At 38.1% G+C, this 72,089-nt stretch overlaps 3 protein-coding genes across 4 annotated transcripts; all 3 read left to right on the top strand.

Moving 5' to 3' along the window:
• The first annotated feature begins 41,743 nt into the window (after positions 1 to 41,743).
• LOC133857391 (TOM1-like protein 5) lies at positions 41,744 to 61,155 on the top strand. Of its 2 annotated transcripts, XM_062292648.1 has the most exons (12): positions 41,744 to 42,079; positions 42,395 to 42,483; positions 43,553 to 43,659; positions 44,403 to 44,481; positions 44,714 to 44,812; positions 44,911 to 45,024; positions 46,216 to 46,373; positions 46,628 to 46,663; positions 47,758 to 47,833; positions 48,530 to 48,615; positions 60,187 to 60,348; positions 60,513 to 61,155. In XM_062292648.1, the coding sequence occupies exons 3-12, from the start codon at positions 43,559 to 43,561 to the stop codon at positions 60,937 to 60,939; spliced, it is 1,338 nt and encodes a 445-aa protein (XP_062148632.1). In that variant the 5' UTR covers positions 41,744 to 42,079; positions 42,395 to 42,483; positions 43,553 to 43,558; the 3' UTR covers positions 60,940 to 61,155. The 2 variants fall into 2 exon arrangements, with proteins under 2 accessions (XP_062148632.1, XP_062148633.1); XM_062292649.1 differs by lacking the exon at positions 46,628 to 46,663 and having other exon boundaries at positions 41,746 to 42,079.
• Positions 61,156 to 61,262: 107 nt separating this feature from the next.
• On the top strand, positions 61,263 to 62,914 carry LOC133857390 (UDP-glycosyltransferase 88B1-like). Its single transcript, XM_062292646.1, has one exon. The coding sequence runs from the start codon at positions 61,364 to 61,366 to the stop codon at positions 62,792 to 62,794; it is 1,431 nt and encodes a 476-aa protein (XP_062148630.1). The 5' UTR covers positions 61,263 to 61,363; the 3' UTR covers positions 62,795 to 62,914.
• Positions 62,915 to 64,906: 1,992 nt separating this feature from the next.
• LOC133856704 (uncharacterized) lies at positions 64,907 to 65,475 on the top strand. Its single transcript, XM_062291760.1, has 2 exons — positions 64,907 to 65,206; positions 65,464 to 65,475. The coding sequence occupies exons 1-2, from the start codon at positions 64,907 to 64,909 to the stop codon at positions 65,473 to 65,475; spliced, it is 312 nt and encodes a 103-aa protein (XP_062147744.1).
• Positions 65,476 to 72,089: the final 6,614 nt, after the last annotated feature.

Below are 72,089 nucleotides of genomic sequence, written 5' to 3'. Positions count from 1 at the left end.
CGGGTCTTCCATGTCCACATCTTGAAAACTGAGAACTCCTAGTAACATACTCAGCTCCACTAATCGCCTCATACTCCTTATCACTTTTAGAAGGAGTTACCAAAATATCACTTCTGGCCAACTTAGAGAGTACCTCATCCTCTTCATCGTCATCCAATAATCAGGCCGCTGAAGTAGCCGGACCGCTTGAGCCACCAATATGAGTGGTCTCTGGTTGAGCTGCCTCTTCATGGGCACCCTCATCATCACCACTATCTCCATCATTCTCACCAACAACCTCCTCATCAAAATCAATAAAATCATGCCAATCATCTCCAAATGTGGAAGTTTCAGCTCCATGAGTTGATGCACCAGCTACTGGTTCATCAACAGTATCCCATGCATCGTCATCATCACTCATCCCTACCTTCCAATATGGGTCATTTAAAACCTTCCTCATCCTTTCCTCATCTCCACTATTCTCACCCTCTTCACCCTCACCCACATTTGGGCATACTACTTCATCACCAACATTTGCAAAAGAAACCGTGCACAACATAACAAGTTTTTTGCCTAAAAAGGCATCAACCATTTTGACGACATTCTTGTCAAATGTTAATAGAACCAACCCATCATCTAATTCTTTATAGGGTTCACGATAGTAAACTAGGTCACCTAGTCAGTATCCAAACTTTTTAACTACTGTTTCGATCTCAATAAAAGACAAACGATCCAGGTCATAAGACTCTTCGTACAACCCTATATTCCCTCCAACATACGTGCACCTATATCGCCGATCAAACCGACCCCCATAATGAACCCTAAAGATCACTTCATTGTTTGCCATTGTATATGCCGATTGCTTGACACTACACATATAACATAGAAACTAATATAAGTACTTGTGGGGATAACTTAATCAAAAATAGAGAAATAATAATAGTAATAAAAAAGGAGAAACTATTAAGATCACACTCCATGGTCAATTTTAAGATGATTGCCTTCCTATAGATCAAGTATTGCAAATTACTAAATTCAAAGAGATTATTTGTTGAAAAAAAAAAACTTTGAAATAAAATACACTTATTTTTCTATGTCTAGGTGAGTATCCAAATTGAAGATAGGTTTCATATCATTTTCAAAAAAAAAAAAAAAAGAGTAGTTAGTCTTTTATTTTTGGTGCATGCATGGAATCCATGAAATGCTAAGGTTTTAATTCATCTTAATTTCTTATTAACTAACATATCAAATGAAGTTAGTTCGTTATTGAATAACTTTATTGTTTTAATATCACAATTAATTAAATAGAGGTCCCACTTAAATAACTACATATTCAGCATACTTTGTTGCCTAATTTGATGTCATATTCTAGGCAACAGAATTAGTGGCACATTAATCAGTGACTAACTTTACCAGGGTATCACAAAAAACATTCAGTATACTTTGTTGCCTAATTTGATGTCATATTCTAAGTAATAGAATCAATGGCACATTAACCGAACAAGCAAACACTTATGGTTCTCATAGTAGTTATCAGCTGAATTTGAATTATTTACGGTTCTAAGTTACATCTGAGCTAGAAACCCACCATGTACTAGAAGTGTTCAAGTTCATGGTTACCAAATACCTAATTGATGCAGACAAAGCAAATTTTAGTCATTTTTTTTTCTTTTCTTTTGGCTGTCTTCTTCAATTAATGCATGAAACAATTAATTAAATAGAGGTCCCACATAAATAACTACATATCTAATCATGTTCCTTGACGAAGAGTTGTTAATAAAATATACAAAAATAGTTGCAGACAATAATGTAAAACTTGTTGAATTACATCTACGTTAGGTCAGAGTGTATACAATAACTCGCCACATCCATGTACATTCGGGACCACTTAAGAGAAAAAATTAATTACAAACAAACAAATGGGTACCATTGACAAATAATCACAAACAACCGTGCGGGACCACTAGAGAAAAAAACAAGAAAAAAAAAACCCAAAAGCAATAAACAATCAACAAACCCATCGACTTTATTGCACAAAACAACAACAACCACACAGAATGTCGGAATGTAATTTTGCTTTCACTCCAACAAGAAAAAACACCTTTTTTAATTTAATAAAAAAGTGAAAGTCGGACAATACCTGAAACAAGTGCGACCTTTTAGTGCGAATCTTGGTTTGTTCTGACTTTTTAGTGCGAATACAACCACGAAGTACAAATCTTTGGTTCGAGAAGATTTCTAGGGAGAGTGTAGAAGACGGGTTTTTTTTTTTTTTTTTTTCTAAGCATGTAGAAGACGAGTTGTGCGGCACAATGGGTGATTAGGGTTCTCTTAGGTCTTCACAAGGCATTCCAGACATTTTGGATGATAAAGTAAGGGCATATGCATAATTCAACCGGGGTGTATTTTTCAAATTAGGACTTTTTTACAGAGGGTATTTTCGTCTTTTCAAAACCACAGCTGAGGGTAAAAGGGAGAAAAAATCGGCTTAGACAACACGTGAACTGTACATGACCCGTTGACCGTCTATTTTAACCACTCTGACTAAGGGAATTGGGCAAAGTATGTAACTATGGTAGTTGAATGCTCTATTTTGGTCAAATTGGTAGGTCATGGGGGATATCTGCAAAAGTTGGTAGTTCATGGGAGGAAAAGGTAATTACCCCTTCTTCTTTTTTTTCCAAAGTCAGAGTCTTTCTAAATTAGTTAACCCAAAGAAATTTCAACCCAATCTGATAAGAATCCATAGATTGGATTCCACGAAATCCCCCCCTAAAACCAGAATTTTTTCCCCAATTAACTAATCTAAACCTAGAAAACAACATAACCCATAAATTATTACTTACAAGAGGGTAGATTTTTCTTTGTTTTGGGAACCCAGAAGTCGCCAAAATCCTATCGGCCCGACGTCGCCATCCACCCAGCCTAGTGGCTAGTCCACCGGCTAGCCACCAGGCTGGGTCTTCTCCCTCCCCCACTCACTCGGTCTCTTCCTCATCTCTCTTGACTCTCTCTAGTTTGGGTGGCATGGGAAAGAAGAAAAAAAAACAAAGAAGGAAGAAGAAAAGGAAGAAAGAAAAAGAAGAGAGAAAAAGAAGAGAGAAAAGAATGGGTCTGTTACCCTTATGGCCGTGTCTGCGCGAGTTACCAAAAATATATATATATATATATATATATATACCTAAAGAAGAAAACAAAATAAAATGATTGGAGAAAAGCTTCATGAGAAATACCTGATGATTTTGAAAGTTCGCTGGTGTTTTGAGCTTTTCAAGGTGTGTCGAAGAAGGGTGAGGTTGCTTGGTTTATATAGGTAAAGAAGAAGAGTAACGTGGTTGAAGGGCTTTGGGCATGGCTTCAACATGATGTGCCTGATCTGAGACGTGGCAAAAGTTTTTGCAAAGTGTCGATGGGCTATAGCTTATTTCTGCAACATTTTTCTGCAACATGTATGTGAAGGTAATGCAATCTGTCGAGAGAGAAGAAGAAGAATGGAGGGTGTTGCGTGGGTTTTCATAAACCTTACTAAAACGACCCCGTTTTTAAAAGTCTTGCATTATTTTATTATCACAAATTGATGTGTGTGTATATATATATATATATATCTCATTATTTATAATTTTTTTTATTCTCTTTCAAAAAAAAAAAATACCAAAACTCATAAAAATTTACCCAATTAAAAAAAAAAATCTTTTAAATAATAATTCTAAGGAGACTTAAAAAAAAAAAAAAATCCTAAATTTTTCTTGGGTGTTATATCAAATAATGTGTTTTTCTTACCGATCTGACGATATGTTAAAAATATATGTTTTGGATGATTTGAATAGTTTTGAGTATGTTAAAAAATTATGCCAATGATATCATTGCAAATTGAAATGTGTGTAAAGTGCGATATAAATTGTGATTTAAATGTTTGACTGCCTGCTGTGGTTGAGATTTAAATTACGCAAATATTGATTGATGAATTGATGTATTGAATTGTTTATTGTTTTATATTGAAAGCATGTGTCTAAGGCATGATCATGAAAGTAAGAATATAGTAAGTGAGCATGAGCATGGAGCATGAAACAAGAACAACATGTACAGACAATAATGAAGTGGGGATTCACGTCCGAGGGTACCTGGCAACAGGGAGTAAATGGACTAATTAAGTGGGGGTTCACATCCCACGGTACCTTGCAACATGGAGTAAATGGACTAATCAAGTGGGGGGTCACGTCCCACGGTACTTGTCAGGTAGTACTGGGATTCGCGTCCAATGCTATTTGGCAAGGAGCAACGGAAGATCACAACCCAAGGTAATAAGTCACAATGAACAGAAACTAGCATGAGCATGTATGGCATTGTCTTTATGAGTGTGATATCTTTATGACATGATGTACAGTAGTTTTATGCTAGACGCATTAGTATGCCTCTGAATTTTAATGGACAATAGCATATGTACATTTCTATCGACTGGTTGCATGATTTAAAATCGTTGAGTTTCAATGTACTTAGATATTTATACTTCCAAATTGGGGAATATAAGTGTCTTCAAGTAGGCAAGCGGACGGTCGTTTGATTTCCAGTTTAGGAGTACTTGTATATTAGGGCTACGCTCAAGTGCATGTATGACTAAGCCGGCACATCAAAAGCACTGAGCTATAATGCAATCAGACATGGAGTTACCTATATTTGGGAATATTAATATTTATGTATAGCTGAGGCAAGATGTCTTTGTTTTCTTGTTTAAGGCCTATGTGTATGTGTGAACCCAAAATGGAGCAATCGCATGCATGTAAGTCTGAGACAACGATCAAAAGTAATATATTGTAGATGGGCTTATATGTAGATGTTTCCAAGGTGAATGTCTGAAACTTCTATATTTGGTCACATCTGCATAATATGCTTTAATGTTTTCTTAAAAGTCGGTGTTTACTTTATCAGCTACAGGTGTTTTCAAGAAACAGATGTTTATAAAAATGAGTAGTTGTTATTGTGATCGTAAGACAAAAATGAAAGTTGGTTCTTTGCGAAAACTCAGTGATTAGTATACTACTGAGCAGAGGCGGAGCTAGGAATTTATCCTAGTAGGGGCGAAATTCAAATAATAAAATATAATAATAAATAAATCTTTATTCTCATTATATACTTTATTTATATTATATATAAAATTATGGTGAACACAATTGAAAATAAGAATAATAACACAATATGTGAACCACAAAAAGTATATCTATCAGACTGATAAGTGCTGAATGTTACACATTCAAGCCCCTTAATTTACATATGTTATGCTCTTAGTTTTGTTATAATTTGATGTTTTGTGTTGTTTTTGTGTTTTCTTATATTTTACAGGTTTTAGAAGAAAAACCAATCAAATTCCAAGATTATAATGAAGTCAGCAAACTCACTTTTGGATAGATTCAAACTCCAAATCAATTTTGAATTTAAGGAAAGAGAAGTTGGCAAAAATTCGTTATCTTTGGAAAGAATCCAGAATGAGCACGTCACAGTAATTTAATCATAACTTTCGGCTCAAGTATCATATTGCAACAAAATTGATGGCATTGGAAAGCTAATAATAAATGCAACAAATATGTCAGAAATAGGTTTTTCCTAATTCGGACGTTTTCCATGCCAAAATCGCCCCGCAATAAAAGACCGCAAATCTGTACGAATTTTGGAATCCTTTTCCTACTTGGATAGAAATTTCAGAAAAAGGAGAAGACTTGTAATTATTCTTTTTGGACTAGAAAACCTACTTAGAATTGTAATAGGAATTCTAGAGCTTCTAAAACTTCTCTAATCCCTATAAATAGGCCTCTAGCCTTTGAAGAAAGACACACAAACTTGGAGGAAGAATCAAAGGCTACATCAAGAAGGAGGTTTTTTTTTATAGTTTTTATTTTCTTTCTTTTCCTTTATTAATTTCTTATGAGGATGATTTCCATCCAAATTATGTGTAACTAATACTTTAGTTAGGGCTCGATTGAAGCCCTAATCATGTCTCTTTAAGTTTTTCAATTTGCTTTGCTACAATTTATATATTGATGCTTAACTTGATTAATTCTAGTTTCTTGAATTCCTCATATGTTTATGTTTGGCCATCATATGCATGTGGTATGGATTTGTTATTTATGTCAATTTGGATGACCGAGTCCTGGGCATAATAGAGTAACGGAAGAACCCCGACACAGGTTCTTGGATTAATCAACATAAAGACAACTAGAATAGATACCATATTCTAATCTGAGTGTGTTTACCGATTTCCATAGATTTATGCTTCCTTGAAGAACAACTTAGTAGATACCATGCTAAATCCTTCAAGGAAGAAAAGAGTTAGAGTAGATACCATGCCTAACTCGTTGTTTAGGGAAATCAATAGCTTTAGGAGAAGATACCATTCCCTTGTGGCTGGTAAGCATTAAGCATCATGTTATGATTGTAGTATTGTGCATATTGCGAATCTTATTTGAGTATGATTAGCGGTGGATATCGAAGCCCTATCTTTTCTTCATAGTATTTTTAATTCAATCTTTTATCCTGTCTTATTCAACATATCGCTTTTAGGAATTTCTCTTTAAAGACAATTTATACCAATCCTCGTGGGAATGATCTCGTATTTGCCTGCTATACTATTGTTTTGATCTTGTGCACTTGCGAGTAAAACGTACAAGTATTTGCCTATTTATTTAGGTAGATATTTGCACAACACAGACTTCATAAATATGTCATAATTTATATATTAAAAAGTTGTCATGTAGCCAATAGTACAGAATTAAATAAAAATATAAAGTGTCTAAAATTGCATCCTTCGCGAGAAACGAAATTATCAAGTATCAAATCTGAATTGAAGCTCTCAAAAATTTCCCTCTCAATATAGACAACTAAACTATTTGCGAGAAACTTATCGTCCATTTTGTTACGAAGTCTTGTTTTAATGACTTTCATAGCTAAAAATGCTCGTTCGGTAGTTGCTGTAGACATTGGAAGAGTCAAAACAAGACAAATCAATCTATCAATAAGATGATATCTCTTTGATTTTTTTGTCGCTATCAATCCTCGACATAATTCTGCAATGGAAGACAATTTTTTTAATTTCGGATCATTAAGCATATCAAGTTGAAAATGTTTCAACTGAAATCTCAGATTAATTTTCTCCTACTCTGAAAAATCAAGAGCATAATACTTCTCTGCAAGCCTACATATATCATCAATGTTAAAGGATTTATAGACATCATTTGGATCCAAAGTTGAACTAAGTATCAAGAGTTCCATTGCCCCTTCACTAAACCTATTATCAAGCTCTTGCAACTAAAAGTCTATGGTAGCATTGAATATGTCAAAATGATAATGATGCTCCACTGTGATGTGATCTCGTTGATGACGACCTCAATGTTGAACATAACGAGCACCCAAATCTAGAATGTCAATTTCAAATTTCTTGCAGAAAGAGATTACTTCCTCAAGCAAACTATCCCAATCTTCATCTCTTAACTTTTGGATGAGTTTTTTTGTATTAGCAACCAATTGCACAGCAGTCAAGATATCTTGAGATTTTTGTTGCAAATGTTGACCAAGACCATCAGTAATACCTATGATTTTCTTTATCAAATGTAAAATGAATATGAATTAAAATGAAGTAATCATTTTATAAGCAGCATTAGCACCACCACGTTGAGAGTAAGTAGATCCTTCATTTATAATATTTTCAAGCACTGAACAAGTAGCATTAAACAGCCTTACTAGGCTACAAAGAGATTGAAAATGAGAACTCCAACAAGTATCACTAGCTCGTTTTAAAGTGCCAATTTGGTTAACTCCTTTTCTAGTTTCAAGTTCATCAATTGCTAACAAATGTGCAATTTCTGTTGCTTGAGTAGCTTGTAGTTCATCATGACGTTTACATGAAGCACCAACAACATTGATAGTGAAACTCAAATTTGAGAAGAACTCATGAACAGAAACTACCTCTCTAGATGCAACAACTAATGCTAATTGTAGTCGATGAGCAAAACAGTGAACATAGTATGCACAAGGACTATAACGACCCACCCCCAATGACACAATATTGTCCGCTTTTGGCTCCCCCAAACTAGACTTCCCAAGAGGTCACCCATCCTGGTACTACTCTCACAGAAGTAGGGGTAGGCAGAACATACCCGTACCCGTAGATCCGCCCCGCCCCGCCTCGATTTTCACGGATATTGCGTGAATTAAATCTTATGCGGATTGAAGGATTGCTGATCCGTCACTTACAGGGCGGATTGCGGAAATGGATTTTTTCCAATCCGCAAACCCGCCCCGCCCCAAAGTCAGTTTTAAACCAAATGAAATTTTCAATAAAACTGAAACCGTATGAGCATAGCATCAGATTTTCCCCCAAAACCGTGAAACCCTAACCTAACACGACTCCTCTTTCTCTTCTTTCAGTCTCATATACCAGACGGTGCATCTCCTCCTCTTTATCTTCTTTCACTCATCGTTGTCGTTGTCTTCAAATATTCACTCGTCGTTGCGGATGCGTACTCAGCTTATAGATTTTATCTGCTAGCGTTCATGGACTTCTGTGGTAGAATCTACCCCGTACATGTGTATTGTGTCACAGGCATTTTACTAAAGCTTGGCTGATAAGAGATTTGGGCAGAGAAACAGTATGTGGAAGCTTGGAGAAGGTCCAGGGAGGATTATTGGAAAAGTTTTAATTTTGATTTTGGGTTTGTTGGTAATTTTGGTTCTTTCTTGTTTTTGTTTGCTGGTGAAGTTGATTCAATTGGGATTTTCAAATTCTGAACGGGGTTAGTATAATTGTGATTTATTTTTTTGGTTTTTGGCCCAGAAAAAAAAAAAAAAAAGAAGAAGAAGAAGAAGAAGAAGAAGAAGAGAAAGACCCGAACCCGCATGAATCCGTCCCAATCCGTGCTACCCGAGGCCTAGCGGGTTGATCATTCATTATGCGGGTTGTGGATCTTGATTTTTAAACCCGTTCACTGCGGGGCGGGTTGTAAAAAACATGCAAATCTGACCCAATCCGACCCGCGCCCACCCCTACACAAAAGCACGCTTAACTGCGAAATTCTGATAAGTTCATTGCCATCACGGCTTTAAAACGCGTTGTGTCAAGAATGATGCGTTTATACATATAAGCACATCCTCATTTCCAGGCAATGTGAGACGTCACAATCACCCCCTCTTGGGACCCAGTGTCCTCGCTGGCGACCCTCATGGGCTTGTGCACGCCCCCCATCTCAGGCTGGGTAATGGCTCTGATACTTTTTGTAACAACCCACCCTCAATGACACAATATTGTCCGCTTTTAGCTCCCACAAATCAGACTTCCCAAGAGGCCACCCATTCTGGTACTACTCTCACAGAAGCACGCTTAACTGCGGAGTTCTGATAAGTTCATTGCCATCACGGCCTTAAAACATGTTGTGTCAAGAAGGGTGCGTTTATACATATAAACACATCCTCATTCCCAAGCGATGTGGGACGTCACAAAGACAATCATTAAGAAATAATGCTTGTAATCCTTTCCGTTCACCACACATATTACTAGCACCATCATACCCTTGTCCACGAATATTTTGAATATCAAGACGGTGTTGAGAAAGAACAACAGATATTTCATCCTTTAAAGTCGATGCCGATATATCTTTAACATGGACAATATCAAAGAAATGTTCTTGTATAAAACCATTTTTGTCAACAAATCTTAAAACAATATACATTTGTTCTTTCTTAGACTCATCTCATGCTTCATCAATAATAATACAAAATTTTGAATCACGAATTGCATTTCGTACCCACTTTGCCAAGACATAAAATATCTTTTTGGATATGATGTGAAGTATATTTAGCATTTTGTGGAGCATTTTCTAAGACAACCTTAGCAACTTTCTCATTAGACATTGATACAAGTTCTATCAACTCAAGGAAATTGCCACGATTTTTTGAATCTGGACCCTCATCATGACCTTTAAGAGCACATCCCTGGGATGTCAAATAACGAATACAATCAATTGAAGTCTTCAATCACAATCGATTGTTCAATTTTTGTTCCGAAGTTTGCTTATCAATCACATTTTCAATCTGTTGAGATTGATTCTTCAAAGTATCACAACACTTAACAGCATTATTATGAGGTGAACATGGATCCTTTCCCATATGGACCAAAAAAGCACACTTTATATCATCATTAACCTTTTTTCAATTACGAAATCCTTCAATAATAAATGCATTAGCTCTGGGTCATCTTGTTGGCTTTTTGTCGAAAAGATAGCAGGGCAAACAATAAGCAACATCTTTTGTAGGAGAGTATTCTAACCAATTAAACATCTTGTACCAAGATGATTGAAATCTCCGACGATTTTTTCCAGTTCCCGAAAATGGATATCCAGAACTGTTAGAAGGAATGAATCTATGTGGACCGTCTTTAAGATAAGTATGTCTAATTTCATCCTGTTGATTAACTGGATATTCCAATATTTGAGGACGTAACCCTAGATCATGTTGTATAGTAGAAATGTCAACTAACTCAATTTGAGATTCAATTCTTAGCATCTTAGAAGGGCGTTGCTCAGGAACTGAAGCTTGAGTATTAGATGTGGAACAAGATATTTTAGAATTGGAATCAGCATCTTTTTTTCTTAAAAAATGCATCAATTCTTTTTGCCTTCCCCATGATGTAATCTAAGATTTTTTGGAAACATGAAAATTTATTTATCTATTAGTTTTAAATGTTTTGACACTTCAAAAAACTCATGACTTATGACACATATTCCAATGATATTATAATTAAATTATTACAATATTATGATCACTATTAATCTAACTAATCTTTAAAAAATATTTTAATAAAATGACCAAACAATAACAAATAACATACCTAAAAGTGGCAAAAAGTTACTGAAATTGATTGACACTAGCAAAATCCCAAAGTATGAAGAAAACCTTCTCAAAAGATGTCAATGTTGTTCTTATTTGAATAAGAAAACAATCATAATAAAAAAAATAATAGTCAATAAATCACATAAATGTAAAATAAATAATAAAAAAAATTGTTACATAAAAAATAATAGTCCTAGTACTCTATAAATTTTGTTATGGTAATATTGCAAGACACAAATCTCCATTATGAAGTGACTGGAGTCCACTTTTTTTTTTTATGACAAAAGACACAATTACACGAATCTCTATAGTTTCCTTTACTTTTACTCCATTGACCATTTGACTGATGGACACAAATCTCATTTATGCAGAGAACTGAGAGAAGGCTCTAGATCTATTTCTTTCCTTTCGGTTTTCACAATTGCCAGTTGCACTTCTCTTCCTCCATGGATGGATGGACCATAAACCAGACTCAGAGTCCAGACGGACACTGTTCATCAAAAAAAGAAGAAAATAGCAGACGGACAAGAGAAAGACTCACCACAGTTTGCACAGCCCCACGGTTTCTTGAGCGATTTTTCTTTTTCTTTTTTTTTCAATTTTCAGCCCAAAAGTAGCAGCAAAGGCTTACAGAAAGAAGATTAGGAAAAGGTTTGTAAGTTTGTTTAATTGTTTGCCTTAGATCGGCGGTTGTAGGCTGTAGCTAGGTTAAAAAGTTTGGTTGGATAATTTGTCTTGAATTTGTGAGATATCAGCCCAAATTTGGAGTTAACTTAATTTTTTAAAGGGCTAGGCCGGTTTTGTAGGAATGAGAATGGACATAAATTAAAAATAAACATATAAATTTTTTTTTAAAAAAAAATAAGATGCAGGGGCGGGCGCCCCTGCCCGCCCCCTATACATCCACCCCTGCTACTGAGGTCTCGGGATAATTTATACTGAGACGATGAACTCATAGTTTCACCTGTACGGATGTGGTTAACCCCACAATCGTGCAGACAGTGATGCTTTGGCTACAGGTACACCTAAGATGGACAATGATCCAATAGTTTTGTACTTGGGGTATTACGACTGAAGCTTGACGCGACAGTTGTGATGTGTTGGACCATGGGTGTCCACTCTTTTGAGTATTTTGTCTATGGCTTGTGACATGTGTGTCACCTACTATTTTGTAAAGCCATCCTTGTTATGTAATTATTATGTTGACAAGCCTTAAACATATAGATGTTATATGTCTCTTTGTTATAATTAACTTGTGATAGATGTATAAGATGTGATTTCCGCTGTTCAGGTTTATGTTTTCCGCTTCATAGATAGATATATGTTATACTCTGATTTACCAGATACATATTTTAGGGTATGTACCATATGTTGGCTTTGCAACACATTGTCGTGCAATCGTGATGATCCATTTATGTTTGTATTAAAAAAAAAAAAAAAAATGGGCCATCGCAGAATAGAACTCTTTTAGAATGGTAAGTGCGATAATGAGTTATGCTACTCTACCTATGTCCTTTTGAGGATATGCTTTAGAAAAGCAACACACTTGCTGAATTTGGTTCCATCTAAAACTGTTTCTAAGATACCTTCTGAATTGTGGACAGGGCGAAGGCCCAGTATGAGATACATCTACATTTGGGGTTGCCCAACACATGTACTGAAAGGAAAAGCTAATAAGTTGGAATCAAAGACAGAAGTATGTTTGTTTGTTGGATATCCAAAATGGACAAAGGGTTATTTGTTTTATAGTCCTAAAGAAATGAAGGTATTTGTTACCACAAATGTGAGATTTCTTGAAGAGGAGTATGTAAACAATAATAGACCAAAGAGTGAGGTGGTTCTAGAAGAGATGGTAGATGCAAGAAAAACTACATCTTCTGAAGGTCCTGAAGATGAAGTGGTTGTATAAGATATACCACAGATTATTGTTGATGAGACACCAAGTAACATCATACCACGTCGCAGTGGGAGGATTGTCAAGGCACTTGACAAATTCATAGGAATAGCTAATGTAGCTATTTCAGAAGAATTTGAATTTGATCCTAGTACCTACAACGCATCGATTAATGATGTGGATGCAGACCAATGGGTCAAAGCTATGAAAAGTGAGTTGGAATTGATGTATTCCAACAATGTCTGGTCTCTTGTAAAGGCGCCTAACAACATTAAACCTATTGGTTGTAAATGGGTTTATAAGAGAAAAATAGGGGTGGATGGGAAGGTTGAAACCTTCAATGCAAGATTGGTAGCTAAAGGTTTCACTCAGAAAGAAGGGATCTATTATGAGGAAATATTTTCACTTGTTTCCATGCTTAAATCCATTTGGATACTCTTAGCCATTGCCGCTCATTTTTATTATGCCATTGCCGCTCATTTTTATTATGAGATTTGAAAAATGGCCGTCAAGACTGCTTTTTTAAATGAGCATCTTGACAAGGACATCTATATGATGCAACCAGATAGGTTCATAGCTAATAACCAAGAGGATATGGTATGTAAGTTGCAAATGTGTAATGTTCGAGACATTATTTAATGTTTAAACTATAAAAATTAATTGATTAAATGAATAGGGTTAATAAGATGCCAAGAAAATGCAAGAAAACACTTAGAAAACCTTAGAAGTTGAGTTTCTAGACGCAGCGTCCAGACAAGCTTCGGACGGGCTCCGGACGAGAGCCACAGAGAACAAATGTTTTCTCTCTGGAGTATGCGTCCAGATGGCTACAACATGCATTTGGACGACAGCCACAAAGAAGAAATTCTATAGCATTTCGCACGCGTGTCCGGACTTTCACTTAACCCGTTCGGACGGTACCTGAGATAAATGTGAGAAAGAGCCCTTTTGGCATATTTTCTCTGAATTTCTTCCCCTTTACACAATTTTCTATTAGGGTTTTCATAAAAAACCTTAGATATACTAAAATCCAAGCCCCATACTTCAAATCTAGCCTAAAAAACGGGATCTACACGAGAGGATCTATGTAATAACCTCGACTCCCTTTTGAGGATAAAATGGTCTTTTACTACCTATGAGAATGGATGACTAAAAAAAAAAATATAAAATACCTGATTTATATATATATATATATATATATATATATATATTATTTTACGTTTATTAAATACCCATTACTACATTTTAAATATCTGATTTTAAATTTAACAATTTTATATCAATTTAAATTTCACTTTTAAAGTTAACATTTTATGTGTACTGAAAAACCCTAATTGTCAAACCCTAGCAGCCGTTCCCCCTTTCAAAAAGAACAAAACCCTACTTATATAAATAAACTAGCCGACGCATCATTTTTCCCCCCTCACTGTTTTCTAGCCGCACACCCTCTTCACTTGCACAGTTTTCGGCCCCTCACACAAGGTACCATCTTGTCTCTTATTTCTTCTCTTTAGTTTTCTTTTTCTGTAAAACCGTAGCATTCATCTCCTGACATACCCATTTATTTAGCTTATTTTGTCTTTGTTAGTTTTTGTGTTGGCTGCATTCTGTTGGACAAAATCACTTCTATGTAATATTGCTGCTTTTACAGGGATGTTGTTTTATTCAGAGTCTACACTTTAGTTATGAGCATCAAGAAGACTTTGTGCAGAATTCAAATCAGTCAGTTTAGTTCCCTTGCATCCGTCCGGATGACGTGGTATTCCGTCCGGACGCTCATCAGTCAGCAACATCCGTCCGGACGACAAGAACTTTCCGTCTTGATGCCCATCAGTGTCTAGAAGCTTCGAACAGTTCAAGGTTGCATCTGTCCGGACGTAATGGAAAAAAGAATGGATGCTCTTCAGAGTTCGAGAAGACCCCAGTGTTCCAGTGAATCCGTCCGGACGGCGTGGCTATACCGTCCGGACGCCATTCAGTGTTTGACAAGCATTAGGGTTTCTGCCTTAAGACACAGTTACGGGAAGACGGCTGCAACCATCCGGACGATGTGTGATCTCGTCCGAACGATGTCGTCCATAAGGCAAGCCGTGCACACAAAGTTCAACTGTCCGGACGTCAGTCTTCATGGTCCGGTCAATCAAGCATCATGTATGGAAATTCCGTGCACCAGTTCAACCATCTGGACATCAGCCTTCAGGGTCCGAACGCTCAAAGCCTTATTATGGTAATTACGTGCAGCCGAAGTGCAACCGTCCGGACGCTAGGGCAACACTGTCCGGACGCGGCCTTATTATGGAAGCTTTCAGTGCTATTTTAGAAAGGCAGTTGCAGTTGACCGTCCGGACACTCGGTCAAGCCATCCGGACACCCTCGAGTATTTTGATCATAACTTTTTGGTCAAATATCGAATTGGGATGAAATTGGCGTCATTGGAAAGATAACGAAAAATGTACCATTTGATGGTTCGGACGGCCAATATAATTGTTAGTATTTTGGCGTCATTCTGTGTTTGGACAAAATCACTTAAGTGTAAAGATGTTGTAAACAGGGATTCCACTATTCAGAGTCTGCAAGTCAGAAGAATTCAAGTTCCCTGTCAGCCGTCCGGACGATCGAGCCATCCCGTCCGGACGCCCATCTATCCACTGTTCCATCCGTCCAGACGATGTGTCATCCCGTCCGGACGCTAGACAGACCAGCATCATCCGTCCGGACCCCATACTGTATCGAGAAGGTTCTGTGCCAGCTTGCATCCGTCCGAACGTTTCAACAGCATGTCCGAATGCCTCCCAGTACTTGATCAATTTCTGATTTCTTTCCAAGTTCCAAGAAAGGGAAGATCAATCAACCGTCCGGACGATGTGGTATCCCATCTAGACGGGCGTCTCCGTAAGGCAAGAATGTAATTCAAAAATGACTGTCCGGACGTCTGACAGCTGTGGTCCGAACGCGCGCATTACTGATATGGAAATTGCGTGTTGAAGAATAGCCATCCGGACGCTCATCCCCCATGGTCCAGACGCTGGAGAGCCTTATAAGGAAATTACTTGCAGTGGACGTGCGACCGTCCGGACGATGTCTTTAAACAGGAAAGATTTCTCCGTGGAAATTTCAAAAAATCTGTTCCCACAGTTGTCTGTCCAGACGGCCCATGTCTATCGTCCGGACGGTGCTTAGGTATATTTTGCATGACGCTCATTTGAGCCCCCAGCCTATAAATAGAGGCCCCTTGGCACTGAGAACTGCAAGAATTCGGTGTGAATTCCATTAGAGCTCAGAGAAGTTATCAATCCCTCTGAAGCCGTTTTACAAGTGTGCTGTGCTGTAAACCGAAGTCTATCTTAGAGGTCGGCTCTAAGGTAAGGAGTTCCATTGAAGACCCCTTCAGGTAGGTGAACCTGGTTGGGAAGCGTTCGTGTTGGGTTACACGTCAGAGATCAAGGTACGACCACTGCATCGGTACACATGAGTGTTACTGTCTTGTATCTAGCTATGTTTTCTGAATAGTGGAATTCTTGGGTTTGGCTGCCCTGGAGTGGTTTTTCTCTTAACTGAGTTTCCACTTCGTCAACAATAATCTGTGTGTCAATTTACTTTCCGCTATGCTTTAATTTTTGTTGACACTTATGCACACACTTTATTTTTAGAAGTCATTTCAGTTTTTCAATTGGTATCAAAGCTTGGTACACTCTGAGAAGATTAATTTCTTGAGTGTTATTTATTTGACTTCTATATTTTGATATGTCTCAAAATCTTAATTTTGTTCCTGCCTTTGATGGTATGAACTATGGCTATTGGAAGGCACATATGCGTTTCTTTTTGAAATCTATTGACTGTTGGGGTATTGTTGAAACTGGTTGGACTAAACCAGAGGATGCAACACCTGAACTAGTCCCTCAAAAGAACGCTCGTCTTTCAAATGATAAAGCCCTCCATGCTTTATGCCAAGCACTTTCTCCATCTGAATTCGCTAAAATTTCAAATTGCGAATCAGCCAAAGCAGCATGGCAAATTTTGGAAACAACATATAAGGCACAAAACTTGTAAAATCTGCCAAACTTCAAATGTCGATTTCAAAATTTGAAGAAATTAAGATGTTAGAGGAAGAGACATTTAGAGAGTTTTACTCCAAAATAAGTGACCTGAGGAACTCCATGGTGAGTCTTGGGAAACCTATCTCGAATGTAAAACTCATCCGAAAAATTCTCAGATCTTTGCCCGAGTGTTTCAGGATCAAGGTAACGACTATCGAGGAAAGCAAGGATCTTGAAGAGATGAAGATTGAAGAGCTGGTGGGATCTCTCAAACATATGAGCTGTCTCTGCCCCCGGTCAAGAAATTGAAGACCATTGCCCTAAAGGCTTCCAAGAAGAAGGTAGAAGCCTCCTCTGAAGATGACTCTGAGGATGAAGACAAAGCTGTGGCTATGTTAGCCAAAAATTTCAGAAGACTGATGAAAGGTGATCGGTTCAAAAAGAAGTTTTTTGCTAAAATGAAGAAACCTCTTAGAGAAGCTGAACCAGAGGAAGAGGAGAAGAGAGATCCCAGAGGACCCCGATGTTTTGAATGCTCAGGTTTTGGGCATATCCGGGCAGAGTGTGGAAATCTCAAAAAGGGCAAGGGGAAGGCATACAACGTGACTCTCAGTGATGAGTCAGAAGAAGATGCTCTAGAGTCTGACAAATTCCTGGCCTTTATAGCCCCATATATTGAAGAAGAAGACTCATATTACTCGGAGCATAGTGACAATGAGGTAGAGCTCAAGGAGGCTTACAAAACACTCTACAAAGAGTTTGAGAAGCTGAGGGAAGGCCGAAAGCAGCACCTGAATGATCTGAACAGTTTGCAGACCGAGAAGAGTTCATTGCTGCTCAAAGTACAAGAGCTCGAGGAGAAACTACTAAAGACACAGCTCCAGCTAGAGAGAGTCATTGATGAGAAGTTGACTCGTATGCTGTCCATCCAGAAGAGCCCTAATGACAAGATTGGTCTCGGGTATGTAGCCTCCTCTTCTGATATTCCTTCTTCCTCAAAGACTGTATTTGTGAAACCTACAGTCCCAGAGCTTCCTCCCGCGGTTGAAGATAAACAGAAGGAAAAGGTCAATGATGATGTTCTAGGCGCTCAGCAGCCTCATTCCATCAGAAGACCTCCTATTTGCCATCACTGCGGTCTCAGTGGGCATGTTCGGCCTCAGTGCTCCCTTTTGAAAGCTAAAAAGGCCAAAGCCAAGATAGAAGCGCCAAGATAAGCTCATTATGGCGCTAGACCTGGGGCTCAGCATCAGACTCCTTGGCATCAGGCATCCTATCAAGTACCATGGGGACAAGCATCAAGGCATCAGTATCAAGCCCCTTGGTCTCATGCTTCTCAGCATCAGCGGCCTCAGCAGCTGTTTGTACCAGCCAATTACAGAGGCACTTACAAGAGCAAACCCAAGCATTTGAGAAGGCCTCAAGAGCAATACTCCAGTGAGACTCCTATCTGGATGCAAAACATGATGGATTTGATGATGCAGTCTTGTCAGCAACCACCCACTGGTAGGCAAACTTGGGCTGAGAAGGGCAGTTACCCCAGGAAGGGGAACCGACGCACCTAGCAGGTTCGGGTGTTCATGCCTAGGATTTGGTTCCTAATCCTAAGGCATCAGGTTTGATTGCTTGCACCTTTTATGTTATATTTATGTGCTTGTTATGAAATCTAGGAACTAGCTTGTTGTGCCCCCTGTTTCTCTTGAGAGAACTTTGTAGGTATCTATTGGGGAAGACAGAAAAAGCAGGTCAAGTGACTGTTTTTCTGTACTGGCATCTTTGAGCAGTTACAGGTGTGATCTTACCTTTGCATATGATGTCATTTCCATATTGCATGTTTTGTTTATTTTTTTTAATAATAAAAAAAAAGGTATTTTGGGGAGAATTTGCAGGATTTTTTTCTTCTTGGCTGATTAGATATTGTATGTATCTTTACCTGATATCTCAATTCTGTGAGCATTAATTTACTTTGCTTAGATACATATGAGAGTATATGATTATTTTGGCCAAGTCAGTTTTCCTGGTTGTGCAAAAGTAGGATAGCTCCTTTTCCCATGCGATGAACAAGTGCACTATCCGAGACTCCCTAAAGGTACATCATTCCTTCTCTGACTATTTGCTTCTCGAAATTCTGAATAAGAGAAGAGGTTTGTAATAAGATGATCAAATTGACCACAGGCTAGTTGAACCTAGCATCTATAAATTTTGGCATTTCCTCTAACTTGCAGCACCATAAGAATTGAGCAGTTATTCGTATGAATTTTGTGCTTTAAAAACTGTCTATTCACTGCTTCTATACTGAATTTACAATATACCTTGCCCTCTATGAGCAAGTAAAATTTTTATCTTGTCCTTTATGGTACAAGTAAAACAATTTGGTGTTGTATCTCAGGGGGAGTGTATCAGACGAGGATGGCTAGGCCCTAGTAAAAGTAAGGTTTGACTTTTGGCTAATCTGTCACGGATTCTCTCTTCTTTAGGAAATCCGACTGCTCTTGTCATGATTTTTCAAACCTTGTCGGTTTAGTCTCCACACACACACGCATTGCATGAGTTGAGTTGCCTATTTGATTTTTCTATTTTCAGGAAAACTATTTGTGCTAAATGAAATCTCAATTCTCATTTATATCTCTGTTTAGTTTCTGAGATGCTCTCTGATTGTGTTATCAGTTGATTATACATGCATGTTCTAACACTGACTTGAGGAAATTTGATCTCTGTAAATTTTCCTCAGCTTTTATCGTGTTTCAATGTGGAGCGTCTGGACGGCTCTTCCTTGGAGTTCGGACGGAGATGGAGCCCACATGTCCGAACAGGACCTGACGGAGTCCGGACGCGTGCTGTCATCATCGTCCGAACGGTCTCTTTATATCGTCCTGATGCGCGCGACCAATCTGCTCCTTTCTGAGGCAGCGAGCGTCCGGACGTCATCAATCCACCGTCGGACGGGGGCCCCACAGAGGCTATAAAAACCCCTGCTCACCGCATTTTCTCATACCCCACAAAATCTGAACTTTTGGCTGCTTATGAGTTATTTGTCTTTGAGTTCTTTGGCTTTTTTGCATTTTTCTCATATTCCAGGTATTGTTTTTCAGCCTTTTTCTCTTCAGTTTTTTTTTTACTGTTAGAATTTTATTTATTTTTGGAATATGAGATGCATATATCTGCCATGTTGAAATTTCTTAGACTTAGCTGCGATATTACTTTGAATTTATTTTTTTTCACAAATCCTTTTACTGCTGTTATTCTGCCAAATTTGTGTTATCCTAACAAGAATATTTTTGGAATGGACAATTCTTGTTGGATCTTTTGCAGAATCATGTCTGCCGGCAGTCCACCCCGCAGGGTCCGTCAAAGGCTTGTGGAAGATAGGGCTGCAATTCAGGCCAAAATTATGGACCGCTCCGTCATTGCTGAGCGGAACGTTCTTCGGGCTGATATTATGGTGCCACCGCTGGACAACATACTTGACATCATCCAAACGTACAACTGGGGATATCTCCACAGCTGTGCTTGTCAGGTATACACCAAAATAGTCAAGCTGTTCTACGCCAATCTGGAGGTGGTTCAGAATGATGATCATGGAGTGGTGCTCCAGTCCTCAGTCGCAGGCCATCTCATCACTGTTGATCCTCAGGTCATCAGCCACATCATCCGAGTCCCAGTGCTCGAGATCTCGGCTAGCCCGTACAATGAGGTGGTGCTTCCTCCATCCCTGGATGATCTCAGGGAATTCTTCCATGCCATTCCCCATGGTGAGGAGCGCTCTACTGCGATCCGAATTGGTGCCCTGTCATCCACCCACCGCATGTTGGCCAAGATCATTCAGCAGAACATCTGGCCTGTTGCCCGACGCAGTGATCTGATCCTGAAATGGGCCCAGTTTGTCTATGCGATCCACCTCCGCTTGCCTTTCTGCCTGTGCAAGCCTATTTTGGGGGTTATGGTAGAGGTCCGTGATGAGAGCACTGCTGGTCTTCCATTTGGTTGCCTCCTCACTCAGATTATTCTTCAGTCGGGCATCAATGTCAATGGTGAACCGAAGATGAAAATTCAGCAGCCCATCAGCAAGTAGACATTGATGAAGTCTAATGCGCAGCTGCGGCGAGATGACTTCGATGATGAGGAGCCTCCACCTGCTGCTATGTCAGTCGGCTTTCCAGATATGGCTTCATCCTCACATACTGTGCCGCCTTCTGAGCCAGAGGTCAATTATGCTCAGATTATGGAGGCTCTTGCTGCACTTCAGGGAGGGATGAGCAGCTTGCAGGTGTCTATGTCCTCCATGCAGCAGTCTATGAGTTCCATACAGTTAGCTGTGCACTCCATCGACAGGCGCGTGGAGTAGAACCAGCTGGACCTTTAGGAGTGCCCGAAGTATCATCATCCTAGCAGCAGTGATGATGAGGATGTTGCAGATGGGATTTTGTCACGCCCCTGTTTTGGGGCGTAAGGGGATACGTGAACTTGAGAAAAATAAAATCATCCACAAATATAATTCTTTTAATAATTAAGGAGAATAACACAATAAACACAAGATGTAGAGTAATACCCATAATTTCACATATGTTATAAGTCTTAGTAATATTTCAGCTAATACAAATAGTCAGGGATCACAAAATAAAACACTGTTCATATACAAAAAAATAATCCGGTCTTCGTACTATTTCTTGGAGGGAAACTACTACTATCTCCATGCTGGTCCGGACTAGCAGTGTCATTAACTATACATAAACAAAAAAATAAATCCCTGACTATACGTTATGATCACGGGCTATCAAAACAAACATAAACCCACTGATCGGCATCAATGGGCCAGAACTGTGGATCATCATAGGTAGCGACCCCTATGGGTACGCCCGTTATGAGGATGATGATGTGAAGCGCCATCTGTAAAGAATTGTAAGGGTAAGGGGGTGAGTTCAACAACTCAGTAAGTAGCACAACAAAACATAAGATATAATATAAAATTAATTTACACGTTTAAAAATTTTCACATAAATAAAAATTCAGTAACAATAAAAAATAATGTGCATTCATAATCATCATTCATAATGTGTAAGTTTTGTCTACCACTGGACCAATTCCGCATTTTTACCATGAGCGGTGCACGTTGGGCTCGTCCATAGGACCGATCCCGAAGGACCCATGGCTCATCCTATCGTCACAGGGAAGAGCTGCCGGGTTAGGAAGCTCCCTAGGTGAGAACCCCCCGGCCGATAGCCTCACACTTTTGGTGTGGTTGCCCTGCTACCTATCATTATAATCATTATAAGATCCGGATCACAGCATTATGGTACCGTGTGACAAAACTTTGTGTGGTGCACATAAAACAAGTATTCAATCATAATTTCATCATCATGTTCATATAGTGCGCATGTAGCACATATATCATCATCCTCATTCTCATGATGCATATCTAGCATATAATTACCATCTCCATTCATTCATGTGATTACAAATAACATATTCATTATTTCATACTTGAGATAATAGAACAATTAATGTTAAAGTGAAAGTCTTTCGAAAATTCCCGACATTTTTCTTTTGAAAAGATTTTATTAAAAAAAACTTGCCGGGGTTTTTAGGGTTGTGTTTCCTTACCTGGATTTTCTGAGTGTAACTAGTTCCTCCTTCCTAGATTGGATCACAAGAATATATTTTTAGAGGATAAAATAATCAAATTTGGTGCATAATATATTGAATTAGATTAGCTAAAAGACTACTGTATTTTATAGCAAGCATCAAACCAATATTCTCCACATGTTCAATGGCAAATTTGAAAGATACAAGTAAGGCTAAAGAACCTTAAAGTCCATATTGATTATGACAAATCACTTATAGCACAATGTTGGCTAATGGTCCAATGATGACCAGTCTGAATGCATGTGCACCATGTAACAGTCATATAGTCTATAGAAGTTGGACTAAATACCATGTCAAATAATTAAAACAATTGTCACTGTTTGGGCCTGAAGTCATATTTTTCTTCTCAATCATATTATGTTATTCACTATTCTGATGGGGATTCACTCCAAGTTTTCCAATTATATGATACTGCCATATGAATTAATTCAAATTTTAACAACTAAAATGACTTCTTTGATTTAAACTAAGCCAAAAGATAATCATAAAAAGAAAATATCCAGCACCCATTCTGTTTCTACACTGAACAAACCAAAAAAAAAAATTTTACAGCACTCATTTGTTTTGCTAAAAAATTTTATCCTCCGAAATATTCTCCAAAAAAAACTACTTGATTCCTTACCAACAATATCACATACAAGCCCAATTCGGCAAACCAATCCCCAATAAATAAGTCTACAATCAACCAGAAAATAAGACCATTCAACATATCCAAAAAAAAAATCAATTAATTAGCCAATTACAACTGAAAGAGAACATCCAAAACCCAATCAAATTCAACCCTATAATCCCAAACAGCCAGCACCAACTGAAACAGGGGATCTTCAAACCACAGACCGAACCAAAAAGAATTTTTACCCAATCAGTCCTTTAACCCATTCTGTGGCTACTGAATTCTACACAAAATAAAACTCCAAAAATCCTTCAATCCCATTCGGTTCCTCTGCCTGAAAAACAACCCAGATTTTTGTTTCCTATTACCCGAAACCCATTCTGCTCTACGAACCAAAAGAAACTTCCCACAAACAAAAACTGAAATCTGAACAAAGAAACCAACAAAACCCATCTTGAAAAACCGAAAATCAGACTCCCCTGCAGCTTGCCGACACCGAGCCGTGGCCTACCGGCCCACTGCTCCAGTCCGCCCCAACCGGTGGCTCACCCACCGGTTCTCTCTTTCTTCTCCCTCTTTCGATCTCTCCCTCATCTCTTCCTCTCAGTTGGGCTCAACATGAAAAGAAATCAAGGAACCCAAATAGAAACAAGATCAAAAATTTCTCAAGACCCATTCAACCCATATTCTGAAAATCAAGAAAAACCCAGAAATTTACACACACAGGGAGCCAGAAATTGCCGGAAAAGCCCTCCGGTGGCGTCGTCGGCGCGGGGCCGCGATCTACCGGCCCTGCAGTACCGTCCGCCCAGTCCGGTGGCTAGCCCACCGGCTGGGTCTTCTCTCTTCCCCACCTCCCTTACTCGGCCGGTCTCTCCCCCCCTTTCCCTTCTTCGGCTTCTCTAATTCTCCCCTCAACCCAACTCTGTCTCAGCAACCAGAAAAGAAAAAGAAGAGAGAAGAAAGAAACAGGGGAAGGAAAAGAAATGCTAAGGGGGCGTCCAACCAACGCAAAAGAAAGGAAGAAGAAAAAAAAAAAAAAACTTCCAGCAACATAACACTTCAAGAGTCAAATAATCGCAACCCAATATCAGAAATTGAAGCTTCAACTCAACCCAGATCATTTGATTTAAAAGCAGAGAGTTCACAGAACTACCATAATTAAAAGCTAAAAGAAACAGAAAAGGAGGAATACTTGCTGGGTTGAGTGTTCTGAAAATGGCTAAGGACTGAACTACTGCCAATGCCTTGATGCATGGCGAGGAGAGTGGTTAAATAGAAGAAGAGTGGAGCTATCGTGGCTAACGGGTTGATGCATGGGCTCAACGTGGGTTTCATTGGACTGAAACATGGCAAGAAGTGGCTGAAGGTTTTGCAAGGTGTCCATGGTTTCTGTTTTAAAGATGGGAAAGGTGGAAGACGTCGTGCGAGAGAAAAAAAAATACCTCTTTAATTAAACGACGCCGTTCAAGAGGACTGATGATTTTTTATTTTTTATTTTTAAAAAAAACATATATATATATATATATATATATATATATATATATATATATATATATATATATATATATATATATATATATATATATATTATTCTTTTAAGCCCAAAAATATTGAAAAAAAATTTGGGGTGTTATAGATTTTACCCATGCCTAAGGATGTTTGATTCCCTCTTATGTTTGTAGTTTTTTTTATTTATTGTTGTCTTTTGTTATTTCGAGACAATTTCTGCTTTGTTAAAACTTTTTGGATATATATTACTCTGTTTCCCAGGTCCTTCTGAGACCGTTAGGGGGAGTAATTTTTATGATAGTTAGTTTTTATTACTTTGTTTTACCCTTTGTCCCTTTGAGACAAAAAGGGGGAGTAATTTTTATTTTTGGACCGAGAATGTATTTCCAAACCGGTCAAGTGATTTTTGTCCCAGAATGGCCAAAGGGGGAGTTTGTTAATATTTTGGCCTCATTCTGTGTTTGGACAAAATCACTTAAGTGTAAAGATGCTGTAAACAGGGATTCCACTATTCAAAGTCTGCAAGTCAGAAGAATTCAAGTTCCCTGTCAGTCGTCCGGACGATCGAGCCATCCCGTCCGGATGCCCATCTGTCCACTGTTCCATCCGTTCGGACAACGTGTCATCCCGTCCGGACGCTAGACAGACCAGCATCATCCGTCCGGATGAAGTGTTCATTCCGTCCAGACCCAATACTGTATCGAGAAGGTTCTGTGCCAGCTTGCATCCATCCGGACGTTTCAGCAGCATGTCCGGACGCCTCCCAGTACTCGATCAGTTTCTGATTTCTTTCCAAGTTCCAAGAAAGGGAAGATCAATCAACCGTCCGAACAATGTGGTATCCCGTTCGGACACGCATCTCCGTTAGGCAAGAATCGCAATTCAAAAATGACTGTCCGAACGTCTGACAACTGTGGTCCGGACGCGCGTGCATCAAAGAAGGAAATTGCTGATTCGACTTCAACCGTCTGGACAACTGCCTATCATGGTCCGGACGCGCGCATTACTGATATGGAAATTGCGTGTTGAAGAATAGCCGTCCGGACGCTCATCCCCCATGGTCCGGAAGCTTGAGAGCCTTATAAGGAAATTACTTGCAGCAGACGTGCGACCGTCCAGACGATGTCCTTAAACAGGAAAGATTTCTCCGTGGAAATTTCGGAAAATCTGTTCGCACAGTTGTCCGTCCGGACGGCCCATGTCCACTGTCCGGACGGTGCCTAGGTATATTTTGCCTGACGCTCATTTGAGCCCCCAGCCTATAAATAGAGGCCCCTGGGCACTGAGAACTGCAAGAATTCGATGTGAATTCCATTAGAGCTCAGAGAAGTTATCAATCCCTCTGAAGTCGTTTTACAAGTGTGTTGTGCTGTAAACCGAAGTCTATCTTAGAGGTCGGCTTTAAGGTAAGGAGTTCCATTGAAGACCCCTTCAGGTAGGTGAACCTGTTTGGGAAGCATTCGTGTTGGGTTACACGTCAAAGATCAAGGTACGACCACTGCATCGGTACATGTGAGTGTTACTGTCTTGTATCTAGCTATGTCTTCTGAATAGTGGAATTCCTGGGTTTGGCTGCCCCGGAGTGGTTTTTCTCTTAATTGAGTTTCCACTTCGTCAACAAAAATCTGTGTGTCAATTTACTTTCCGCTGTGCTTTAATTTTTGTTAACACTTATGCACACACTTTATTTTTAGAAGTCATTTCAGTTTTTCAATAATCGTCCAGACTGCCCCTGTCTCGACGGAAACATCAAGCTTCCGAACAGCCCTACCAAAATTTGAGAATTTTTTAGAATTGCTTTTCAGACACAGAAACAGTTGCCCGTCTGGACGCCCAAGGCTGTCGTTCGGACGTGCGTACCAGAGACTCCGATTCTGACTAGAATTAGGGCTTCTAAAGCCTATAGCTTAGAGAGGGTGTTTATGGAGATGTTGAAAATCTGCTAGCTTTCTAGCTTTTGCCAATGTGTGATTTGATCAGCTGTGAGTCTATCTTAGGGGTTGGCCCTAAGGTAAATGATTCCATTGAAGACCCATTCAAGTAGGAAACTTGGTTGGGAGGCGTTCGTGTTGGGTTACACGTCAAAGTTCAAGGTACAACCACTGCATCAGGGGTATAAGAGTGCTACTACTTTGTAATTAGCTTTGTCTTCTGAATAGTGGATATCCTGGGTTTGGCTGTCCCGGAGTGGTTTTTCTCTTAATTGAGTTTCTACTTCGTTAACAAAATATTTGTCTCCTTTAATTTCGCATTTAATATTTTGTTGCACACTGTTCATACACACTGTTAATTAGAGTCTCTTTATTTTTCAATTAGTATCAGAGCAGGTACACTTTGTTAAAGATTTATTTCCTGAGTGTGATCCTCATCTCTTGTGACTTCTATTTTTTTATTACACCTTTTATCATGGATTTCTTTCAGTTATCTGAAGAAAATTATCATATTGAACTCCCTAAAGTTTTTGCTTAATTGGATAAAATTGTTTCTCCAAAAGAGCTCAAAAAGGTGAAGCAAGAAAAAGAGTCCTTGATTGTTCAGTTATCTGAATCACATGTTTTGATTGACTCTTTAAGATCTGAGAATATCATGCTATTTGACATCATTGATACACTTGAAAATAAATTAAAAGAATCTGAAGATCTCTTGAAAAAATTCTCAAGTAATAATTTGAAAAGCATGTTGTGTATTCATTCAGATATTTCGAACAAGCCTGGTTTGACTGCTGATTTAAGCACTTCTACTTCACATGCTTCTGATTCTGAATTAGATTCTGTTGATATTAAGCCTGTGATAGTAGATGCAGCTAGTTCTGAAAATTCTTACTTAAATAAACATGTGATGCCAAAGTCCAAGGAATCAGGAACACGATGTAAGTTTATTCCTACTTGTCATAATTGTGGGAAAACTGGTCATATTAGGCCAAATTGTTATTTGTTGAAATCCCACAGGCCTTGGATTAAGCAGGATGCTCTAAGGAAAAGTGAAATTGAAGATTCTTCCTCATCTAAATATGTTTTTCCTCATAGGAGACATATAAAAGGCAAGGGCAATATTATTTGTAAGAATGTTAATCATAATTCTGCAGAGAATGTCAAGCATTCAAACAAAAGAAGCTTGCCCACCTGTCATCACTGCGGCATCACCGGTCACATCTGACCCAAATGTCCACAGCTTCAGGCTTCAAAGTCGAAGGTTCAGAAGAAGCTGCCAACAAGAGCTACATCAGGCACTCTACCTCCTACGGCTCTTCAGGCTCCACATCATCAGCAGAAATTTGTTCTTGCCAATCAAAGTGGCAAACCAAAGAAGAACAAATCAAAGCGCTACAAGAGAAAGCCGTAGAAGCCCAATAGCAGCCATGGCTATGAAGGATTGCTGAGCCTAATACAAGGTATGCTAAGGAGTATGGCCAACATGGATATGACCCGCAAACCATCTCCACGGGTCAAGCAGGTATGGGTCAGGAAGGATGAGACCATTCACCCCTTGAGGGAGAGTTGACTCACCTAGTAGGTGATGTCTCCCATGCCTAGGATTGTGGTTCCTGAATCCTAGTGCATGTCAGGTATGTTTGCATTGCATTGTTTATCTTGTCATATCTTATTCATGCTTTGCATTCTGTTTGAGGAACTGTTTATTTTATGCCCTATATTTTCTCTTGTTGTCTTGAGAAACATCTGCATATTTTTTTTTTTTGGGATGACAGTTAAAAGCACGTCAGGCTGCTACTTTTCTGTCTTGCTATTTCTAAACCTCTCTCCATGAGGATAGGTTTGGCTTTACCTTACATGCTGGGAATAGATGTCATTTCATTTTCCATAAGCATGTCTTTGTTGTTTTTCTGTCTCATTTTTCATCCAAAAAAAAAATTGGGGAAAAGATGCGAAATTTTTTTATTTTTTTTTTCTTTTGATAGCTTTTCAGATATTGCATGTGTTTTTGCCTAATATCTCAGTTCATTGTACATTGATTAAATATACTTATATATGATTGAGAGTTTATGCATGATATTTGCTAAGTTTTCCTGTTGCATCTTAATGATAGATAGTTACTTTCCTCATGCGATGAAAATGTGCACTATCCAAGGCTCCCTAAGGTACATCATTTTCCTCTCTGACTTCTTGCTTCTGGAAATTCTAATGAGAGATATTTTTTTGATTAGATGGTCAAATTGACCAACATGCTAGTTGAACGTAGAACCTAAAAATTCTGGCACTCTCTAGGTTGCAGCACCAACTAGAATCAAGCAATAACTCTTAGTTTTCTGTGCTATATGCTTACATTCACTGCTTCCGTGCTAAAATAAGCCTTGTCCTTCATGGTGCAAGTAAAATTTTACCTTGTCCTTCATGGTACAAGTAAAACAATTAGGTGCTGCATCTTAGGGGGGGTGTATGAGATGGGGGTGGCTAGGCCCTAGTAAAATAAGGTTTGACTTTTGACTGATCTATCATCGATTTTCTCTCTTGTTTAGGAAATCTGGTTGCTTTAAGTCATACCTTATTGGGAAAAGTCTTCACACACGCATTGCATGAGTTGAGTAATCTATTTAAAATTTCTATCTGCAGTGAAATTTGTGCTTATTGAATACTTAACTCTCATTTATATCTTTGCATATTTTTGCAATGCTATTTGACTGTTTTATCAGTTGATTATACATGTGTGTTCTGAAGTTAACTTTAGGGAAAAATATTTTTCTACAAATTTTTCTCCTGTTTTAGATTTTCAGTGTGAAGTGTCCAGACGGACCTATTCTTACATCCGAACAAGCGCAGTCTTGTCGTACGCTGTCCTAGCAGTAGCCGTGCAGATGGTTAAGTGACATGTCCGGACGGTATCTCTACAGGTTTAAGACTTGCGTCTCTTTCTCTGCCATACACACATCTTTGCATTTTTATTGATTTATCATGGCATGTGTGTTTTTCTCGTCGATTTCTCCCGAGATTTTGGCATTCTTTGCACATCTCTTCTCATCCCATGATCTTCATTGTGTCTTCCGTTATTCTTTTAAGTTTTTATGCTTTTAGAATATTGGAATATTTGTTGGGATATTTTCTTGAGATAGTGTGCATGAAAATCCTATTCTGTTTGTGTGTTAGATTGATATTGATATATCTGAGTCATTTGAATTGCGATCCTTGCTTTTGTAATACTTGGACATCCAATTGACAGCTGTCATAATACCACTTTCTTTTTGGGACTAACAGGATCTAATATTTCTTTGTGGTGTTATTTTTGGAAATATTTCTGTTTAAATCTTTTCAGGAATATGTCGTCCAATAGCTCCCAGCACAATATCTGACAGATGGATCCTTTGGAAAACTGACCGTTGTTGAAGTCAGATGTTCAAATTCCAAAGGTCTCAGGATTAAGATGAGCGTTTTCCCCTAACTCATGCAGAGCCTTCCATAGCATTCCCTCGGATCTTTATCAATTAGAGGTTCAGTGGTGAATCTCCTCATTTATTTTGCAGACCAGTTGCTTAGAGGATGTCAATCTGCGAATAACCTGTTTTAGGCTTTGCAAAATCAAGAGGTTGAAGGTTTTCAGTCCATGGTTCCCGGCTTCCTGAGCTAGAAGCCAAAGTAGTACAAATCCAGTTTTTTATACGAATTTCTCTTCGTTACTTGACTTCAGTGGATCAGCAGGATTTGGTACTTTGGAGGATTTTTTGTTCCTCTCTTTTGGGCCACATGCAGACTCTTCTCTATTTTCCTATTGTTTTGGATTTTAGAACGTTTTTATCTGTGTATATTATTACTTTGTTTACCCTTGTCCTTCCGAGACACTTAAGGGAAGTAATTTGTGTATGGTTTTTCTTCTTACTCTGTTTTACCCTTTGTCCTTTTATGACAAAAAATGGGGAATAATTTTTGATTTGAACCGGGATTGTATTTTTAATCGGTCAAGTGATTTTTGTCCCAGAATGGCCAAAGGAGGAGTTTCTTAGTTTTTGTGTTGGCTGCATTCTGTTGGACAAAATCACTTCTATGTAATGTTGCTGCTTTCACAGGGATGCTGTTTTATTTAGAGTCTACACTTCAGTTATGAGCTTCAAGAAGACTCTGTGCAGAATTCAAATCAGTCAGTTCAGTTCCCTTGCATCCGTCCGGACGACGTGGTATTTCGTTTGGACGCTCATTAATAAGCAACATCCATCCGAACGACGAGAACTTTCCGTCCAAACGCCCATCAGTGTCTAGAAGCTTCAAACAGTTCAAGGTTGTATTTGTCCGGACGTAATGGCAAATCGATCGGACGCTTTTCAGAGTTCGAGAAGATCCCAGTGTTCCAGTGAATCCGTCCGGACGCCATTCAGTGTTTGACAAGCATTAGGGTTTCTGCCTCAAGACACGGTTATGAGAAGACGACTGTAACTGTCCGGACAATGTGTGATCCCGTCCGGACGATGTCCTCCATAAGGTAAGTCGTGCATACAAAGTTCAACTGTCCGGACGATCAAGCATCATATATAGAAATTGCGTGCACCAGTTCAACCGTCCAGACATTAGCCTTCAGGGTCCGGACGCTCAAAGCCTTATTATGGTAATTACGTGCAGCCGAAGTGCAACCGTCCAGACGCTAGGACAACACCGTTCGGACGCGGCCTTGTTATGGAAGCTTTTGGTGCTATTTTGGAAAGGCAATTGCAGTTGACCGTCCGGACGCTTGGTCAAGCCGTCCGGACACCCTCGAGTATTTTGATCATAACGTTTTGGTCAAATATCGGATTGGGACGAAATCGATGTCATTGGAATGTTAACAAAAAATGCTGCAATTTTATAGTTTAGATGGCCAATATAATCATCCGAACAGCCCCTGTCCAGACGGAAGCATCAAGCGTCCGGACAGCCCTGCCAAAATTCGAGAATTTTTCATAATTGCTTTTCGGACATGGAAACAGTTACCCGTTCGGACGCCCAAGGCTACCGTCCAGATGTGTGTGCCAGAGACTCCGATTCTGACTAGAATTAGGGCTTTTAAAGCCTATAAATAAGAGGCTCTAGGCATGCACTTTGTACAGAATTCAATGGTGAATTCCTTATAGCTTAGAGAGGGTGTTTAGGGAGATATTGAAGATCTGCTAGCTCTCAAGCTTTTGCCAGTGTGTGATTTGATTAGCTGTGAAGTCTATCTTAGGGGTTGGCCCTAAGGTAAATGATTCCATTGAAGACCCCTTCAGGTAGGAAACCTAGTTGGGAGGCGTTCGTGTTGGGTTACACATCAGAGTTCAAGGTACGACCACTACATCAGGGGTATGTGAGTGCTACTACTTTGTAACTAGCTTTGTCTTCTAAATAGTGGATATCCTGAGTTTGGCTGCCCTAAAGTGATTTTTCTCTTAATTGAGTTTTCACTTCGTCAACAAAATATTTGTCTCCATTAATTTCGCATTTAATATTTTGTTGCACACTGTTCGCACACACTGTTAATTATAAGTCTCTTTATTTTTCAGTCTTGTTGTCCTTCATTTATTTACTTTAATATTTTTGTTCCTTGTTCTATTGTCATTCATGTCTGTAGAGCAATCATGAACTTTGACTTTTAATTCATTATCATCAAACGTATGTAGCCTTTGTTCCTTCTAATTGTTTATTATTTTCTCCTCCTCTTTTCTTTCTTATGGACGTGGCTCCTGTCATTTCTCTCTCTTATTTCTTTTTCTTTTATTTTGGTGACATTACTGGTGGCCCTGAGGATGACCATGGACAATGATTTTTTCTTTCTTTCACAGTACATATGCTTTTTTTTTTCTGCAGCCATGTATGTCTTTCGATTAGTCATAGACTCACAGAAAATATTATTTAACCCATTGTCTGTCAATTTTCCTCTCTTGTTGCTTTATTGGTGAACCCTTTGAATCTTCCTTTTCTCCCCTTCTGTTCATAATAAGTCTTCTCATGCCATGTTTCTATCATCTTAGTAATTTTAATTAATTCGTATCTGCTCTACAGTGTTGTAAAAAAAAATAAAAATAAATAATAACAATAATAATAAATTAATACAAGGGTTTTGAAAGTTCTTGGAAATTGCTTAAACATCACGGATCATTTTTATAAATTATTTTGATTAGAGGTATAGTTTGTGATGCCGGAATTTATTAAATTCTATGATTATAAAAGAAAATGTTTCTTATGACAATTGCCTTTATTGAGTCGTATTTCTAATACCAATAAAAGAAAATTTGTTATTACTTATTTAATGATTTGAATATTATTCGGTTAATGTCATAAAAATATATCTCGGGAATCCATTCTCAGTAGGCTAGCAAGATGAATCTTAGTGATGTCAGTGTGTCGTCTAGTGACTAGCATGAGCTATTAATTTATTTAAACTTGTATCAGGTAACTAGCTAGCTGTTATCGAAATCCGAAGATAAAGAGAGAAACAAAGAATATCACTACTGTGTAAACAAATAGTTTGAGATCCTCTACCCCTTTTAGAATTGCTTTACGTATCATTATTTTATCTATTTATTCTAGCATATTTATGAATAATTATTCTCGTCAGGTATTTTAAATTATACTTTTGCATAAAAGATTGTTTTAAAATAGTGTTGATGTGAAAGTTATTGGTGGAAACGATATTCTTGAAATCAGCGATTTTGAGAAAAACCTTAGTTTAAAAGACTTTCCAATTATAGAAAATTACTTACATTATTCCCGAGATGGGAAGTCACTACTTTCTGATAGTAATGAGAAGAGAAGTGTAAAAACCCTTCCACACGTTGCTTCAAGAGTTACCAAGCATAGAGAAAAGAGTATGAATAGTTATAAAAAAAGAAATATTTTTTTATAAATGATGAATGTGTGTGAAGGAGACTATTATTTTGGCCCCAAAGATATTCACAGAGGCTTAAGCTCGGTACCGTTACTTGGATGGAAGCGCAACCGCTAAAGGACTTTGAGAAGGCAATAATTCATCCCTAGGTCATGCTAAGTGCACTTTGATTAATTAGCTGACGGGGCAGGCATGTGGCCACAGTTTACCTGCCTGGGTCGCATTGACCGCGCAACCCTAGTACACATGGCGTAATAGTGTACATGGGAAATAAATATGATGAGTTTTATTTATCAACCAATAATTTTATGCTTTAAGCAAAATGTCGAACTTATATTTTGTATCCTGAAAATTTAGATTTCAAGTGTGCTTTAATAATTATTTTGAAGAAAATTAATTTAACTCAACCGTTTTATGGTTGAGGGTTACCTTACTAAGCATTTCTCGCTCACCCTTATTTTGTTTTTGTTTCAGGTTATGAGCAGAGAGATCTAGGCGGCTAGAATGGGATCTAGGCTAGCATTAGGACATTGCATTTCATTTACCTTAATAAGTGCACTAGCACAATAAATTTATTTCTACTTTGGATTTTCATTTATTGTATCGAACATAATTATTCTTTTCAAAATACTTGTTTCCGCATTTATTGAAGCTTTGAGTTTAAAATTATTTTTCTGGTAATTTATTTAATTCAGCATATTAGCTAGGTTATCTGGCAGACCTTATAAATTATTGCAGCTTTGTACAAGAAAATGGACGAACCTAACCTTAGCGGTTTGGGGGCGTTACAATCCAGGTTTTGACCAATTATTTTAAGGTAAATCGCTAAACTATTATTTTTGAGATTTTTGGTTAAATCTTGAGAAATGTGAGTTTAATCTTGGTTAATCTTTAGGTTTTGGGCAATTTGGAGCTTCTTAAAGTTTCCCCATACTCTGGGATGGATTTTGGATGAATTTTTGGTAAGTTTTTCAAACCCTAATTTTTGGTAAACTGTCTAAGTGGTGTTTTTATGTGTTTAACCATAAGTAAACCTTATGGGTTAATGATATGGTGGTTGGGTTAGTATTTATTGTAAATGGGTAAGTGTTTGGAACCTTAGAAATTTTATGGGCATTCCAACGATATAGCTATTGAGCGATTTAAATACTATTTAGAGTATTTATTGTTTAAAATGCTAAATGGGTGCAATGCACTGTGTTTTTAGAGATATTACGAGTTGAGCTTAGAGTTGTTGGGGGATTTGTGTACAAGCGGCATAAGGTGAGTATTCTACTCACTTTCTTTCCTAGTTCTTATTTGTTCTGAGATAACATTAATTTCTTTAAATATGGTAAAAAAAATTTAACATATTAATATCTTTAGTTATTGGTGGCAAAACAAATTTGAATAATATTTTCTTTCCCAAAATTTTAGTACTAATACCATTTTCTGTTTTTATAAAATGATCAAATAAAGCTAAGAATGGATTTCTTAATATTATTTTAGAGGTGATATTTTTTACTAAAATAAATGTGGTTTTAAAGTATATTCCATCATTACAAATATGGGTATTAGATATTTTATATCCTATATTTAATCGTGTTCCATTAGTTTAGTGTAATTTTTCAGTTGTTTTTTCAAAATACTTTGCGAGTATATTCCATCATTACAAATATGGGTATTAGATATTTTATTTCCTATATTTAATCGTGTTCCACTAGCTTGGTGTAATTTTTTAGTTGTTTTTTCAAAATACTTTGTGAGTATGATTTCTTCTTGGATACAATTCATATCTGCTCATGAATCTAATAAAGCTATAGTTGTTAGTTGAAATTCAACATTAATTATTAATGTTACTTCAATGTACCATTTTTGAAAGATGACCTTATCGATAAGATTTATGAATAAAGCATTATTTTTTGTTGTTTCATTGATTTCTTGTATAACTATATTATTATATTGGGTTTTAATTTCATTATCAATTTGTAAGGTATTATCTATTGTTGTTTTTTTGTCTTTAGAGATATAATTTCTTGAATTAAATTTTCATTGGATATTTTAAAATCAAGTTTTAATTCGTTTATCTCTTGTTTTATTTTATTTATTTCAAATTGTAAATCTTGAACTGTAATATGACGTTTTTCCTTTGTAAGTATATTAGATATATCAGTAAAATTATCATTCGTATTATTAGTAATTATTTTTTCCTTTTGACTCATTTGTGATAAGTATTTTATTTTTGTTTCTGAATCTTTAATTTCATTTATAAGTTCTAATATTATTATTTCTTCTCTTGCTAAAGTATTTATTTATTTCCTGTAGGTATACATATTTTTATTTTTGCAAAGACAAAATTCTATACCACTTCCATTACTAGAATCATAATGTTCTTCTTGAAATGTAGTATCATTTTCATTTATTTGTAATAATTTTTCAGATTCTATATCAGATTCGGATAGTGTATTCTGTAGTTGAGATTTTAATTTATCATTAATATCTAATTCTTTAATTTTGTCTCTTACCTTACAATTAGATTGATAATGACTAGTTTTTCCACATTTAAAACATATTGGTTGTTTTTTATTATGCTTAAATTTATTTGGCTAGAAAGTTTTATAATTTCTGGATTTAAAAGATTCCAAAGAACAATTAGTCTGTTATCATTCTGGAATATGGAATACTGCACAACAAAATTATAGTACTATCAAAAAAGAGATTTTAGCTATTGTATTATGCATTCATAAATTTCAATTTGATCTTTTAAATCAAGAATTTCTTGTCCATGTTGATTGTAAAAGTGCAAAGGATGTTTTACAAAAAGATGTTAAAAATATAGCTTCTAAAACAAATATTTGCTAGATGGCAAGCAATTTTAAGTTCTTTTGATTTTAAAATTGAATATATAAAGGGAGAATCAAATAGTGTTCCTGATTTCTTAACCCGTGAATTTTTACAGGGAAAATGAGTAAGCTAGACAGATCAAAAATTCAGAATCCTGGCAATTATGCTATGAATAGGTCATTGTCTCGGAATAATCATTCATTCATCTCTCCTTCCATGAATACTGTCTCATCCCAGAATAAGTTCATTGTCTTAGGAAGTTTTCATCATTTACCCTCTAAATTAGCCAATATGCCCAAACATCATCATCTTCCTCCAATGACCATTTAAATGAACATTCAGCTCCAAAATCAGACAGCATGAGTTCTTCTTCTCTCACTCCAATTATACTTACTTTTTCCCAACCTTCACAAGTATTACGTAAATGCAAATCATAACAACCAATGCTATTTCCTGTAGAACCTGAATACCAGCATATGAAGAATGCCAAAGAATTAGTCACTAAGGTTTTCCCACCTGGATGAGATTTTATGCCAGAAGACCAAAATAAATCACAAAATTTTTATGAATTTATCCTTGTTGATTATGGATCAGTTATTCTTTCTCATACTCCTTGCAAATTTGATACCGAGCATAAAAAAATTGCCTTTTCTAAATGCATAATTAAAAATGTAGCCCAGTGGAGTTATAACTCTTGGCAAGGAAAACAATTTTCTCAATCATTCATTCCTCAGATTTATAATTATTTTGATTATCAAAAAGTTTGGTATAACTCGTTCATCCTCCAGAATAATCGTTACCAACATTCTTAGTATTTTACCTTTGATAAAATTCATGTAATCCGATTATTACCATTATGGTTTGATCATTGGTAGAAGCTTTTCGGAGCTGAAACTAGTATTTTGCCTCCTCCCCTTTGCAAATTTTTTTTGGAATATTCAAAGAATCATCCTTCTCCCTCTCCTTTCAGCAACTTTCCCCCTGAACTTTATTTCTTTTTTCATTTTAGTATTCCTTAGATCATGTCTTGGGATTATAAATTATTTTTCCCAGATAATAATGTGTATACTCCCTAGTCTCCTGACAATAATATTAACTATTTTGTCCGCACTATCACTGTCAAATGGCGGGATAGATATACCTATGATTGATGATATTTGAACTACACTCTTGGATTTTCTTAGTTTTGCTAATGAGCATGTGAAAAAATCGGCCAACTAGGCAACCCACAAGCTAGCTAAAGTGGTTGTGCAACAGTCCTTAGATTGTGTATGGCATACATGCTGTCCTAATCCTATACGAAACATTGTACTTGCAGATTAAGTTATTCCTGCTTGATTTTATAAAAGATTGATATTTCTCAAAAAAAAAAAAAAAAAAAACTCTAGAGAGGAAAACATCCTTGTACCATCTAAAATCTGTTAAAGTATGATATTTTAAATGTTCTAAACTATCATGAATATTTTCTCTATATGTTGTGGGGTCTCCTATTAAATGTTTTGCGATAGCAAATATTAAAGTATTAATTGCTTATATATATATATATATATATATATAAACGAGCTAACGAGTCGGATTAACGAGCTGGGCGAGCGATCCGGTTAAGCTTTAAATGAGCTGAACTCTTAAGCCTCTATTGAGTTTTGTCAAGTGAGTCGGGTATGTATCACTTACTAATCTAGCGGGTTTCTACAGTAACGAGCAAATTTTTACAGTATCGAGCTCGGGTTTGGATCAGCCTAATAGAACCGATATCATCATATCAAGCGGGTTATCGAACAGATTGATTTATTTACAGCCCTAAGCACACAAATTTCACTCTTATCAATTTTGGTGGCAGACCAACTGTCAAAAAAATTTGAAAAGACCAAAAGTATAAAAAAAATAAAAAAAATAAAAAAAATTAATGGAAGCAATTCTTCCATTAATAGTGTGGTGAGATTTTTGAGTAATTTTAAATGTCCCTCCCATGTTTTTCTTATGTCCTTATAAAATTAATGTAACTTTAAAATTACCATTAAATTAAAATTTAATAATGATATATCACTTATTCATTGATGATTTGTGTGATAATAACTTAAGTGAGGGTAACATGCAACATTAATCGAGATTTTTAAAGAGTAACTATAACAGATAAATAATGTCCCTCCCAGAAGAAATGAAGAAGTGCTGGTGCTTTGGGCAAATTTTACAACATGAAAGACTACATAAAGCTTTTCCAACAGTTAGGTCACATGGGACCCAGTTTGACTGCGGAGGATCGAATTATAGTTGTTTTGCCACGTGGTGGCATTCTAATGGACAACAGAAAACACAGACAATGCGGAGATGTAGAAGAGTGCTACCGTGTCATTTTTTTTTTTTTTTTTTGAAAGGACGTGTCATGTTGGTCTAAAACAAAATCCAAGTCCAGGGAAGCACAACAAACCTCTGCCGAGTCCGAACACCCTGTCGGCCTATTTTTTTTTTCTTTTTTCCTCTCTTGTTTTTCCTCAAACTAGATTCATCAGCACGTGCGCGGTATAAGCTATCAGCTATACTCGCTCTCTTTTTATGATATTTGTGATTTGTCTACCTCGGCACTCTATTCTATGGCTTAAATTCAGCCATGATAGCATCCCCAAGCTAGGCAACTTTACTACTTTACAACCACTCCTGCGGTTTACACTTTTCTCCATTCGGTTTTTTTTTTTTTTTTAAATAGATTTATTTTCGGTGTACAAACGAGTTATGCCTCGTATGTGCCTACAGGCTACAGCCTACCAAAACAGAGTGACATGTAGAGTTACCTAGTTCCCAAAAATATATATTTTTTTTCACATTTTTTTTAAACAAAATAACTATTACGTTAACAAAACAAAGCTAATAGGTGAGGGACCCAACAAATACATTAAAACAATCAATACACTCTTAAAAACTAATAGACGAATGCTGTTACTATTTTGACGTAAAATGTTTTTTTGTTGTAAAATATTTTTTGGTATTTGGCTCGTATGAAAAAATTATCAATGACGAAATTCCAACGATTATGGCTTGGAATCCGACAGCATTGGCCAAATTTTGTCACCGACCGACAAAATTCCGTCAAGTTTCACCTGAATCTGGCATAGTGCTGCCAGATTCTGGCGAAACTAGCCAAAATCCGACTATATTGGCTAGACTCCGGCCAGAATCGTCAGAATCCGACTATAGTAGCCTGGCTACGGTGGCCGAAATCTGGTATAAATGGCCAGATTCCGACAATAGTGGCCTAAATTTGACAGCTAGTATTGATGGATTTTGGTGCCCGGATCCCAAAATTCGAAAACTTTTGGTGCAAATTAGGGCCACCAACAAATTCCGATATCTAGAGGTGGCGAATTCTCACGAACGTGCGTGTTGAAAAATATAAATATGACTTCTAATTATCCGTATGTGTGTGTGTGTGAACAGTGTGCAACAAAATATTAAATGCGGAATTTAAATGAAACAAATATTTTGTTGATGAAGTGGAAACTTAGTTAAGAGAAAAACCACTCCAAGACAGTCAAACTCATGATTTTCACTATTCAGAAGACAAAGCTAGTTACAAAGCAGTAGCACTCACATACTCCTAATGCAGTGGTCGTATCTTGAACTCTAACGTATACCTATACACGAATGCCTCCCAACCAGGTCTCCTACTTAAAGGGGTTTTCAATGGAATCCTTTACCTTAGGGCTCCTCCCTAAGATAGACTTTACAGCTGATTAAATCACACACTGACAACAGCTAGAGAGCTAACAGATCTTCAAATCTCCCTAAACACCTTCTCTAAGCTAAAGATAATTCAATACCGAATTCTATAAATAATACATGTCTAGAACCTCCTATTTATAGGCTTTACAAAACCTATTACAATTAGAATTCAGATTCTAAGCATGCGCGTTCGGATGGGAGTAAGGTAATGTCCGGACGGTCTTTTGCAACCGCCTTTCCAAAACAAAGCGATTCTTCCTTTAATAGGGCTGCATCCGGACTGTTGCAGAAATCTTTCTCGCACAGTGTCTTCACGAAAATCCGAATACTTGAGGACTCGGAAAGCTTGACCTAGCGTCCGGATGGTGTTGTCTGATCGTCCGAACGTCTTCAAAGACTCGTTCAGATGGTTGCTAGGAAAAATCTTTCAGAATATTTCCTTTATCAATAAATTGTTTTAGCAGTGCCAATCTTTGTAGATTGCTTCCTTGTTGAGTCCCTTCCATATTGGAATTAATAATTCTGCAATAATTTTTTGAAATATCGGTCTCTCCTGTTATGGAGATCCCTGAAAATGAATATTTTTTGTCAACAAAATAAGAATCAATTAGACACAATTAAATATACAGAATATTTTCCACATCACATATATTCCCTTCATTGACTAATATTCTGCAATATTTTCTCCATTCAGATCTTTCGTTTTCTTGAAGAATATTCTGCAATATTCTTTCCATCTTGCCTTTTTCCTTTCTTGAATAAATCAATTAAGTTTTGACACCAAATTCGACAATAAATAAATACTAACACGTCTAATAATGAAGAGTTTCAATTTAGGCAACAATTTATGGTTTTTAAAATTATAAATCGTTTTCTAAAAATTAAAAAGGTATTTTTTTTTCGGTAAAATTAAAAATGATTTCTGATGACCATTATTTTCTGTTACACAAAACATCAAAAAATGCTAAAAATATTTTTCAAAAAATATTTTACCACCAAATAAACGAAGCGTTAAACTAAAATTAAAACAGGTAATTAATATAAACAGATTAGAAGATTGTCACTTTGAAAATGGGATGTAGTGTTGTCCAAAGACTGGACAACCGAGAAAAGGGTGCACTGCCTGTAATTATGTTGAGACATTCAATGAAGATCTCTTTTCCTGCTACCTTCTACGAGATATTATGTTCTTTAACGTCTTTAGACAAAAGAGATAATCATAATTGTTTCTCATATTTCATTTAATAACAAATCCTACTAAATTGATGCTTAGAAAAAAAATCCCAGTGAAATGAGACACAGACAGCATCTATAAATTAGCCGTCAATTCAGAATACTGGGTACGTTAAAAATTCTAGAAGGAGTGTTTCAAACAATACATTTATTCGACTAAAAAAAAAAAAATTAAGATTCCAACTTTCCTTTTACAATTGGCTCCGGGATATTTTCAAATTAAGTGAATTTAAATTATTTTAATTATCGAACAATATGAAAAATATTAAATATTAAAAATATGACATATTAATAATGAGAATTAAATATATTTATATCACATTTTTATGTTTTATGTTATATAAAATTGTTACGCAAAAATTTGTGTTTTAATATAATAGAAAAGAAGCATCTGAAAATAAAAAAAAAACTTTTTAAAAAATATATATATTTTTTTGCTCGACAATATATCATATATTTAACGGTTAAACTAATTAATGCGCTAAAATAATCCAAAAAAGAAAAAAAAAAATTTGCAAAAAGGGATAAAAATCAACAGCAAACACAGGTGTCAGGCGAGGAGATGCGGCAGGGTCAGCAAACAGGTGAACCAAGGAGTGAGAATATAGACGCCCAAATTTGTGCTTTATTTTATGGAAGCTTTTAGCTTTAGCTTTAGAAACAGGCCCTCAAATGGCGGTGCCGCTGCTGCTTCTCACGGCCTAGAAGAAGTTGTTCTTCTCCTTTCATTTCCTCAGAACCTAAAATATTCTAATTATACGATGCACACAGTACAACCTCATTATTTATAGCACCGCCAAGAGAAAAAAAAAAAACTCCAGAGAGAGAGAAGTTGAAGGAAGATTTTTGGTTAATTCGTGAGTTGTAACCGTTTGATCTTTGTCTCTCTAGCTGGAATGCTGAGGCTCTTTAGGGTTTACCAGCTCTTCTTCACCGTCCTTCTCATTGCCTGTGTCTTCCTCTCCTTCTTCGCAGGTACGCCTCATTTTTGCTTTCATTTTGTCTCTAGATTAGTTTTGAATTTTGAGAGTTTTGGTTCCTAGAATCTACAATTTCAGTTTCTTTACCGTGAATGAACCCTTTTGTAGATTTTTTATTTTTTATTTTTACTTTTTTTCTTGATGCCTCAACTGAGATCTGAAAGAATTTTGCATAGCTTTAGGGGTTTGAAGTAAAGGAAGAAGAATTTTCTTTTGATGTTTTGATATAGCAGTAATGACGAGGTGAAGTACTGTGTTGATTTGTTTTCTAACGAGTAACCTTGTAGAGATTTTGTTTGATTGGTTGCAGAGTAGCATGCTATGCCTTTTTGTTTTCAGAGTCGGTTTCAATCATCGGACACTTGTGGTTGATTGAGATCTTGCCTTTTCTCAGCGAAGGTATGTCCAAGTGATCGGATTTAGTTCGGACCTCTTTATCATTGATGCATTATCTTCTGCTTCTCTGAAGTTTAACATTTGTGTTGGTGTTTCTGAGTTTCATTTCCATAATGAAGTTAACACGCTGATTTTCCATAGGAGGGAGTGATAGGTGTCTTAATGCGAAAATATAGTGGGGTATGTTAGCTGTGGCATCAATGGAAGAGTGGGTTTCTTTATTTTAGCAGCAGAGAAATATTTGAATGCAGTTTGAGTGAGGGTGAAAACTAATTTAGCTAAATTATTGGCATATTCATAATTTTCCAAGCCATAATTGATGGGTGCGATAATACTTATATATAAAAAAAAGAAAAAAATTGGATACTGAGCTATTTCTATGATCATAAAATTATTTGTATTTATGTGCATTTTGATTACTCTGGCACCATGATTGAGGGTTGAATTTACGGTTTCCGTTGTTAGAGTTACCTCCTGGGGATCCCACAAATTACATGTCTTTTGCTATTATTAAGATGTTCAGACTAATAGGTGTGATTAATCGTAAATGATGTTAGAATATTAATTAAATGATTAAAATCAAAATTTTCCTATTAGCTTAAGCTTTTGAAATAAATGGAAATTTGTCATGGTATCAAAGTCAAGGTCCTGAGTTCAGACCTTGTTTTCGTCATTCATTTCCTATTCCAATTAAATATTCAACGTTGGACCTTACTTATTAAATGGAGAATTTGAGCCCACACGTAAGAGGCAGTGTTAGAATATTAATTAAATTATTAAAACAATTATTTCCTATCAGTTTAAGTTTTTGGAATAAGTGGTGATTTAACGAATGAAAATTTGAGATCAAAATTATTTAGTTATGCTTGGTTGAAGCTCAAAGATGACAAGGCAATATTGATTCTCCTATTGCATGTAGAGGCTTCGATGTTCTTAAGAATGTACACTTATGGCATGTTCTCTCAAGTGATGCTGTTCTGCCAACTTTAAAACTTACACCTGCAATAAGTCAATTCTTCTTTTCTTTAAACTTGACCTGTTTGATGTCTGAACATATTTTGCGTCTTTGAAGACAAAGATGGCAGCTGAGCTTGTCAGTTCTGCAACAAGTGAGAAATTGGCCGAAATGGATTGGGCGAAAAACATTCAAATCTGTGAATTAGTTGCTCATGATCACAGGTATGATTCACTGAATCTTATCGGTTTTTTTTTTCCCCAAGTGAATAGAAGATTATAACCATACGTGATTGTAGTTTTGTTTGCTGCCTGAATGTGGTCTTCTGTTGTTCAAGCTAGACTTGTGTTCACCTGGGTCAAATTGAGCTGAGTTTATAACCGTACGAGATTGTAGTTTTGTTTGCTGCCTGAATGTGGTCTTCCATTGTTCAAGCTAGACTTGTGTTCAGATGCTGAATGTGCACAATTTTAACCTTGTGAATACCCTAAAATCTTGAAGGAGCTCAACTATTTTCTCCCTGCTTTGGAGCTCAAACCAATGACAATCATAATATGGAATGCCATTTATTTATCCAATGTTGATATCCTGATAAAAAATTTAATTGGTTTTTTAGTTAAACTGAAACTATGCTAATTGATTAGTGGCAGCTCTCTGGAAACCAACTTCATCATTCTTCTGATATTTAATACATGTCACCTGTCCATAAAATGTTTTTCTTAAAACTGTTCGGACAGATTTTTACGTTACTGCTGCATGATGCCTAACCCTGTTGTAACTAATTGTCTAGCTTGACATTGCCCATCACGGCTTTTAAAAGCTCATTGCCTTAAATCCAAGCTTGGCTTGATTTTGGCTCAACTTTAGCACAAAGGACCTCATCAATGACAGGAGCTTTCTTATCCAATTTCTAGTATGAGTTGCATCCATTGTCTTTTGCTAAAAGTTTTTCTTGGTTGTAATGCAGACAAGCTAGAGATGTTATTAAAGCCATCAAAAAACGACTGGGGAGTAAACACCCAAATACTCAGCTGTATGCCGTTACGGTGAGTTGGATGTTGGCTTTGGAAATGTTTGCTTGGTGTTGCGCAATTTTCATTTGTATTTCATTGAAATTTCCAACCAAGAAAAAAAAATCACTGTTTTTCTGCAATGGTTGTCTGTTCTTAACCTAAGATTCAGTGATCAGATGACCTTGTAACTTGGGTCTATTTCTTTGCTGCTCTGACTGTTTCGTGCCTTGCTATTCAACCATGCATTTATCTTTTGATTTTGCAGCTGCTGGAGATGTTGATGAACAATATTGGAGAACATATTCATAAGCAGGTGCTTGATACAGGGATTCTCCCAATTCTTGTGAAGATAGTGAAGAAAAAGGTGTAACTTTACTCCCATGCAGACAAGACTATTGGCTGATCTTGTATATTTATTATTTAGATAGCTTACCTTAATTCAGCCACTTTTATTTGTTGCAGTCGGACTTGCCTGTAAGGGAGCGGATATTTCTTCTTCTAGATGCCACACAGACATCCCTTGGTGGTGCTGCTGGAAAGTTCCCCCAGTATTATGCTGCATATTATGACTTGGTGGTAGGTATAGAAATGCAGCATTGTATCACCTTAGATCATAGCATTTGGCTGGACAAGAATTTGGCATTTTTAGACAAAAATGAAAGTGGATCTTGTAAACTTTATTGTGTGAAGTTGAAATATAGTGATAATAAAGATATTGCTATTTTGTGGCCCAATGACTAATTTGTGTATGGGATTACTTAATCATATTTAACTGAAGCTGATATAAATATGTATGACCATTCAATAATCTTTGTCACTTTTTTGATAATTTCAAGTTTTTAGTACGTCATATGGACTCAAGTGAGTTTCTTTGACCATATAATGATTTGGAATTAAATTGCATGGTTTATGTGGATATAACTAACTTTCGGACACATCCAAGTTTGTGTTCCACATGAAATGGTAGTAGCCATCAGGCCATGTTACAAGTGGTATGGTGTGGGTTGATGGTGTGGCGATGGAGGTGTATATTTAGTCCTAGTCAACAGCGATACTTGGCATATGAAGTGTATGTACTGACATCGATATTCAGAAATATCTGATCTAACTTTTTCTCTGATCTTTCCCTCATTTTTTGTGGCAAGATAATATCTTTATTATGTAAAAATTCTAGCTATTCAACAACGAAACTACTCATGAGCAGTACTTAGAAGGATTTTTCAAGTTGAAAATATAGAGGGATAGAAAGGATATGCCTCTTAAATTATGATTAAATGATTATTTTCCACTCTTCCTATTTCGTCCATTTAGAAATTTGAAGTTTGTTTGGAGAAAGGGATGACCTAAACAGGTTTATGAATTATGACTAAACATTTGGTCCTTAAGTTCTCACTCTTTATCCACTTCTTGGTAATTTTAGCTGTGTTAACTCTTCATTATTGGAACATCTGCCTCTGATGCGGATAAATATAATATATGGGCTTATGTATTGAAGCCAAAGGCAAGTGATAATCTTAAATAGTGTTTTAATATAGTCTGTTTCTTGGTGATGATGGTCAACAAATCTCAAGTAAATTGCTGTAGTAGCAGTTAGAGCCTTGGTTCTCTTGTATACTCTTAGTGTACGACGGTTTTGCCATTTTTTGATAAAATTATTAATATTCATGAAAAAAAAGTTAATTGCTGATCTTTTCGTTTCAGAATTCTTATTATTATACTTTGGATGTTATGTTATTTTATGGTCATTTATTTTTATATGTCTTTCAGAGTGCAGGAGTACAGTTTCCTCAAAGGCCTCTTGCTGTCCAATCAAGTCATCCTACGTCAGAAGCGAATAAGAATGATTTACCTAATGGGGAACTAGCCTCCTCTAGACATGAAGAGTTTTCTCAGCAAGAAGAGCCTGAAATTGTTCCTGAGTCTAGGTATCTTTTGCTTAATTGACTTATTAAAGTCCATTGGCGTACTTAATGGCCTTTGTACTGTAGACAGATGCTCATCATGTATGGCCCTGAGGATACATATTTACAAGACATTTTGATCACTTGGCTATGCCTACGTTATGGCCAAAACTCACGTACAAGTTTCTGTTGTAATATTAACTTAAGATCCTTTGGTTAGACCTTGTTTTTGGTAAGGAGTCATGACTTAGCCCCTGCTACTTCTACCTGTGGTTCAGGCACTATGAAGAACGAATGTCATGTGAAAGTCATCGGTAATATCCTAATGGTGAAGTCTAGACCTTTTGATTTTTGCCAGCCTTTAGATTGATTTGTTATGTTTAACGATGGCTGATGCTTTATTATGTTGCCAATTCAGGAGTCCTCAATCTACCCATAACATATTTTGCATAGTTTATGACATTCATTCCTCAAAAGACAAGCTTTTTTAATGGGAAAAATATAAAAAAGCCCCTTGAACTAATAACTGATTTTAGAATAGCCCTCAAAATTTTCAAGTGACCCATCAAACTATCAAAGTGTGCCAAAAGGCCAGTTTTGTCGAAATATTCCTATAATATCCTTATTCTCTTAAAGCCTATAAAAAATTAATAACTTTTTATTTTTATTTTTTTATAAAAAGAAATTTAAAAAAACTATTAATATAAAAATAAAAAGTTAAAGGAATTAAAAAATTAAAAAATTAAAAATTTTTAATTAAAAAAAAAACAAGAAGAAAAGGGGTGGCTCGGCAGCCACCCCAATTAAAAAATTTTAATTTTTTAAGTTTTTAATTTCTTTTAATTTGTTAGTTTTATATATGTTATTAACAGTGACACGTGTCATCATTTTATTGATGCTAACGTGGCACACTAACAGAATCCGTCAAGTGTTTTGATGGAATTTGACTGCAAGGAGTAATTTAGTTTTATAAATGTATATTATATTGATTTTTGTTTTAGTAAGAGTGACACATATTATCATTTTATTGGTGTTGACGTTGATACTAACAGAATTCGTCAAGTATTTTGATGTAATTTGACAACAATGACTAAATTGTTATTTTTTGCGGACCTTGTAAACCTTTGGATTGATTTTGCATTTATTCTTTTTTTTTTTTTAAAAAAAATATTTTAGTTTAGTTTTTAAGAGAATAGGGGTATTATATGAATATTTCGATAAAAGTGGCCTTTTTGACACACTTGGTAGTTGGATGGGTCACATTAGTACACTTGGAAATTCAGGGGGCTATTTTAAAATCGGCTGATAGTTCAGGAGCCTTTTTTATATTTTTCCCTTTTTTAATTATTAACATAATGTTCCGCCTTCAAAATAATACCATTTTCTGTTCTGTATCTATTCCATTCAGTATTATTCAGAAGGCCAGTAATGCATTGGAGGTTTTAAAGGAAGTCCTCGATGCTGTTGATACTCAACATCCTGAGGTATGATGTTGGCTATGATCCTGAATTTTGGATTTGACCTGGTGAAAACCAGAGTTGCATTGATATGTTTCATTGCTAGATAAGATTGTTGTGTTGATATCTTTCTTTATGCACCTGTTCACTATTACCCATCATGATGCTTGTCCAATTTGGATTTAAATCTCATATATGGTTTGCGTATTTGGGTGAGATTAATGACATCTAGCAAGAAATCTTATACCTATTTACTTGAAGCCTCTAGCAACTTGAAAGACAGAAAGTGAGTGATTGGTGGTGGACAGTTTTAGTGTTGTTGGTGATTAGCCTTTTATTATAATGTTCTGATGCCTTCTTATTTATGAAGATAATAGCCAAGAGCCACATGACCTTCTGTGCCATAAAAAACTTGGGAATCATGGGCTAATTTCATGGTTTGATTCGTTTGAATATGAATTTTTGTAAGATTCTGAACCATTACTTTCTGTCAAAGTGAATCCAATGTCTGCGGCATTTTTGAATTGCATGTCACTCTGCTTACCTCCAATTCAATTGAATCAAATAATTAGGACATACTTGAATTTCATGTCAGTTTGTTGATAAAATCTGTTTTAAATTAGCATGAAACCTTAGGACATACATGAATTTCATATATATATATATATATATGAAATCTTAAATTAGCATGTCATGTTGAATGTGGTTGTATGTTTTTTTCAGGGAGCAAAGGACGAGTTTACACTTGACCTTGTGGAACAGTGTTCGTTTCAAAAGCAAAAAGTAATGCATCTTGTGATGACTTCTCGGTAATGGCTGCTTTCTGGGTTCATTATGCCACTAAGTAGTCAATTGGCCTTTTGCTTTACCATCTATAACTTTTGAGCACGCTGTCCTTTCTGAATTTGTTTTAATAAGAAAGTAATGTAAAATACATATGATGAAATTAAATCCTTTAAGAATGATTTGGTTGAGCTCTCTGACAAAGCAAGTAATCAAATATATAAAAATTATTTTACTGTCAAAAGTACCGTAATTGGATTTGTAGCTTTCCCTATAGGGTAAAAGTTGACTTAGTCAACCCCCCCCCCCCCCCCCCCCACCCAAAAAAAAATACCATGGACTTCGGAATTTCACATGATTGAGTTGCATTTTAATATTGATATTACCATGATAATGGTTTTCTTAGCGAAGTGTAGGTCATTTGATGCTTGACCCTTTTGATCCGACAATGCTGGTGGTTCACCTTCAAGTGATGCCTTTGTTTGATTAACTTGCATACTGTATTCCTTCACATGGCCATTGTTCTCAAAATACAGTTATGTGTTTCCTCAATGATTGCTATGCCTGTTTAGAATATATGTGCCAGCAAGGATGTGGCTTTACAATGTCAACAAACCAAGTCGAATTGAATTTGCATCCATATGGGGGAACTGCTGAACTCTTGATATTACATGTTTAACTGTGATTTAGAACTCGACTCCTATGGTGAGTAGAGGTTGAAACTGTAGGAAAATTTGGAATCCTGCTGCTAACAGATTGTGTAGAGATGAGAAGATGGAAGAGGACTTAGAAACTAAACCTCTTCTTTAGGTTTTCACCAGTGCAAGTATGGAGAGGTGGTGCTGCATGGAGGCCTTGACTTTTGTGTTCACAATGGTAGAAGGAGCCTCGATGGTGAGATTGGAAGAAAGGAGGAAGTATTTCTCCGGGCTGGTTCTTCTTAGTGCTCAAAGCATAGGGTGGTTGGCTTCGACGATGGAGAGCTTGCAGTGGTTTCCGGGGGAGAAGGACTTTATCAGGTCCTTCAGGGAGAGGTTTAAGGTTCTCATTGTTAGGCAAGGTGACAACGCAACTGGAAGGTTCCTTGAAGTGGCAGTCTATGGTGTGGGCGGTCGGAGAGGGATTATTTTCATTCCGGAAGGTTGTGATGGGAAGGGCTGGAGGAGTTTTGTCCTTGAGTTGGGTAAGATCAGTGATTATCTTAAAGTCCCGATTGGGCTTGGATTGGTTCGTCCAACACCAGTTCGAGAGAATACAAGGAGAGATAGTGATGGTGCTCTTGGAGGGTTTGACTCGGTTGGTTATGCTAGACCTTTCAGCAAAGATGGTGCGCCTTCCTTTGTAGAAGTTTTGCGTTCAGGTTCCAGTGGCTTGGAGGTGGAGAGGAAGCTGTCTCGACCAGTGGTTCCTTTGGTTAAGGATATTGGTGATCGCTTGGAGGAGTTGAAGTTGCCGATTGGTTCAGAAAATGTGAATTCTCTAGTGAATCCTCTGGGAAAGGACCATTGTGACCGTTGTGGTTCAGAAAATGTGAATGCTGTGAAGGTTTCTGCTGCTTGAGACAAGACAGGTTGCTTCTTTGGTGATATTTCTACAGGATATCAGCTGACAGGAGAGATGAACACGTATTCCTCTCTTTTGATTTGGAAAAGCCAACTGGAGAAGTTGAAGGCTGATGTGGACCAAGCTTTTAGCAAGGTTTGTGAAGGGCTTCTTGTGATTGGGCCTGGCTTTAAGCCCAATGTTAATAGGCGGAAGAGAAAGAATAAGCATAAGAAAAAGAGGAGGCTTCGTTGGGTACAGAAAGATCCGAAGCCCAACGCTTGTGCCCAAAAAGATCCGGTAGTGCTTCCTGTGGAGAGTCTGTCACCGGCGAAGGGCTTTGGTGGTTTAGATAAGTATCCGGCAACATCTGAGATCTCTGGTGGGTTGGGTTTTTCGTCGTCCGGTACACTTGCTCCGGGAAACCAGTTTGCCGTTTGCTCTTCCAGTTTCGAGCGGGGATCACGGCCAGATTTTGCCGAAATGCTTCTGGAGGGAGGAATGGGTCCGATTGAGGAAATGGGTTTGTCTTCAAAGTTGCTAGAGGTCGCCGGAGTTCCGCCTTCTGCCCTTGAAGTCCTTGTTCCAGTTAGCGTTTCTCCCTTTCCTGCTCTAAGTTTTGGGCTAGAGTTGCTCGTCCTTGTTCCGGAGGTTTCACCCAAAGACCCGGTTGTTACTGCCAAAGTTTCGAGGGATTCAGTTGATGCGCTGACTGTTTGGGTTGGTCCGGGTCCTTCGGACTCTTTGGTTTCTTCGGGTCTTCCTTTGTCTGTTTCTACGTTCGAGATTGTCCCTTTTAACCACTTCCCCTCTTCTGGTTCGGGGCTCAGGAATGGGATGGAACTTGCTTTAATCCCAGAGGAAGAGCCTGCACCTTTGTTTTGCTGTCTTATTGACAAGGTTAGGGGATTTTCTAGTAAGAAGTCTCCAGGTGATTTTTTGAAGGCGATTCTAGAGTATAGCCACTCGGTGGGGATTACGTGCGATGGCTACAAAGGTCAGCTTTCGGCCGTGTTTGAGGCTATCATCGACAATAATGATAAGAAGGTAGCGGGTCCTAGCTCGAGAACGGGCATCAAAGGTTTGAGGGAATTAAACAGATTAGCTTGTTTTGTTAATTATGATGCGCATAGTGGTAGCACCTCTTGTGGTAGGTGCAAAGGTAGGGCACATGGAGGTATATTATGATGCCCAAAATTCTTTCGTGGAATGTTAGAGGGTTAAACGAAGGTGACAAGCGGTTGAAAGTTAGAAACTTAATTAGGAAATGGAAGGCAGATATTATTTGCTTGCAAGAAACTAAACTGGAATTTATTTCTAACAGTTTAGTGAGAAGTCTGTGGGGTTGTCACTTTGTTGATTGGTGCTACTTAGCCTCTCGTGGCGCCTCTGGTGGTATTTTGTTAATGTGGGATAGAAGGATTGTAGAGAAGATAGATGTGTATGTGGGTGAGTTTGTTGTTGCATGTTCCTTCAGAAGCGTTGCTGATGACTTCTCTTGGGCATTCGCTGGGGTATACGGTCCTAACTTTGACTCTCTCAAAAGTTCTCTCTGGGATGAGTTGGCTGGCCTTTCTTCTTGGTGGGAGTTGCCTTGGTGCATTGGGGGTGACTTCAATGTCACACGATTTCCTGCTGAAAGATTGAGAGACGTTCGTTTTAATGCTGCTATGATGGAGTTTTCGGACTTTATTTTTGAGCAGGGTCTTATGGATCTCTCTCTTGTAGGAGGGTCATTTACGTGGTCTAATAATCAGGAGATTCCCTCTTGGTCACGTCTTGATAGATTTCTTGTTTCTCCAGTTTGGGAAGTCAAGTTTCTAGGTACTCTACAGAAAAGGCTTCCAAGACTGTGTTCTGATCATTTTCCTATTCTTCTTGATTGTGGTGGCGTTCAATGGGGTTCCAGACCGTTCAAGTTCGAGAATATGTGGTTAAAGGCTGAAGGGTTTGTGGATAGGGTGTGTCTTTGGTGGGAGTCTAATTGTTTTCAAGGCTCGCCCAGCTTCATCTTCTCTCAAAAGCTTAAGACTTTAAAGAATGATCTCAAAAGATGGAACGAATAGGAGTTTGGCAATGTGGAGTTTCGCAAAAAAATGCATATGGAAGAATTGTGTGCTCTTGATAGTTCGGAGGAACAACGTGGCTTAACTCTCGAAGAAAAGGTGAGGAAATGTGTGGTCATCAGAGATTTGGAGAGTTCTATTTTATGGGAGGAGATTAGCTGGAGACAGAAGTCTAGGGTTCTTTGGCTTAAAGAGGGTGATAGATGCACTAAATTCTTTCATCGGGTAGCCAACTCGAATAGGAGGTCCAATTCCATAGAGTCGCTCTTAGTCAATGGCTCTACTTCTTCCGATCAGCAGGTCATTAGGGATTATGTTGTTCATTTTTATGAGTCTCTTTTTGCAGAACCTTTCCGTTGGAGGCCTAGGATGGATAACCTTACTTTCGACTCTTTGGATGTGGGTGAAGCCTCTTCCTTAGAACTTCATTTTGAGGAAAGGGAGGTCTTAGAAGTGGTTAAAGGCATGAATCGTGATAAGGCTCCAGGCCCTGATGGGTTCTCTTTTGCATTCTTCCAAGACTGCTGGGATGTGATTAAGACAGATCTCATAGGGGTATTCTAGGACTTTCACACTCATAGCAAGTTTGTCAAAAGCATTAATGCCACTTATATTGCATTAATTTCGAAGAAGCTTGGGGCTGTGGATCTTAAAGATTTTCGGCCTATTAGTCTTGTAAGTGTCGTTTACAAGATCATTGCAAAAGTTCTTGCTAATAGACTCAGAAGGGTTGTTTAGAAGATTATCTCGAATCCTCAAAATGCTTTTGTGAAAGGTAGGCAAATTCTTGATTCTGTTCTTATAGCTAATGAGTGTTTGGATAGTCACATCAAATCAGGTGAACCATGGTTACTTTGCAAGCTGGATATTGAGAAGGCTTATGATCATGTCAACTGGGATTTCTTATTGTATATGTTGAGTAGATGTGGCTTCGGGGATAGATGGTGTTCTTGGATAGCGCATTGTATCTCTTCGGTGCGTTTCTCTGTTTTGGTGAATGGCACCCCTTCTGGTTTTTTCAGCAGCTCTCGTAGTCTTAGACATGGTTGTAAACGATATCCCTGCCAGTTCATCTAATTCACGTGCAGAGTCATCATGTCCAGATTCATTATCACGTCCAGATTCATTATCACGTCCAGCTTCAGTTGAAGACTTATTCAAATAATCTCTAACTAATGGATAACATCTAGAGATAGGATTTTGTATTTTTGAATTTGAATTTAGATAGATTAGAATTCTGTTTTTGTAATTCAAACTTTAGATAGGTTTGTAATTCAAACTTTAGATAGGATTACATGTAACCTAGTCCTCTATTTATACCCTTCTATACATCAATGAAAATCATTGAAGTTCAAAATCTTATATGGTATCAGAGCAAGAATTGCTCACGCTCTTTTTTTCTCGATCTTTTTCACACTGTTATCTTCCGCTCATTTACTATCTCAGTTATCCATGGCATCCAGCTCTGCCGACTCTCCTTCTTCATTCATTCTGCCTAATATTGGCCAACTTATGACCTTCAAATTGGAAGGACCCAACTACATCACTTGGTCCAACCAAATGATTCCTATTTTGAAGACAAACGACTTGATGGGTTTCATGGATGGTTCTGAGCCGTGCCCTCCCAAGTACGTTCTGGATGATCAAGGGACAGCTACTGCTACCCTCAGTCCAAATTTTCGTCTTTGGACTAAGAAAGATCAATTTGTTCTTTCTTGGATTAATGCAACTCTCTCGGAAAAAGTGCTGTCGACTACCTTTGGTGTCACTAGTGCTAAGGAAGTCTGGGATTCCCTCTCCAGCCGGTTTGCCTCTCATTCTAAGACTCGGATTTCTCATCTTCAGCGCCAACTTCAGAGTCTTCAGCAAGGTTCCAAGTCTTGCACTGATTATCTTGCAACAGCCAAGCAATTTTCTGCTCAACTTGAAGCTGTTGGACAACCGGTTACTGATGATGCACTTATCGGTTATGTGGTTGGTGGACTTCATCCCTCCTTCAACCCAGTTGTTACTTCTCTTTCGGTTGCCTCTCGTTACAAGTCACTTAGCTTCATCGAATTTCACGATGAATTGCTCTCTTACGAGCTCCTGTTGGAAAGCCAAAATGCTGCTAACACTGCTGATTCTCACCATTTTGCCATGTTCTCCTCCAAGTCGACTGTTCCTCCTCAACACCGTAGGTCCAAACCTCCTGGAAAACGGTGGAATGGTCCCAAATCTGCCACTTCTTCACCCAAGTTTCGCCCAACAGCTTCATCTCCTCCAGCATCGGACAAACCACCATGCCAAATCTGTGGGAAATTGTATCATCAAGCATTGGATTGTTTTCATAGGATGGATCATGCCTTTCAGGGTCGTCATCCTCCTGCCCAGCTATCTGCCATGGTTGCCACCTCCAATTCAGATACTACAAATGACCCGTGGTATGCTGACAGTGCTGCAAATCAGCACATTACTGCAAATCTGGAGCAGCTCTCTTCACAACAGCCGTATTTGGGTTCTGAAGATGTAGCAGTGGGAAATGGTGCAGGTTTGAGAATTCAAAACACTGGTTCTATGGTTTTTCACACTCCTCAATCTTCTTTTCATCTCTCTAAAGTCTTACATTGTCCTCAAGCTTATGCTAACCTACTCTCAATTAATCAATTTTGTCAAGATAATGCTTGCTTCTTTATTCTCAATGGTTCTCATTATTTTGTTAAGGACAACCGCACGGGTCTCACCCTCCTAGAAGGCCGGAGTGAAGGAGGTCTCTACCCAATTCAGTTGGAATTGTTTCTTGTCAATAAGCAGCATGCCTTGACTGCTCTCTTAGGTGTCAAGACGTCTGCCGCTGTGTGGCATTCCCGCCTTGGTCATGCTTCTCAGCCAATTGTGTCTCAAGTTCTCCAGCAGTTTTCTCTTCCGGTCAGTGGCGTCAAACAAATGAATGGTGTTTGCGAACCTTGTCAACTCGGCAAAAGCAAGCGACTTCCATTTCAATCTTCTCCTCGAGTCTCTATGTGTCCTTTAGAACTCATCCATTCGGATGTTTGGTCATGTTCTACAAAGTCTTTAGGAGGTTGTTCTTATTATGTTTTATTTATTGATGACTTTTCAAGGTTCACTTGGTTGTATCCCATTCATCATAAATCCGATGTTTTCTCTGTTTTTCTGCAATTTAAAATCCTTGTGGAAAACCAATTCTCATGTTCTATTAAACAATTTCAATGTGATGGTGGTGGGGAATATATGTCAACTCAATTTAAAAATTTTTTGGTCACTCATGGCATAATTCACCGCATTTCTTGTCCTCACACACCACAACAAAATGGTGTGGCTGAGCGTAAACATCGTCATATTATGGAAATGGGATTATCATTACTTGCACAATCTCATCTCTCCTCCATATTTTGGGTTGATGCTTTTGCTACATCAGTTTTTATCATAAATCGTCTTCCTTCTCCAATAATTGACAATGTCTCTCCCTACTTTAAACTCTTTAACAAAAGTCCAGATTACTCCCTGTTTCGTTCCTTTGGGTGTTCCTGTTTTCCTCTTTTACGTCCATACTCCACTCATAAGTTAATGTTTAGGAGTAAGCAATGTATTTTCTTGGGTTATAGCAATAATCATCGTGGGTATCACTGTCTAGATCCGGTCTCTCGCAAGGTTTATGTGTCAAGGCATGTAGTATTTGACGAATCCAGATTTCCTGCTGAAAAAGGTGTCCTCTCTCCTGCCACTCCAGGTTCAGTATCTTCTGTCTCTTTTCCTATTTTTTCTAACATTCCATCTTCATCTTCAGTCCAGATTCAGCCTGTTAACACCGATACACCTCCAGCACTACACGCCTCATCTTCACCTCTTCCGAGTGATACTTCCTTACATGACATGTCTCCTGCTCTCCAGGTTTCTTCTCCTATCATTTCTTCATCTTCTACACAGGATACTTCTCCTCAAGATTCTTCCCAACATGTTGAATCCTCTGATCCAATTATTTCCCCACCTCCTGACACTTCTTTAGCTCCTATTTCTACTCATTCCATGCTCACCCGCTCTAAGACAGGTCATTTGCAAACTCGTTCCTTTCCTAATTACACTTCATTCTACTCCACCAAGCATCCTTTGTGTGCCCTTTCCAGTGTTTCTCTTCCACCAGAACCTACTTGCTACTCTGAGGCAGCCAAATCCCATGAATGGAGAGCTGCAATGGGTGATGAATTCGATGCTCTTATTGCAAATCAGACTTGGTCCTTATGTCCTCGACCTTCAAACCACAATATCATCCGGAATAAATGGGTTTACAAGATCAAAGAGAAGCAGGATGGCTCTATTGATCGTTATAAAGCAAGGTTGGTTGCTAAGGGCTTTGATCAAGAAAGTGGGGTGGACTTTACAGAAACTTTCAGTCCCGTGGTGAAGCCTTCCACAGTCCGGGTTCTCTTGGCCCTTGCTGTGCAATTTAATTGGAATATTCGTCAACTAGACGTCTCGAATGCTTTTCTCCACGGTCACTTGCTTGAAGAAGTATTTATGGAACAACCTAAAGGATTCATTGATCCTCAATTTCCCTCTCATGTTTGCAGGTTGCACAAATCTTTGTATGGCCTTAAACAAGCACCGTGAGCTTGGTTTACACGCCTTTCTCAGACATTATTGGAGCTTGGATTTGTATCTTCTTTGGTTGATAGCTCCTTATTTATACTTCATTGCGGAAATGTGCATCTCTACTTATTGATTTATGTAGATGATATATTATTCACTGGCACATCTACATCCCATATTGCCCTATTATTACTCAGCTTCAACAGGTTTTTAAACTTAAGGATCTCGGCAACTTGCATTATTTTTTGGGAATACAAGCTGTCCGTTCTTCTCAAGGCTTACATCTAAGGCAATCAAAATATATTTCCGATCTTCTATCCAAGTCCAATATGTTGGGTGCAAAGCCATATTCCTCTCCATGCCTTGCTGGTTCCAAAATGTCCACTGCTGATGGTGATCCTTTATCTCCAACAAACATTACTACCTATCGCCAAACAGTGGGGGCTTTACAATATTGTACTTTAACACGTCCAGATATTGCATTTTCTGTCAACCAGCTATGTCAACACATGCATCACCCATCTACTCTCCATTGGACAGCGGCAAAACGTGTTCTACGTTATCTCAAAGGCACTATTGACCACGGCTTATGGTACACCAAAGGACCCTTGACACTTCAATCTTTCTGTGACTCTGATTGGGCGGGTAATCCGGATGATCGTCGCTCCACAACGGGAATTGGCATAGCTTTGGGATCATCTCTCATTTCTTGGACTGCCAAGAAACAATCTGTGGTTGCACGTTCTAGCACAGAGGCTGAATATCGTGCCATGGCCATTGCCACCACTGATCTCTTTTGGTTGCGAATGTTATTTAAAGATCTTGGTATTCCATTATTTGCTACTCCACGCCTTTGGTGTGATAATATTGGGGCTCTTGCACTTGCTTCTAACCCCGTTTATCATGCTAGGACTAAGCATATCGAAGTCGACTACCACTTCATTCGTGAGAAGGTGCTCAATGGCGATATCTCCATCAAATACATTAGCACACACGATCAAATTGCAGACATCTTCACTAAGGGTCTGAGTTCATCCAGATTTTTTCAGTTTCTCCGTGACAAGCTTATGGTTTGTTCCGTCCCCATCAGCTTGCGGGGGGCTGTAAACGATATCCCTGCCAGTTCATCTAATTCACGTCCAGATTCATCATCACGTCCAGATTCATTATCACGTCCAGCTTCAGTTGAAGACTTATTCAAATAATCTCTAACTAATGGATAACATCTAGAGATAGGATTCTGTATTTTTGAATTTGAATTTGAATTTAGATAGATTAGAATTCTGTTTTTGTAATTCAAACTTTAGATAGGTTTGTAATTCAAACTTTAGATAGGATTACATGTAACCTAGTCCTCTATTTATACCCTTCTATACATCAATGAAAATCATTGAAGTTCAAAATCTTATAATGGTGACCCTCTGTCGCCTCCCTTGTTTGTCATCGTGATGGAGGCCCTTAGTAAATTGTTCTCTGTTACTGTTCAAAGGGGCTTCCTCTCAGGCTTCTCTATGGGCTCTGGCAGCAATGGAGTGATTAACATTTCTCATCTGTTGTTCGTAGACAACACTTTAGTTTTTTGCGGGGCTAATCCTGATCATCTTCATTACCTTTGTATGTTATTACTATCTTTTGAAGCAGTTTCAGGTTTGAAGATTAATTTGGATAAGTCAGTTTTGGTTCCTGTGGGTGATGTGGATAATATGGATGATTTGGCTGGCATCTTGGGTTGTGGAGTCTCAACTCTTCCTCTAAAGTACTTTGGTCTTCCATTGGGGGCCCCTTTTAAGGCTAAGTCCAGCTGGGATGAGGTAGTTGGTAAGATTGAGAGGCGGCTGGCTAGCTGGAAGCGGTTGTATCTGTCGAAGGGTGGAAGAGTTACCCTTATAAAAAGTACTCTCCAATCTTCCTACGTACTTTCTTTCTCTTTTCCCTATTCCCTCCAGTGTTACTAGTCGTATAGAGAAGCTGCATCGAAATTTCTTGTGGGGAGGCATAGGTGAAGAATTTAAATATCATTTGATTAATTGGTACAAGGTTTGTTTTCCTGTCTCAGATGGTGGTTTGGGCATCCGGAATTTGAGGACTTTCAATAAGGCTCTTTTAGTGGCTGTGGCGTTATGCCCATGAGAGAGAGGCTTGGTGGAAATCTGTTGTGGATGCAAAGTATGGTTCTACTTGGGCTGGTTGGTGTTCTTTAGACCCCCCTGGGTCTCACGGAGTGGGGCTTTGGAAGAACATTAGGAAGGGGTGGAGTTTGCTTAGTAGCTATACCAGACTTATTTTGGGAAACAGGTCCAGATCCGTTTTTGGGACGATGTGTGGTGTGGTGAGATGCCCCTCAAGAAAGCTTTCCCAATTTTGTATGACATAACTCGTGACAAGGATGCACTTGTTGCAGACCACTTGGTTGTGGTGAGCGGGTCCTATAAGTGGGATGTTAGCTTCTTTCGAGCGGCCCACGATTGGGAGGTGGTTGTTTTGGCTTCCTTTTTCTCTTTGCTGTACTCTTCCAGAGTAGATTGTGGAGGGGAAGACCAGCTCTGGTGGTCTCCTTCTCACAAAGGGAAATTTGATGTTAGATCTTTCTATAAGGCTCTTGCTTGCAAAAAGGCTATTCATTTTCCTGGAAAAGTATTTGGCGGACCAAGGCTCCTTTGAAAGTGGCTTTCTTCGCTTGGACGGCAGCGCAAGGGAAGATCCTCACTTGGACAATCTCAGAAAGAAGCGTGTCATTGTGATTAATAGATGTTGCATGTGCAAAATGAATGGAGAGTCTGTGGATCACCTTCTTCTCCATTGCGAGGTTGCTCGTGCTCTATGGAATGCAATTTTTAGTCGCTTCAGTCTGTCTTGGGTTATGCCTCTTTGGGTGGTAGACTTATTTGCTTGCTGGTGGACGGGTGATCGCTCTCGGAGCTTGGTCGTGTGGAAGATGGTTCCTTGTTGCCTTTTGTGGTGCTTGTGGAGGAAACATAATGATAGACACTTCGAAGACAAAGAAAGAACTATTGAGGAGCTCATTTTCTTTTTCTTTCATTCTTTGTTCTCTTGGACGACTGCATTCTTTGCACCTTTAGTGATTAGTTTTAATGATTTCTTTGTTTTGTTTTCTTCTTCTTCTTAGATGTCTTTCTTGTATACTTTCTATGTACTTCATTGCGCTTTGCACTTTTTAATGATATTTCTCTTACTTATAAAAAAAAAAAAAAAAAAAAACAGATTGTGTAGTGCGTTGTGTTGCATTTCCTTTCATTTCTAAGTGGCTTTCCTGGGATCTAGAGATGTTCCCTGACAACTGACTAATTTATTTAATATACTAGATGTAGCATGTGCTCTCATAAATACAAGTGTTTTACATAGATCATGCAGTTTCAATTGATTCCTATCTTATTTACTCAGGGATGAGAAGGTGGTTTCTCGAGCAATTGAATTAAATGAGCAACTCCAGAGAGTTCTTGCAAGACATGATGCCCTCATTTCAGGTAGGTCTACATCAACTGCAAATCATTTAAGCGTTGAAGAAACAGAGGAGGAAGAGGAGGCCGAACAGCTTTTCCGAAGGTGCGTCCATCTATGTTGGGCTAGGCTTTTTCTTGAACTTTGGAGTACCTTTCCTGCCTTTAATGGGCCTTAAAATGTATACACTGAATTTATTTGCCGCAATCTTGGGTAATTCCCTACTTTCCTGATTTCAACTGCTCTTTCTTGACTGCCAAACTCTACAGATTACGGAAAGGAAAAGCTTGTGTGAGACCTGAAGATGAAGAGCAGTCAGTGGAGCACCCCCACTTGGGGTTGCTTGGATCGACCATTCCAGCAGAAAGGCTCAACCGTCCACTTATACGGCCAGTAAGTCTGGAGCCATCAAACGAACGGAATGTACATCCTCCACCTGTTGCAAGGTCACCCCCACCAAGACTCGTTGAGAGGGAGCCTCCACCTATTGCAATTCCACTGCCACCTGCCAAACAAAATGAGACGGATCTTCCGCCTGTTGCAATTCCACCGCCACCGGCAAAACATATTGAGAGGGAGAGATTCTTTCAGGAAAAGAAGGATGTTTCTGGTTTGAGTGGCCATGTGAGAGGCCTCTCATTAGACAGTCGTAAGACCGGTAGCTCACGCAGTGGAAGCACAGATTTCAGTGACTGACTGAGCACTAAAAGGACCTTTTTATTTTTATTTTTTTTTTAATTTTTAATTTTAATTTTTTTTTATTTGTTGTTTTATGAGTTTGTGCTTTTAGTTTATATGTTAGTGGTTTCCGATTTGCTAGTGCTGATGGGTGTTATAGAAAGATGTAGGATACAAGTACTGAAGATTTATGATACATTTAACATATAAAGGGTTTTTGTATCATCTCTTGCTTGACCTGGAGTCAACGAATTGGGGTTTTTGTATCATCTCGTGCTTGACCTGGAGACAACGAATTGGGCAGGGTGGGGTGGGGCGGCTTTGTATAAGCTTTTTGATCGATCTTTCTCAAAATTTTATTCGATTTTTCAGTGGTCTATCGTTAGAAGTTCATACCTCTCTCTCTCTCTCTCTCTCTCTCTCTCTCTCTCATACACACAGAATGAAGGAAACCATAGTGTTGTATCCGGCTGCTGCCTTTCACCACATGGCCTCCATGGTAGAATTAGGAAAGCTAATCATGCAACATCACCCAAACTTGTCCATAACAATCCTAGTCGCAACCATGCCTTTTGACGCATCTGCCACTTCCTCCTACATCAACCACCTCTCCAAAACCGATCTTCCTATCTCCTTCTACTCCCTTCCCTCAATCCATCTTCCCCCACCCCAACAAGATTCTCATGACACCAAAAGCCGAGTAGCCTCGGCATCCGAGTTCATCCACCTCAATGCTCCCCATGTCCTTGATGCCCTCCGAACCATTTCTCTGTCCTCCTCCGTCCAAGCTCTCATAACCTCGGTTGTCCACTTATATGACGACAGCCTCCACATCCCAACTTACTACTACTATAGCTCTTGTGCTTCTACTCTCGCCATTCTTCTCTTCTTGCCAACCCTCCACAATCAAACCGCTAAAAGCTTCAAGGATCTCGACGGCACTCTCTTGCACATTCCTGGACTTTCACCCATCAGAGCCTCATACATGCCTCAACCTCTTCTCCAACGAGACGACCCCACTTACCATTTCTTCCTTAACTTTGGCTCCTGCCTACCCAAATCAAAGGGGATCATAGTAAACACGTTTGACTCACTTGAGCCACATGCAATCAAATCCATAGCTGATGGTGCTTGCGTTCCAAACGGTCTAATGCCACCGGTATACCCTATTGGTCCACTGATCACAGATGCCAAAGATAGAGCCGGCGGCACCTTATGCGATGCATCATCCGAATGTTTAGCATGGTTAGATGTGCAGCCAAGCAGAAGCGTTGTGTTCTTGTGCTTTGGTAGTAGAGGTACGTTTTCTGAAGCACAGCTTGAAAAGATTGCCTGTGGGTTGGAGAGAAGCAACCAAAGATTCTTGTGGGTGGTGAAGAGTCCTCTGGGTTCAACTACAGAACCAAACTTAGAGGTGCTGTTGCCAAAAGGGTTTGCACAGAGGACCAAAGAAAGGGGTCTTGTAGTGAAGTCTTGGGCTCCACAGAATGCTATTCTGAGCCATGAATCGGTAGGTGGGTTCGTGACGCACTGCGGGTGGAACTCGGTGCTGGAAGCAGTGAGTTACGGTGTGCCGATGGTGGCATGGCCATTGTATGCTGAGCAGCACACGAATGCTGTGGTTTTGGTGGAGGAAATGAAGCTGGCAATACCCATTGGCATGGCAACATCTTCTGAGGAAGGAGAAAAAGAAGGGTTGGTGAGTTCAGAGGAGGTGGAAACCCGCGTGAGACAACTGATGGAATTGGAGGAAGGGAAAGTTCTTAGAAAGCGAAGTCTAGAGATGAGAACCATTGCTAGGGCGGCTTGGACTGGTGGTGGGACGTCCTTCACTGCCTTTTCCAAGTTGGTTGCTTCTTGGAAGCTAGGATGATCATTTGCTTGATTTTTCTTGTGATTTTTGGACTTGCTTGTTGATGTTTATTAATTGGAAAGTGTAGCGGGCTGGTCCAACCTATTACTAAAAAAGTTGTATTTCTTGGATGTTTAACAAGTTGTTTTTGTGGCTTGTTGAATAAATATTGAACTTCCTTCATATTTTTTTGTTCTCACTGAAAAATTATTTTGCTTAAAACCTTATCTCATGTTATTAATTTAATAAGAAAAGATAGGCCAAGTCGACTAAATTGAACCGTCCCATGTTATCTTGTTATGGATTATAGTTGTTTAATTGTATTAGTTATCCGATAGAGATCAGAATTTGGTGTAGTTCGTTGTCCCAATTGCATGCAATTCAGGCAGCCCCACAAAAAGGGCAAGTGCAGGGCCTGCTTGCCGCAAGCCTCTCTGTAGGGCTGCCCAAATCAGATGCCATTGATTGCCAAATCCGCACATAGGCACATCATCACTATCGTTCGAATTAATTTGCTTCTTTTTTCTTCATTAGCCGAAAGATTCCCACGAAACAACCCTTTAGATAGAAAAGCCCAAGAATTGAATCCAATTAACCCAATACTCGACCATGAATCACTGGTGTTTGTTTCATCACTCTTTGTGGTGCAGCCGGCGGTACCTAATTCCATTGTTACAATCATGCATTGCATAATTATACAATCTTAAAAACACATCACAAAACATCAACTAGAACAGGTGCAATTGAATCTCCTACATGGCTAGCTAATTTAAACGGAAATAGTGTATACCACAGATGATAATAAAATGCGCACACAAAAAAAAAGAAATAAAAAATTGCAAAACTCCATTGATGATAGAATAAAATTTCAGGACTTAATTAAACTAACCCTTAAACCAAATTGGGTTCGTTTCCATTTTTAAATGGCCAAAGTGCGCAACCGAATGTGATATTTTTCACCAGATAAAATAGTAAAAATATCCCAACATTCAAACATTTGGGGTTGGTGTTTGAACACATCCAATTCCCGTTATAACTTATAAGGTAGTCTTTTTAACAATACAACAAATCTTTTTAACAATACGACATGTTAAGAGGACTAGAAGTAAGTATTATGCTAAATTAATAGACAAAAATATTATATCAAGCTATCTATTCTATGGCAACTCATAACAACTTGTGTGTGTGTGTGCGCGCATCTAAATGAATGGACTAAAGAGCTAATAAGTATAGGCGTTGTTCGTTGAGGATTTCGATCCTTAGAATGATAAACTAAAGTGCTAATAAGTATAGGTGTTGTTCTTTGAGGATTTCGATCCTTAGAATGATAAATTTCTAAATAATGGGAGAAAGGATCATGATAGCAGGGAGGATTAAGCGAATGACCATATTGGTGGAACGATATGAAGAGTGTCATTGCAGAGTACGTTGAACATTTGAGACCGGTAGGAACACTTCAGTTGCTAATCGTGCCCAATGGGACGAGATAGCAATGGATTTGTTAATAAGATTACCCTGGGTACCATCTAGAGATGATACTATTTGGGTAATAGTGATTAATTGTTAAGGATCACCCATTTCATTCTAATAAAGGTTTAGGATTTGATGTATAAGCTAGTAGGGTTGTATGTTCAAAACGTAGTGCAAATGCATGGGGTGCCAACCACTATTGTATCAGACCATGATTCTAGATTTACTTCAAGTTTTTGGTAGAGCTTGCAGTTGAAGGTGGGTATGGAGCTGAAATTTAGTATTGCATTTCACCCTCCAGCCAACGACCAGTCAGATAGGACTATCCAGATTCTAGCAGACATGTTGCAGAAATGCGAATTGGACTTCAAACGCATTTGGATTTAGTATATGCCTTTGATTGACTTCGCCCACAACGATAGTTATCACACAACTATTGGGATGCCAACCTATGAAGCACATTACAGATAGAAGTGTTAGTCACCACTATATTGGAACAATGTTGGCGAGAGACAACTATTGGGGTTGAAAATGATCCAAGATACTAGGGACAAGGCAATCCTTATCAGATAAATGAAGGTAGTAGCTAAGAGTTAGCAAAAGAGCTATGCCGACAATTGGAGAGGAAAGTTAGAATTTGAGGTAGGGGATCGAGTATTCCCGATGAAAGTTGTGATGAGGTTTGGAAAGAAGGGCAAGCTGAACCCTCGCTTTATCAGACCTTCTGAGATAAACAAAAGGGTAGGCAAGTTAGCTTACCAAGTTGCTCTACCATCAAACCTTGCAGGTATGCACGCCGTCTTCCATGTTTGGATGAAAATGAAATTTATCCCCAATCCAAACCTTGTGGCGGAGTACGAGCCATTGGGGATTCAGGAAGGAATGACCTACAAGGAGATGCCTATTCGGATTCTGGATCGCAAGGAGCAAGTGTTGCGCACCAAGAAGATTCCTAGCATCAAGGTGTTGTGGCACAACCTCAACCCTTTGTGTGTGCATGAATGGTTATAAATACACCATTTACGACCTTAGCCTCTATTTTTGTCATTTCTTCAGCTGAGGGAGCCTAGTTAGAGTGTGAGAGAGCTGGAGTGAGAGAGAAGAGGTTATTCTTGAAGTTTTGACTTCAAGAGAGGTAAACCTTGCTCATATCTCGATTTTTATGATGTTAGTAGCATATTGTCTTCATGTTCATTTATTGTTATGTCTTATTCTTGTAGCTTAGCCTCTAATTAGTAGATTCAAGCTTTGTTTAAGTTTGCTTTAGATGGTTTTGATGATAGATTAATGATTTAATGGTCATAGATGAACTTTGTTGTGATTGGTCATAATATTTGTGATTATGACAATGTAAGTTATAACATTAGAGCCATAGAATGGGTTGACGTTTAGTTAAGACTTTTGGTTGAAAATGGTTTATGCCAGGCTCTAAACGTTCAACACCCTTTTTGGCCGAGCATTCGAAACTTCCTACTGAATGATCAAAGTCAGGCAATGAGTCTATTTTAACATAGTCTAGGGTTTAGAATCTGTTTTGCTTAAGATCGAAGACTGATATTAGATCATTTCTCAGATTTCGAGGTTCGTTGATACCAGAAAGATTATACAGAGGAATCTTACGACCAAGGTGAGTAAAACCCACATGGATGCTTGTTATTTCAATTCTTCATGGCATGATCATTTTATGTAGCAAACGTGCATGGTTACAACTCACATGAAATACATTTTAGAATGATGTTAACTCCACTTTTGTAAAAATGATTGATGAATAATGAAACAATGAAATATTTGGTTTTTTGTAAAAGACAATGGATAATTGCATCATATGACATGGTACACCATGTACGGGATAACGACCCTATCCTATGGATCAAAGAGATTTGTTTTCATAAATGGGGAATAAAAGCAGGAGTCCAATTTAGCAGTCTAAGGAGAACTGTAAGTATAATTACTTATGAGACTTGATACTTATTTTTAATATATGTTTTATAATTGAATCTTATAATTTTTTGAAATAGTATGGCTATGTGCTTCCGATAGTTTCATATGTTTAAATATGTTTTATTTATAATGATTTATGAATTAAAATGTGTAATGTCCCCAAAATTAGGTTATCATTTTACTTAACTTAGAGAGTTATTGGCAGTACCTCTAGAACAATTAACTACTAATTGCCTAGTAGAACCACCCTTTATAGACTAATTAGAGTGAAAGAAAAGCGGAAAACAGAAGAATATGAAATCTGAGAATCTAAAAGTAATTAAACCTCAAATAACACTATCAACAAATGTAGACCGAAAGTTATCCAAAATTGATTCCAATCTAAACAAACTTGATACTAAGGGACGTTTACTTGGCGTCTTCATCCTTGCGAACTTCTCAACTCTAACTAAGGTCAACTTGATAATTACCGACACACAAAGAAATTTCGAGATAAGGGAGAGCATTGAGTAAGTCTATGACTTAGTAAATAAATAATTACAATACTGATTATGAAATGAGTCTTAAGTATCAACTTTTATTTGTGGAATCATAAACATAAGTCTTTTTGCAAAAACTAGCGTGTATTGCCCCCATTACTATGCTCTCATTAAAAGGTCATGGTTTGTTTTGAAAATATTTACGGAGGCATAATTCCAATGACAATACTTATAGTTTATTGTAGGGGAAAATCATGATAAAAATATATTTGTATACGTATATGTTATAGTTCATCCCATATAGTTTACCCAAGATGTTAACCCATTCCCGGCAGGGTTTGCGTTGTCCCGAAGGACTTGTAATACAACATTGATGCCCTGAATATGTATGCATACCACCATATACTAGCAGCCCAACCGAGTTCGACCTCGGGTGCCCACGCTACTAGAGGTGTACAAACGGTTATAACCGGCGGTTATTGGCTAAAACCGCTAACCGCCTAGGTGGAGGCGGTTATTTTTATAACCGCCAGTTAGCGGTTATTGCCTTAATAACTGACGGTTTTAAATCCACTTTTGAATTCCAGTTTTGGGTCGGGTTTACACCCGTTTTGGGCCAGGTTTACACTGGTTTTGGGTTAGTTTTTGTACAGAATTTAATTTTTTCAAAAAAAAAATTGATACTTTTTGGACCTTTTCTCCTTTGGTACAAAATTAACAAATCTAAATACAAAATTACAAATCCAAAAGACAAAGGCACAAACAAATAACCATATAACCAAATCCAAATCTAATTTTACAAATCCAAAAAACCAAATTCAAAACCAAAAAATTACAAATCCAAATAACCACATAGGCATATACCGCAAATTCTAAAACCAAACAAATCCACATACTCCAAAACACAAAGGCACAAACAAATAACCATATAACCAAATCCAAATAACCAAATTCAAAACCAAAAAATTACAAATCCAAATAACCACATAAGCACATACTCCAAATTCCAAAACCAAACAAATCCACATACTCCAAATTTCAAAACAAAAAGGCACAAACAAATAATCATATAACTAAATACAAATCTAATTTGACAAATCCAAATAACCAAATTCAAAACCAAAAAATTAAAAATTCAAATAACCACATAGGCACATACTCCAAATTCCAAAACCAAACAAATCCAAATAACCAATTACTCCAAGACATTACAAATCCAAAATCCAAAAATTACAAATCCAAAGATAGTCACTAATGGTCACCTACGTCCACAATATATTCCTCTTTCTATCACAAGGGTGAACTCCCTACAATCAAAGATATAAAAAGTTACAAACAAAAATAGCTCTAGAGGTCAATACAAACCTACATCCAAAATTCCAAATAACCAAAACCAAAACATTACAATCAAATTAATCAATAAACCTTCGATACTAACATCCTTCTAGACAAAGTCCAAGAATGCTTCGGTCCTTGATTGAGCGCCATCTACAAAAGAATAAGCTTTAGTTAATTGAAAAGTAAGTTTCAAAAATAGTAATTGCACAAATGAAAAGTTACAACTAATTTACAAACATTTACCTTCTTCATCAAAGCTTTCCACAAATTCCTTCAACTCCTGAATGTCAATTGGAGTATTCCTTATCCAATTTTGTGTGCAAACCAACGCCTCAACGGTAAGTGGAGACAATGTACTCCTAAAGGGATCCAATATATGTCCCCCAGTGCTAAAGGCGAACTCAGAGGCAACAGTGGAAATTGGCATAGCCAATACATCAAGGGCTATCGCTGCAATAATAGGATATTTAGGTGCATTAATCTTTCACCAACCTAAAAGATCAAAGTCCTTCATTGCTGCTTCACACCCATCCAACAAATACCTATCCACCTCCGACTTACACTCCAAATCATTCTCTTCCTCAAGGTGTTGGGAGATGAGATTATGAATTTTATCCACTGCACTATCTGTGTCATCAACAACAACATTCAAGTTAGTATTATATGCACTTCTTGAAGTCGCATTAAATTCAGACACCGCAATCCCTTGAAACTTACTATATTGCTCAATCAAACGATCCAAAAGCTCTCTCACCCTTTTCTCTATTTTATCCGCCCATATTGGCCCATTGCACCTTTTCAACTACCACACCAAAATCTTCATCTTGTAGCACGGGTCAACAACAAAAGCAATATATAACATCAAGTTCATCTTATCCATACTCCCCCAGTACTTCTTGTTAGTATTTTTATTGGCTACATTCTGGATAAAACAAAAACACTTTATGTAATGGTTGCGTTTTAACATGACAGTCGGTTTTCAAATTGGAATCTTCATACATAGAGACATTTACTGCTCACAAGCTTTTAGAAGATATCCATGAAGTGTCCATTGCAAAAACCAAGACAAAACAGTCGGTTCCTGTGAAACCGTCTGGACGGGCCATTGAAGGCGTTCGGACGCCCTGCAGTGTCTTACAGATAAACATTGAAAGACGTCTGGACGTCAGAGCAACACCATCCGGACGCTCGGTCAATCAGTATTCAACAAGGAGTTTGTTTTTAGAAATCGACATTGTTTGGGAAGTCTCTGCAATATGTCCGGACGACTCGGCATCACGTCCGAACGATGTTCAGTATTTGCAGACCGTCCAGATGACTTGGCAACATGTCCGGACGATATCTAATAGTTCAGATTAACTCCAGGTTTCCCTTCGAACGCGGAAAGGATATTAGTGAAGATCGTTCGGACGCTCGATCAAGCCGACCGGACGCAAACCTGATAAGGATTGAATTGCACAGTTTCTGAAGGATATCACAGAAATCTGTCCGGACGTGGCAAATTTTCTTCTGGACGCTCGACAGACAGAGTCCGAATCTCAGCAGTTTTTGAGGTCTCTTGAAGCCTATAAATAGGGGGCTCTAGGTCTGTGTTTTGTACAGAATTCGGTGGTGAATTTCATAGTGCTTTGAGAGGGTGTTTAGGGAGAATCGAAGATCTGCTAGCTCTCAAGCCAGTGCCAGTGTGTGCTCAAGTGTTCGTGTAAAGTCTATCTTAGGGGTCAGCCCTAAGGTAAAGGAATCTATCAAAAACCTCTTCAGGTGGAAGATCTGGTTGGGAAGCGTTCGTGTTGGGCTACACGTCAGAGTTAAAGGTATGACTATTGCATGGGGTTATGTGAGTACGAGTGTCTTGTAACTAGCTTTGTTTTTGGATAGTGGATTTCCTGGGTTTGGCTACCCCGGAGTGGTTTTTTCTATTCATAGAGTTTTCACTTCGTAACAAATATCTTGTGTCATTTAAATTCTGCATTTAAGATATTTGTTTGCACACAAACACACACTTGGTTTAAATTAGAAGTCAATAAATTATTTTTAATTGGTATCAGAGCTTGGTACACTCTGTTTTTAGATTTATTTCTTGAGTGTATCCTTTTGACTTCTATTTTTGATTATTATGTCTCAAAATCTTAATTCTGTTCTGTCCTTTGATGGAACAAACTATGGCTATTGGAAAGCTTGAATGCACTTCTTTTTAAAATCTATTGACGTTTGGAAAATTGTTGAAATTGGTTGGATTAAACCAGAAGAAACAGACGAAATTACTGTTGTTTAAACAAGTGCAAGGCTGTCCAATGATAAAGCCCTCCATGCACTATGTCAAGTACTTTCCCCATATGAATTCGCAAGAATTTCAAATTGTGAAATTGCTAAAGATGCATGGCAAATTCTAGAAATAACATATGAAGGCACAAAAGTAGTAAAATCTGCCAAACTTCAAATGTTGATTTCTAAATTTGAAGAAATGAAGATGCTTGAAGATGAGACATTCGGAGAGTTCTACACTAAGATTAGCAACCTAAGAAACTCGATGGTGAGTCTTGGGAAGCAAATCTCGGATGTAAAACTTATCCGAAAGATACTAAGATCTTTGCCTGAGCATTTCAGGATTAAGGTGACAACACTAGAAGAAAGCAAAGATCTGGAGGAGATAAAGATTGAAGAGCTGGTAGGATCTCTTCAGACATACGAATACTCCTTACCTCTGGTCAGAAAGGCAAAGACAATTGCCCTCAAAGCATCTAAGGCATCCAAGAAGAAATCCGTAGTCTCATCTGACGAAGACTCGGATGTTGATGAAGATGCAGTGGCAATGTTAGCCAAGAACTTCGAGCGCTTTATGAAGAATAATAAATTCAAGAAGAAGTTCTCTGACAGATTGAGAAAGGCTCCTCACACAACTGATACAGAAGAAGCAGAAAAGAAAGATTCGGGGGGTCCCCAGTGCTTCGAATGTTCAGGTTTTGGGCACATCAGGACTGAATGTGCACATCTGAAGAAACAAAGAGGGAAAGCCTTTAATGCAACTCTCAGCGATGAGTCTGAGAAAGAAGAAGAAACTCTTGAGGAAGAAAAATTCCGGGCCTTCATGGCCCCATATGAAGATAAGGAGGATTCTCAGTCCTACTACTCTGAGAATAGTGAAGAAGAAGATATGCAGTCAGCCTATCAACTTTAATATGTAGAGTTTCTAAAGCTGAGGGAGAAATACAAGCAGCAGGTACTAGAGCTGATCAGTCTCAGAACTGAAAAGACCTCTATGCTCATAAAGATCAATGAGTTAGAAGAGAGGCTATTAGAGACACAGTTACAACTGGAGAGAGTCTCAGACCAGAAGCTCACTCACATGCTCTCCATTCAGAAGTGCCCAACTGACAAGACCGGACTCGGGTATGTTCCTACTTCTGATACTCCTTCTACTTCCAAGACCATTTTTGTGAAGCCAGTTATTCCCGATACTCCACCCCCAAAAGTGGATAAGGGAAAAGCTGTAATGGAAACGGGAGTTCGTTTCATCCCCCAGCCTCCTACCAAGCTTCCTCCTGCCAAGCTTCCTACAAGAAGAAAGCTTCTCACATGCCATCACTGTGATGAGCCAGGGCACATCAGACCTAACTGCCCACATCGGCAAGTTCAAAGGAAGAAAAAATGGCAGGCTTCTAAAACTCCCATGTGTCACCAATGTGGAGTTAGCAGTCATGTCAGACCAAGGTGTCCTCCACTAAAGCCTTCCAAGCATCCTAAATCACCACCCAAAAATCAAGTCCCAAAGCATTAGCAGCTGCAGAAGCCTACTCAAGCGAAAAAAAAAACTTGGGTCCCCAAGAAGACTGTAGAAAGGGAAATCTCCGGTGAAGGAACACCTTCCGCCAGTTCCTTCATGGAAGATCTAGTCAGATTTCTGGCATTACAGCTAAAAAATGAAGGACAAGACAAGGACGAGGACACCCACTCCCCGAGAGGGAGCAGACCTACATAGTAGGTAAGGTCACACATGCCTAGGATTTTGGTTCCTAAATCCTAGAGCATGACAGGTACACTTGCAGAGTTTACTTTATTTTGTCATCTTTTAAAATACTTTGCATGTT

The sequence above is a fragment of the Alnus glutinosa genome, chromosome 14 (assembly GCF_958979055.1).
Source record: "Alnus glutinosa chromosome 14, dhAlnGlut1.1, whole genome shotgun sequence".
Taxonomy (NCBI): Eukaryota; Viridiplantae; Streptophyta; class Magnoliopsida; order Fagales; family Betulaceae; genus Alnus; species Alnus glutinosa.
This window is presented reverse-complemented; position numbering and strand designations above follow the sequence as displayed.

Coding starts and splice junctions, on each gene's coding strand:
- LOC133857391 (XM_062292648.1), top strand. CDS start 43,559: ATGGCAGCTGAGCTTGTCAGTTCTGCAACAAGTGAGAAATTGGCCGAA. Junction 43,660..44,402: donor TTAGTTGCTCATGATCACAG/GTATGATTCACT, acceptor GTTGTAATGCAG/ACAAGCTAGAGATGTTATTA. Junction 46,664..47,757: donor ATGTCATGTGAAAGTCATCG/GTAATATCCTAA, acceptor TATTCCATTCAG/TATTATTCAGAAGGCCAGTA.
- LOC133857390 (XM_062292646.1), top strand. CDS start 61,364: ATGAAGGAAACCATAGTGTTGTATCCGGCTGCTGCCTTTCACCACATG.
- LOC133856704 (XM_062291760.1), top strand. CDS start 64,907: ATGAAAGTTGTGATGAGGTTTGGAAAGAAGGGCAAGCTGAACCCTCGC.